This window comes from Electrona antarctica, assembly GCF_951216825.1.
Source record: "Electrona antarctica genome assembly, chromosome: 9".
Taxonomy (NCBI): domain Eukaryota; kingdom Metazoa; phylum Chordata; class Actinopteri; order Myctophiformes; family Myctophidae; genus Electrona; species Electrona antarctica.
The window spans coordinates 52042989-52114795 of record NC_136790.1 but is presented as its reverse complement, the minus strand read 5'-3'; the positions used below and the strand labels follow the sequence as shown (position 1 = coordinate 52114795).

The 71807-nt window shown below is 42.3% G+C and overlaps 4 protein-coding genes and 1 pseudogene across 5 annotated transcripts; all 5 read left to right on the top strand.

The window, feature by feature from the left end:
• Positions 1–35569: 35569 nt before the first annotated feature.
• Positions 35570–39542, top strand: LOC306928947 (acidic mammalian chitinase-like). The gene is made up of 11 exons (XM_079509269.1): positions 35570–35631; positions 36435–36464; positions 36570–36771; positions 36878–36934; positions 37034–37199; positions 37387–37511; positions 37622–37745; positions 37859–38044; positions 38201–38320; positions 38410–38551; positions 39208–39542. The coding sequence occupies exons 1-11, from the start codon at positions 35607–35609 to the stop codon at positions 39468–39470; spliced, it is 1440 nt and encodes a 479-aa protein (XP_079365395.1). The 5' UTR covers positions 35570–35606; the 3' UTR covers positions 39471–39542.
• Positions 39543–42195: 2653 nt separating this feature from the next.
• Positions 42196–47090, top strand: LOC306928948 (acidic mammalian chitinase-like). Its single transcript, XM_079509270.1, has 12 exons — positions 42196–42341; positions 42695–42868; positions 43689–43718; positions 43824–44025; positions 44139–44195; positions 44303–44468; positions 44914–45038; positions 45149–45272; positions 45386–45571; positions 45708–45827; positions 45917–46058; positions 46695–47090. Exons 2-12 carry the CDS (start codon positions 42844–42846, stop codon positions 46952–46954), a joined length of 1437 nt encoding a protein of 478 aa, XP_079365396.1. The 5' UTR covers positions 42196–42341; positions 42695–42843; the 3' UTR covers positions 46955–47090.
• A 3262-nt stretch (positions 47091–50352) lies between these two features.
• Positions 50353–55239, top strand: LOC306928945 (acidic mammalian chitinase-like). The gene is made up of 11 exons (XM_079509267.1): positions 50353–51051; positions 51872–51901; positions 52007–52208; positions 52321–52377; positions 52479–52644; positions 52832–52956; positions 53067–53190; positions 53298–53483; positions 53621–53740; positions 53830–53971; positions 54841–55239. Exons 1-11 carry the CDS (start codon positions 51027–51029, stop codon positions 55101–55103), a joined length of 1440 nt encoding a protein of 479 aa, XP_079365393.1. The 5' UTR covers positions 50353–51026; the 3' UTR covers positions 55104–55239.
• A 2981-nt stretch (positions 55240–58220) lies between these two features.
• Positions 58221–63110, top strand: LOC306929485 (acidic mammalian chitinase-like). The gene is made up of 12 exons (XM_079510028.1): positions 58221–58365; positions 58719–58892; positions 59705–59734; positions 59840–60041; positions 60157–60213; positions 60323–60488; positions 60934–61058; positions 61169–61292; positions 61406–61591; positions 61728–61847; positions 61937–62078; positions 62715–63110. The coding sequence occupies exons 2-12, from the start codon at positions 58868–58870 to the stop codon at positions 62972–62974; spliced, it is 1437 nt and encodes a 478-aa protein (XP_079366154.1). The 5' UTR covers positions 58221–58365; positions 58719–58867; the 3' UTR covers positions 62975–63110.
• A 2638-nt stretch (positions 63111–65748) lies between these two features.
• On the top strand, positions 65749–71240 carry LOC306930127 (acidic mammalian chitinase-like; annotated as a pseudogene). Its single transcript, XR_013792542.1, has 12 exons — positions 65749–65895; positions 66249–66422; positions 67235–67264; positions 67370–67571; positions 67685–67741; positions 67847–68012; positions 68454–68578; positions 68689–68812; positions 68926–69111; positions 69248–69367; positions 69457–69598; positions 70827–71240. The product of XR_013792542.1 is annotated as an acidic mammalian chitinase-like (transcript).
• The last annotated feature ends 567 nt before the right edge of the window (positions 71241–71807 follow it).

The window sequence follows — 71807 nt, the reverse complement described above, 5'->3', positions numbered from 1 at the left end:
CTGTGGACTTCTGTATCGCAACGCGGGGCAACGCAACTCTGGGATGAGCGGGCCGAAGGCCCGCGAAATTCTATGAATAACATCTAAACAACTAGAGATCTTTAATGCTGTATTAAGGCCTCGCACATTCCATGAAAAAATAACTAACTTAGTCATTGATAAGTCCAGCCAAAATTCTTAAACAAACTATAAGCAGAATACGGTTTCGTTTTTTAAATGAAATTATACCTTTGTCTAGCTTGTCGCACCCTTCATGGAACCTTGCCCTCCCTCCCCCCTTCCCCCCCCACCTCCCTCTTCCCTCAAACCCCAGAAAGGAAATAAATAAAAAGGTCACAATAGTCTTTAAACATAACATATAAATCCCTTCTTTGACCCCCATCTCTCCACACTATTTAGTGGAGTTGAGGCAGCAACAGACAACTGACTCCCACTTGTTACACTCCTTTTTCGACGTTAGTTTTCATCAAGTTCATCTGGCAGCATACTGCGGTAATTCAAGTTCGTTCCTCCTGTCACGCAGCGTGTGGACTGTACTGTAACGGTGTAGGCTGACTAGTTCTTGCAATAATGTTAAACATCATAGTTCTCCACACAAGGATAGCCTACCGATCTCCGCGTCCGCGGGTCTAGGGGCTGTCGCCTCCGTCCTCGGGTGCTCCAGCCTCGGCTTTATTCTCCTCTCCAGCGCTGGCCCGCTCCTCTTCTCCAGGGTCGGATCGGTCCTCCTCCGCAGGTAGAATTTCATCACGTCCTTCGGCTGGTTCCAGCGTTGGCTTAATCTTCTCCGTGTAGAATTCCATCGCGTCCTCCGCTTTAAGGAAGCTGTGGGTCTCCTCGTTAAAGGTGATAAGTAGTTTTGCGGGGTGGACCACCCCGTATCTTAAAGGACCACTTCACCACTTTTCAACTTCTCTTCCTATAATTGGTCCTAACTAATGTTCATGATAAAATACCACCATTTTTTTCCCTACTCAGTCTGTGTCTCATAGGAAGGCTGTGGGCAGTTCAGAAACCCGTCCACCAGTGACATCATCGATGGTGAATCCAAGCTAATAGAAACGGCAGGCTTTCATTTCCTGAAAAGTTGCAATGCAAAAGTTGAAGCCATCGTTCTCACGATAATAAAAATCTAAATATATTTTAAAACAAATATTGTTTAAAAAAAAATCTGCCTAATGATGATGTCACTGGTGGACGGGTGTCCGAACTGCCCAAACCCCTCCTATGAGAAACAGACCGAGTAGGAAAAAATGGTGGTGTTTTATCATGAACATTAGTGAGGATCAATTATATGAAGAGATGTTGAAAAGTGGTGAAGTGGTCCTTTAAGGTGGTGTTGCGTAACAAGCCTCGGATTTCGTTGAATTTGGCTTGTTGTTCACGCAGCTCTGCGGGTACATCTGGGAATTTACTCAGCTTTTTGCCATTGTAGTCGAGTTTTCCTCCATTTCTAGCCGCCGAGCGTTGTATTATCATCTTGATTTCCGTGCTGTGCATCCTAACAATCATGCAGCGGTTCCCTTTGTCTTTTGGTCCGGTGCGGTGTGCTATGCTCACGAGGGGAAGTGGACCCAGCGTCTCCTCTCCAAACAAATCATAAAGTAACTTCTGAACAAACGCTGTTGGTTTGCCCTCCTCAACCCCACTTTTCAGCCCAAGGATTCTCAAGTTGAATTTGCGGCTATGATTTTCTAGCATTACCGTCTTCATTGCCAACAGTTCATGTTTTTTTTTAATACACTGTAGGCCTAATCCTTCTCCAGCTGGTCTAGGCGTGTATCCGTCTGATTTGCCGTCTCTTCTAAGGCCTCCACTTTAGATGCGCAATCCTTAAGCGAACTTTCCAGACGGTTCAGACTTGTCTGAATGGGTTTTAGGGCAATAACAAATTCTGCACGGACAACGTCTCTGATTAATTTACTGATTGTCTCTGCGTCCATTGTTGGCATTGGTGTGTTGCGCGTCGGCGGTGCCATGGAGTCTTCTTCAGTAGAGCTTTTTTCTTTCTTACTTAGGGACTAAACTGTAGTAACTATTGTGCTGCTTGATTGTAACTTTTACGCTGCCAGACTTGAATTAATTTAAGAATTTGAGGAGCGACATGTGCGAGTCAAACAAATCAGTGCATGCCACCGGAAGTCACGTCACAAGCTCGTGACAAATCATGACAACAAACAAATTTTTTTGGGCCGAACAAATAATTAGAAAGAAGAAAAAAACGGCAGGTTACAACACTTTTTTTGTTGTTGTTTTTTTGAGTTGTCACGACTCGAGTTGGCTTTGTCCGCGGCGTAACCGTCTTTAAATAAATACTTTTTGAAATGTCTATGGGAAAAATGCATTGGGATTCATTTCCTGGTCCATGGTAGGGGGCGGGACTGCGACGCTCTATAGCGTGTGACAACGTGTACGTCACCAAGAGGGGGGCGGCGTCTAAAAAGCTAGGGACGGCCCCCTCGTGGGCATTAAATTCTAGCCCGCATCACTCAGAATGGAGTGACGGTGGTATGTTTTTGTAAATATTGAGCTTGTTCTTGGCGATAACATAGTGAACAAACACCAGGATGGATAGAAATAACGTCGGGCCCAAATACATTACAAGGACAAGGACAATGTTGTGAACAAACACGGCTGTGCTTAGATACTTTGTTGAACGTTATGTCTCTGTGCCTGTGCGCCGATCCAAGCCATTCTACGTCTTTTTGTAAACTCATCAATCTGGGTTCCTTGGTGCTGTCTCCATGCTGGAAAGCTGAACATCTAATTCCGTTTTCTGGCTCATTTCCTCGACGTGACCTGCTGTGGCACTTATTTACTGAGCAAGTCTGCACCGTTGTGAGGTCAGTTTAAAAAAAGAACGTATACAAGCACACGGATAGTCGCTCAATGTAAACAAACCAGACAAGCCAGCAAGTATGGCGGCCGCTACCACGTGACACATATGTTGACGCCCCCTCCAGGAGATTTTGGTACACCCTATAGGGCCTCATGGCTACAGAAACAGGAGATATAGGCTCCTGCCCTATATGGGCCTCATGGCTCGACAAAGGCTTACTTACTACTTTCCACTTTGCACCATCATTTACACTCCCTCTCCCATTTACCCTGATGGTACTACTGTGCACGCTGTCTTCACTGCGAGAGCTGCAGGTGCTCCTCATTATTGTTCTTCTGAGAACTCCTAACAGCCTCATGTTCACCATCGCATTTGTCACTTTCAAGCTTTCAATGGCAGAGAGGATGAGGCTGCTGCACGTGCGTGCGTGCATGTGTACGTGCGTGTGTGCATGTGTATGTATGTGCGTGGTGCGTGCATGTGTACGTACGTGCGTGCGTGGCCGAACGGTTTGCGGAGCGGTCTTGATACCGGAAGGTCGCCAGTTCGAATCCCTGGACCGGCACGTTAAAATTACTTACCCTGGGTAAACAAAGAACTTTGCTTTGCTTTGCTTTTGCGTGCGTGCGTGTGTACATGCGTGCGTGCGACCGTGCGTGCGAGCGGTGACTAATAAGAACGAACTGGAGTGGTTGAAATGGAGGAAAGGTTGAAAGATGTGTTTTGAGAGCCACGTGGGTCATGACAGATTGGAGACAGAAGAGCCCATGACGAGAGAGAGAGAAGAGAAGAGAAGCACTCAGACTCAGAACAGTATATAACCCATGTTGACCTGAGATCAGATTCTAAAAATGTCTTCTACATCCTGACAGTTTTCTGAAAAAAGCTATGTTTCTGTCAGTCGTTATTCGACTTTTCAAAAATAGCAGACCTACAAGCTTGTATAGCTGTATTTTCCAATAGCTAAAGCATAACATAATGCTAACACCAAAAGGGGTTCCCGCCCAAAATGGGATAAAGCAGGAAGAATGAAGAGTATAACAACATGAAACACTTTCATCTGCCCCGGGGGGCTCAAATGAAATTAGTGCATGGAAGTGTGTGTTTATAAGTGTGCGTACACACGTGCATATGAGTGTGTGTGTTTACATGTGTCTATTAACAAGTATGCGATATATAGGGTCCTCTAATAGCTTTTTATTTCTGCATTAGGTGTATTCATTCAAGGATCAGACTTGCGCGCGCGCGCGCGCGCACGCACGGCGCACACATGCGCACACACGCACACATGCACACACACCGCTGACTGAAAGGCGGCAGGGATAAGTGCTGGCGCACTGAATGGGAATGGAGAAAGGAGGTCGCCATGGCAACAACACGGGGAGATTGTTGCTTTTATGGGGAAAAGTAAACCGCTCTGCCTCTCTCTCTCTCTCTCTCTCTCTTTCTCTCTCTCTCTCTCTCTCTCTCTCTCTCTCTCTCTCTCTCTCTCATTCAATCATCCCCTCTGTCTCTCATCCCCAAATGTCACCCCATCCATCCACCCACCGACCCACCCACCCACCCATCCATCCATCTATCTATCTATCTATCTATCTATCTATCTATCTATCTATCTATCTATCTATCTATCTATCTATCTATCTATCTATCCATCCATCCATCCATCCATCCATCCATCCATCCATCCATCCATCCATCCATCCATCCATCCATCCATCCATCCATCCATCCATCCATCCATCCATCCATCCATCCATCCATCCATCCATCCATCCATCCATCCATCCATCCATCCATCCATCCATCCATCCATCCACCCATCCATCCATCCATCCGAGTCACCCTCTGTCTCCCATCATGTCTTCATCTTGGTCTAGGGATGTGAATTAACAATTAATGCAATTAATTAATTAATTAATTAATTAACAATTAATACAATGAATAGGTAATTGATACGTTTTGATAAGCGTATCGATCGATTAACCGGTTAGTTGTTAAGCGGCGTTTTTGTAAAACATCTGAGAATCTTTATTTCATACAAATCTACATTTTGCTGATGAATACAGAAATAATACAAAAGGGCATATTATATTCCTTAACCCTGCAATGCCCACCGTTTAATTAATTCATGAATTAATAAAATGTTTTTCTGTTCTCTTCTTCACCTATAAACATCATCGTTGATGTTCATTGTCTAGTCTTGCGATGCCATTGGTCATGATATTTGCATATAAATATCCCCTCACAACTTCAAAATCTCTATCAAATATGTATTTGACCATTGACGATACAGGGCCAGGCCATGGCATCTTTGTGTGTGCGTTCCTCTGCCACACGCGCACGCGCAGACAGCATTACATGCACAGAAAACCACCCAATGATGGAACCGCAGAATTTTCTATTAATTACGATTTAGTTATTAACTGTTAAGTTTAACCGACTAATTTCTTAACCCATTTTGACCTGAGATCAGATTCTAAAAATCCTGACAGTTTTCTGAAAAAGCTATGTTTCTATGTCAGTCGTTCTTCGATTTTTAAAAAATAGCAGACCTACAAGCTCGTAGCGCGCCACTTGGTGGCGCGCTACGAGCTTGTAGGTCTGCTATTTTTCAATAGCTAAAGCATAACACCAAAAGGGGTTCCCGCCCAAAATGGGTTTTAAAGGAGATTAATCGATTAACTATTAACATTTTTGTATACATTTTGAACTTGTGAAACGGGGGCATTCTGCGCAATGAGTACTTATACAGTACTTTTGGTACTATAAGTGTTATTTTGAAATACTTTTGTACCTTTATGGATGGAGACTTGGGATCTTTACTAAATTCTGAACACCTCACTTTTTTCTATTTATACTGTATAACAGAGTATTTATACTGTATAACAGAGTATTTCTACATTGGTTAGGATACTTTTCCATCCATCCATCTCCAACCGCTTAAAGATGGGGTGCCACAGTTTTGTACTTTTTCTGTTTTGTCTGTCTATGGCAGGGGTTTTCAACTGATTGTGAACCAGGGACCACCACCCTGACTTAGAATCAACCTGGGGGGCCTGGGCCATGGCTCAGTGGTCTAGGCACCTTGGCTGGCAATCCAGTCTGGCAGTGTGCCGCGGGTTCGACTCCCGATCCCGACGGCCTTTACTGCATGTCTTCCCATCTCTCTCCCCATTTCCTGTCAGCCTACTGTCTGTCCCTCCGTAAAATATATAAAATAAAGGCGAAAGCCACAAAAAAAAACATTTAAAAAAAGAAAAAGAAAAAAAAGAATCAACCTGGGGACCACCACCCTGACCTAGAATCAACCTGGGGACCACCACCCTGACTTAGAATCAACCTGGGGACCACCACCCTGACTTAGAATCAACCTGGGGACCACCACCCTGACCTAGAATCAACCTGGGGACCACCACCCTGACTTAGAATCAACCTGGGGACCACCACCCTGACCTAGAATCAACCTGGGGACCACCACCCTGACATAGAATCAACCTGGGGACCACCACCCTGACTTAGAATCAACCTGGGGACCACCACCCTGACCTAGAATCAACCTGGGGACCACCACCCTGACTTAGAATCAACCTGGGGACCACCACCCTGACCTAGAATCAACCTGGGGACCACCACCCTGACTTAGAATCAACCTGGGGACCACCACCCTGACTTAGAATCAACCTGGGGACCACCACCCTGACCTAGAATCAACCTGGGGACCACCACCCTGACTTAGAATCAACCTGGGGACCACCACCCTGACTTAGAATCAACCTGGGGACCACCACCCTGACTTAGAATCAACCTGGTGACCACTATTGTGTTGGGTGGGGAACTGGGGATATGGGCTAAGATTAGTGCTTTTATAAGTTAACACTTGCTATGCATCCCGGGGATGCATAGCAAGTGTATACATCCCACTGTTTCTCAACCGTTGACTACTACTGGTAAAATGTCCTAATAATAATAATGACTCAACCAGACAATCCGGTGCACTTCTCCCTTCTTGAGATTCTAACTCCCTTTTTCTGTTGAATTTCTTGAACTCCAACGTGTCAGTAAAATGACTACATGGATTTCCCAATGGCCAGCACGTCCCTGAGTGGAAAGAACATTTAAAACAAATCCTACATTACTAAATGCATGGTCAGGGACCACATGCAATACCTCCACGGACCACCAGTGGTCCACGGACCACCTGTTGAAAACCCCTGGTCTATGGAGTTCACATTATACCCTAGTAGACAGGGATCGGCAACCTTTTGGACATGAAGTGCCATGTTTACAATTGCTTGCCAGTCAGGCCTCTTTTCCACCGGTTGGTTCCCAATGGGAACCGGTTCAGTTCTTTGTGGTTCTTAGTCCATGAGCCAGAGCTCCAAAATTGGAACGTTAATTATGAATTGAGTGGGCAAAACAATACCTATATTAGATTGTTATCACCATGAAACTTCCCCAGTTGATTACTTACACGAAGACAATGATTTATTGTATTACAAATTTCACATTTTTAAATATGCAAATAAGGCATTATGTAGGAAAATATGCAAAATAATAGAAAATATGAAAAAGCTATGGAAAGGTTATGTATTAATTTACTTGTATTGATCCTATAAACAATTTAATATAGGTCTAGTTTTTCCCACCAATGTTGGAGCTCTGGCTCATGGACTAAGAACCAAAAAGAACTGAACCGGTTCCCATTGGGAACCAACCGGTGGAAAAGAACTGAACCGGTTCCCATTGGGAACCAACCAGTGGAAAAGAACTGAACCGGTTCCCATTGGGAACCAACCAGTGGAAAAGAACTGAACCGGTTCCCATTGGGAACCAACCGGTGGAAAAGAACTGAACCGGTTCCCATTGGGAACCAACCGGTGGAAAAGAACTGAACCGGTTCCCATTGGGAACCAACCGGTGGAAAAGAACTGAACCGGTTCCCATTGGGAACCAACCAGTGGAAAAGAACTGAACCGGTTCCCATTGGGAACCAACGGGTGGAAAAGAACTGAACCGGTTCCCATTGGGAACCAACGGGTGGAAAAGAACTGAACCGGTTCCCATTGGGAACCAACCGGTGGAAAGGGGTCTCAGTGTGTCACATCAACACTAACTTTAATGACACCACATCGAAAATGTTAATATTTTCAACTGATTTTGTGTAAAACAACCTTTTATTTCTTCTTCTTTGGAAATGTTTTCTTTCACATCAACATAATGATCATGAGACTTAACCCAACTATCTCCCAGACTCCCTCCCAGTCCCCAGTCAGAGTTTGAATGAATATAGAATTATGTGCATATACTGTAGACTCCCATAATATGACTAATTTCAAAAGCCGGGCATTGGAAAAACGAATTATTGCTGTAAAATCACACCTGTGTGAACTGAGTGGTGCAACTCCCCGCTCCCCCTGCCCCCCCCCCCCCTCTCTCTCTCTCTCTCATATTAGCAGGCAACAGTGCAGCACTATCTCTCTCTCTCTGTTTCTTGCACAACAGCGCCACTTTTGCCCCTACTGCTACTCATAGTCACACACATAGGTTAACACGAGTCACATAGGTTAACACGGACATTGCTGTTCCTTGGAGTGGTTGCACCACTCGAAAATCAACCCTGCTCTCAGTCTCCCATCTCTCCATCGTCCACCCCCCCCTCCCCCTCTCCCCCCTCTCCCCCCTCTCCCCCCTCTCCCTCATCCCTCGGCGCACGTTGCTTCCATTCCCCCGGCCCAGTATGCTGACGTCAGTCGTACGGCAGAGGAAGAATAGGACAGTGAATCATTCTGTAATGTGTCATCTGGGATTTGTGTTTCACATGTCAAGACTCAAGAAGAGGACACTCTCTCTCTGTCTCTCTCACAGTATAGTAGCCCAACTCATTTACACCTTTTTGAATATATTGAAAGATTTGAGCCACATTTTCGCGATTTTTCAAATATAGAAGACCTACGAGCTTTTTGGTAAAATAAAAGTAGTAGTAGTAGTAGTAGTAAGGTAGTAGTAGAAGTAATATTGCATTGCATCGCAGCCTTCCAAATAAGTTCCAATCAGCCTTGTCAATAAATTATTCAGCCTCATCCTGTACATCCACTTACCTAGTGGCAGCAGCTAATAGTCACTACAGGTACTCGACCTGCACACATACACTTGTAGATCTGCTATTTTCAAACGATTTTTATACATTTGATAACTTGAAATGGGACATATTTCTGCATAATGATGTTGATGTTACTAGACCGGTGCCCGGCTGTAGAGCACCGGTCTGTAACGATGGAAGTACCCGAAGAGTACCCGTTCCACCCACCTGTCTGTGTCCCCCAACCTCTGCTTCTACATTTTAGTCGACTAAATCAACTGTATACGATTTAGTCGACTAAAATCTTATGACATTTAGTCGACTAAAACTAGACTAACACTAAATCATTCCAGGTGACTAAAATGTGACTAAAACTAAATGAAAACTATTCAAGAGACTAACTAAAATAGAAATGTGTTGCCAAAAACAACACTGAGTGGCACGTTGCATCTCCACACTGAGACAATTTACAATTCAGGCATTTAGCAGACACTCTTAATCCAGAGCGATTTACATTAAGCAAGAACAAAAAGCATGGCAATACATCAACATACATAAAAAAAGTTATCATGAATCATACGTAAGCTAAGAACGTAACAGTGGAATATCTATATAATGAAAGTAGCTCTGGTCCATAGCCTTCTACTGCTTCTACGATTATGCCCTGCAGTATAAGGCTATGGGACTTTCAGTTTTAAATCTCAAATGGAAATCAGACCAGCCTCTCCTCTTTAGTGGAAATCTCACGAACGTTTATACTCACCAATACAAAGACGGGTTGTGTCAATAGAAAGCCTACTTTCCTTAGTGGACGCACTCTGAGCCCCCCACCACACGTATAAACGGTACTTTTTCCACCGGAAAAAAAATACTTTTAGTTACTCCAATGCGCCTTCTACCGATATTGCCCAGAGAACTGCCTCATAGAGAATATTTTTCCTCTGGTGAAAAAAAATCCCTTTCTGGCCAAAAAGTACAGTTTATACGTGTGGTGGGGGGGGGGGGCTCAGAGTGCGTCCACTAAGGAAAGTAGGCTTTCTAATGACACAACCCGCCTTTGTTTTGGTGAGTAGCAAAAACGTTCTTTTAAAATACGCTAAAGAGGAGAGGCTGGTCTGATTTCGATTTGAGATTTAAAACCGAAAGTCCCATAGCCTTATACTGCAGGGCAGAATCGTAGAAGCAGTAGAAGGCTATGGACCAGAGCTATAATGAAACTATGCATGTATTGTATACTTTATAGTGCTATGTCTACATAAAAATGCTATAAGTCTGTCATAAAATGCTCTCTAAGTTACATAAAGAAGATGAGAAGATGTTAACCCATTTAGACCTGAGGACGATTCTACAAATGTCTTCTAAATCCTGACAGTTTTCTGAAAAACCCTATGTTTCTAAGTCAGTGGTTCTCAAACTATTTCATGTCAAGGACCCCCAAGAATTATCTGTATTTGGCCGCCGACCCCCATCTGAAAAGAAGGAAGGAAATATTTGAGTTAAAAACTTTGGCTCTGAAAGAATACATATTCAAAGATCTGCGCCACATTTACACGATTTAAAAAAAATAGCAGACCTACAAGCTCGTAGCGCGCCACTCGGTGCCGTGCTCTGAGCTTGTAGATCTGCTATTTTTCAACAGCTAAAGCATAACACGATGCTTAAAACACCAACAGGGGTTCCCGCCCAGAAGATGTTAATGCTACACCATTCTGCTCAGCGGAGGAGAACTATCTGTCCCCGGCCGGACTAGGGAACGCTCAAGGACTTATACAATCCTCCCACATCGTGTGTGTGTGTGTGTGTGTGTGTGTGTGTGTGTGTGTGTGTGCGTGTGCGTGTGCGTGCGTGCGTGCGTGTGTGTAAAATGATTGAGAATTTGCTGCCATGGTGACAAGCCTGGCAGTATCTAATAGCAACGGGTGTCTGTGAGAGAGAGAGAAATCTGCAAGCAGCGATAACAGGGGCCAAGCAATAATAACAAAAATCACACCTGTGTGAAGTGAGGGGCGCTAATATATTAAAGTCTAACTCATGTTGATTAGGTGATGTAATGGTGATGTAAAACAAACACATCCCGTGGGTCCTCTGCCCCAGCCAAGAGCGCCCATGTCCAGGCATGGAACAGGGGCCTGGCCCCTGGTCCCCTGCCTGGAACCACACCACCACAGTCCCAGGCACAGGCACCCAACGGCCAGGCAGGGAGGTGATGTAAAACAAACGGTGCCAACACAAACATTAAACGCCATTAAGGTAGGAACCTTTTTTTGTGCTTCTTTGCTGCTGCTGCTTGTGTAGTATGCTGTTTAGTGTGATTGTATCTACTGTTGAAGGTATGTGAGTTGTAACAGGGAGCATACTGTATGTGTATGTGACTCTTGATCACGTCAATCCTATGAGTGAATTTACTATTTCCTTTTGGTTTGAGATAACAGCCGACAATTCCAAATGCTCATTTTCAATTGAAGACAAACGGTAGGTTGTGTTGTGTTGTGTTGTGTAACTTGTGTTGTGTTGTGTTGTGTTGTGTTGTGTTGTGTTGTGATTGCTGAGGTTCGTTGTGAGTTATTGCGACGGGCTGGCTGCATTCTTTCTTTCTTTCTTTCTTTCTTTCTTTCTTGCTTTCTTGCTTTCTTTCTTTTTCTTTCTTTCTTTCTTTGTTTGGTTGTTTGGTCCAGGGAAAAATACTTAAATAGTTGATGCATTCAAATGTGACGCACGCAAGTTCTAGACGGCTGGCCCCCTGCGGGTCTTCGTCATAAATCATACAATATCAAAGCACCACAGCAAATTGCCCACTGTCTGAAAGTCACTCAATGGAAGCACTTTGCTAGCAGTGGCGACGAGACACCACGGGTGTCTATTGTGGCCTAGCTATCAAGAGCCTATTGTGGAGGAAAAGATAATTGGTTCTTGCAGCGATCAGATGAAAATCCCTATATTTATGATTTAGTAAAGGCTAATGTTCTCTAATTGCAGAGCTTGAACGTCAAGGTTTATGAACTGATAGGATTGTTCATACAGTATGTAGCACTGATTTATACCTGAACATCTACTGTATCAATAGTTCTACGGCCTAATCAATACCGCTGTGTAGATGTTACTTGCACATGACATAGGAGCTTAACACATTTTGGGCGGGAACCCCTTTTGGTGTTACATACATTATGTTATAATTTAGCTATTGAAAAATAGCAGATCTACAAGCTCATAGCGCGCCACCGAGTGGCGCGCTACGAGCTTGTAGGTCTGCTATTTTTGAAAAATCGTGAAAATATTTATTTCAGAAAATTGGAGGATTTAGAAGATTTTTTTTTAAATTTCGAGGTCAGGCCTAAATGGGATAATATTGCAAGTATCTATGGGTAGCCACTAGTGGAATACAAAAATGACAACTAGAAATGCACTCTGTCGAGGTGCCAACTTGCGCCTTGGTAAATGGTAAATAAATGGTGCATTTATATAGCGCCTTTATCCAAGACGCTTTACATAGATTGTGCATTACATTCACCCATTCACATACACATTCATACACCGATTGCGGCGGAAGCCATGCAAGGTACCAACCAGCACATCGGGAGCAATTAGGGGTTCAGTGTCTTGCCCAAGGACACTTCGACATGTACACAGGAGGAGCCGGGATTCGAACCGCCGGCTCATGGATCATTGGACGACCTGCTCTACCTCCTGAGCCACAGTCGCCTTGCACACAAGTAGGCCATGCATGGCCTACTTGTGTGCAAGGCATCATTAGGCAGATTTTTTTTTAAACAGGATTTTTTTACAAAAAATATTTAGATTTGCATTATCGTGAGAACGATGGCTTCCATTTTCGCATTGCAACTTTTCAGGACAAGAAAGCCTGCAGTTTCTATTAGCTTGTATTCCCCATCGATGATGTCACTGGAAGACGGTTTCTGAACTGCCCACAGCCCTCCTATGAGACACAGACCGAGTAGAAAAATTGCACCAATGTTTTCATGATTATTAGTGAGGACCTATTATATGAAGATGGGTTGAAAAGTGGTGAAGTGGTCCTTTAATGAAGGGTCTTTGCTGTTTTACACAGAATGGCCCTGGACATTCTATGACTCGTTGCCTCTCTCTGGTGGACAGATTTGGTACAAATCTAACCCTATGATCTTTCACAATACAATATGACACATCTTCTATATAAAACTGCACACATGCACGTTGCACGCACTCTAATAACAAGGCGTTTCATAGATTCGGCTTAGTCTGTTTATTGGCTTGTTTTTGTTTTTTAAAGTGTAGGCCTACGTATAATAGATAAAAGATTACAATTAAATCAAACCTCTCCGTTGTCTCTACAGTATATAACTTTAGTTCTATAGTTTGGATCTATGTCCGTCAAAACTGAACTTTTCTCCCCTTGTGATGGCTTCAAAATAACTTAGGACAGTGGTTCCCAAAGTGGGGTCCGGGGACCCCCAGGGGTACTTGAGGGAGTTCCAGGGGGGACCCAGCTAAATGATAATTTGTAACCAAATGGACCCTTATGGGTCTGTAACTCAGAGAGTGTACAAATGGAACCAAATGCACCCGTTAGAGTTAAATGAACAGTGGTTTTACAATATAAATTGGGGTACCAGAGATAGAAATGCCATTAAATCGGGGATCCGTGGCATAATGTGTGTGAAACTGGGGGTCCTTAAAATTAATGTTTCGGAATCACTGCTGGAGCCGTAAAAATCCTCCCTTATCGGGATCACTGGCATATGCTTTCAAATGGGTGGTCCGTGGCCTAATAAATGTTCATTTGGGGGTCCTTGACACGAAAAAGTTTGGGAACCACTGACTTAGGAAACTCTGCAACGAAAAAAAGAATCCCAGGAATTTCTATTAACCTTGAGGCCAAGTGGACTGTCTCTATAGCATTAGGAAAATTTCTACCCGGTTTATGAATATAAAATGCAGCATCAGCGATAATATTAATAGAATTTAGTTTCATTTGAGTTTTGTGGTACGGTTCGTTCCCCTCGGTGCCCTCAGACATCTGAACCTTATGTTGACATAGAGGGATGGAGGTAATTATGCACCACGTTACATTTTTTAATAAACTGTACATTTCATTTTAATAGAGTTTCTAGAGAAATAGCGGGGGGTGGTCGACAAGGTCATGGTAAAGGGGTTTAACCCATTTAGGCCTGACGTCGAAATAAATAAAGTCTTCTGAAAGAATATATATTCAAAGATTTGTGCCGCATTTTCACGATTTTTCAAAAATAGCAGACCTACAAGCTCGTAGCGTGCCACTCGGTGGCGCGCTTATGAGCTTGTAGATCTGCTATTTTTCAATAGCTAAAGTATAACACAATGCTTAGTTAAAACACCAAAAGGGGTTCCCGCCCAGAATGGGTTCACTTCAGAGATGTAATAAAATGTGGGCCAGCTAAAGTTTATATGAGCCTTCGAATGTTCCACTTTATACTTCACGATCACCAAACTCTTCTGAGACATCCAAGGACATGGAAGGACAGTCAGAGACTAGGCACTGTTCAGCACATGTGCTGCTGTGTGACGCAGGAGTTGGGTGTTTCTCTGCTGCCCAACTGTGTCGGGTCATTGTGACATTAACCCATTTTGACCTGAGATCAGATTCTAAAAACATCCTGACAGTTTTCTGAAAAAGCTATATGTTTCTATGTCAGTCGTTCTTCTATTTAAAAACAATCACACCCGTGTGAACTGAGTGGTGCAACTCCCCCCCTTACACCCCCCCCCCCCCCCCCCCTCTCTCTCTCTCTCTCTCATTAGCAGGCAACAGTGCAACACTATCTCTCTCTCTCTATTTCTGGCATGACAGCGCCCCAACTGGTACTCATGAGTCACACATGAGTCACACACATTAACACGAGTCACATAGGTGAACACGAGTCACATAGGTGAGTGAACACGGACATTGCTGTTCCTTGGAGTGGTTGCACCACTCAAAAATAGCAGACCTACAAGCTCGTAGCGCGCCACCGAGTGGCGCGCTACGAGCTTGTTGATCTGCTATTTTTCAATAGCTAAAGCATAACATGATGCTAACACCAAAAGGGGTTCCCGCCCAAAATGGGTTAAACGACATTTTAGGATGATAAGCCATGTAGCAGAGCACTTAACTATTACTGAATAAACAAACACCAGTATCAACCATGCAAACCAACTGGCAGTATGTTCAGTGGCGTGCACAGACATTTAGAGGGGTGTAGTATATTGATAACCCATATACACATAATATACTAATATTATGTAGTCTATGTCCCGTAGAACTCTAGACAGCCTGAGAAGCTATGTGTTACCCCTTTTCTCCTCCCCTTTGTTGAGACGAGTAGGCCTGCTCTGATGTGATGTATAAGCAACATGTCATTATACCAAGTCACAAATACACATACTGCAGAAACACCGGGATTGCATCCACATCACAATGTTATGTTATGCCATGTATTTCACATTGCATAGTAATGAGTTGTTGTTTAGATAGAGGTTTACCTATGTCATGTTTAAAAGTAAGGCTATGTTCTTAAGACGTGGTATGAGCTTTAGAGGAGCCACTGATGCGAGGGCCGAAGTGATAGGTCAAATAGGTCATAGGGTTCCCATGCTATGTTGGAAAGTTTATCAATGGAGGTGACTACCATTATAATATATTCTATTATCTTGAGACCTTCCTTAGTTACAGCCTTGGTTACGTATTGATAATGGACACACACACACACACACACACACACACACACACACACACACACACACACACACACACACACACACACACACACACACACACACACACACACACACACACACACACACACCCCATATAGTATAAAAAGCACCTCGTGTTAGTTGTGCTTGGCTTCCAGTAGAACCACCACTGGTAAGTCATGATTCGATATATGTCTTGATATTCTTGAAATAAGGGCTTCTCAGAGATCTTCCTGTTTAGTCATGATTTGGAATGCTTATAGATGTCCTGTAATAAACTCTAAATTGGAAAGAAAGGACATTGCCTGGACTGCCTCTCTTTTTGTATAACCTGCCTGGTATATATATCCACTTATTATCAACACTCAATTTACTACAGGGGCAGGTGCTCAAGTGAAAAAAAAGGGCACCTTGTGCAGCAGCGCGTGGAACCGGCCGGTTGCCTTAAAGGACCACTTCACCACTTTTCAACCTATCTTCATATAATAGGTCCTCACTAATAATCATGAAAAAACGGCGCAATTGTTTTCTACTCTGTCTGTGTCTCATAGGAGGGCTGTTCGCAGTTCAGAAACCGTCTTCCAGTGACATCATCGATGGGGAATACAAGCTAATAGAAACTGCAGGCTTTCTAGTCCTGAAAAGTTGCAATGCGAAAATGGAAGCCATCGTTCTCACGATAATGAAAATCTAAACATTTTTGTAAAAAAATATTGTTTAAAGAAAAATCTGCCTAATGATGATGTCACTGGAAGACAGTTTCTGAACTGCCCACAGCCCTCCTATGAGACACAGACTGAGTAGAAAAAAATCATGCCATTTTATCATGATTATTAGTGAGGACCTATTATATGAAGATAGGTTGAAAAGTGGTGAAGTGGTCCTTTAACCCATTTCGGCCTGACATCAAAATAAAAAAAACGTCTTCTAAATATGTAATTGGCAGTCGACCCCCATCTGAAAATATGTTGTTCCAGGGACCTGATAGATAAATTCTGACATGTTGTTTACACGTCATGTCAAGTTGGCCACTCCATCATATTCTGTTGGTCAACTCAGATAGAACTTGGGCCCAGACCGTGTTCCATATGGGTCATATTTGGTCATCTTGCCCTTTTTATCATTTTACTCTTAGCCTACTGCCTGTTTACTCCGGGTTGTTCTCCTTATCCTATTTATGTCATGTCACCATCCACGTGCCTAATCATCTCAGCCCTATATTATCCTTTATATTATTATCATACTTATATTATGGGTTTCCGGACGCCAAGTTCAGATTCACTGTCTCTATTAGACTTTCCCCAGTCAAGTTAACTTGCCATACTGAGAGGTCTATTTTGATTTGAGACATGTATTTGACCTTGGTGCCTAGTGAGAAAGTAGATAGCAGGCCATTTCTCTCTGTCGAAGAGTTCACAGCTAGCAAGGAAAGAATGTTATCATCAGGTTGCCATAGCAACGCCAGCCTCTGTGCTTTCCCGGTCTATGGCCATCAATGACGGAACCAAGGAAGATGTCACGATACCAGTCTCATCATCCATGTGCTGGTCCAATGAGTGCTCGACAACCAGCACCACCGTGGATATTGCGGAAATGAACTATCTATTCAGCCAATGAACGTTTATCAACAACTGACGTCAGATGCAGTATAAGCCAGGAAGATGCTGTGAAGAGGGGCAGTTCGGATCCATATTGGAACAATTGAATACTCTAAATTATAGTGATGTATTGTACTATTATTATTATTATCTGAACCATGTAGCACATTTTCTATGTAAATTGACTTTATTACCTACTAAAAATTACAGTTAAAACCTTAAACTTCCTCTCAGAACTTTATTTCGTCTGTCTCCAATTCGTTTTTAAGGTATCCTTCTATTTTTTATGGTAGAGTGACTGTCATTCAAGATTTAAAGGGCTACTCACTCATTTTTAAGGTAAATACAGCACGGTATTTGGTCTCCCTGCTGGGTTATTGAAGATATATATATTTACAGTCCTTTCTAATTAGCATTACAGAATAGATATAATTTATTTTTATCCATTAATACGATCCTTGGGGTCGCCGGAATTTTATTTCCATCAATTGGTCCTTCGAGCCGGATTCAGAACCCTGCAAGTGTTAATCACTAGACAGGGGGACAGGAAAAAGAATCAGTGTTTTCCAAATTTACAGTTCTTTTTTTTCCCCCATTTTTTTTTACCCATCATAATTCTTTTTTAATTAGACATTTTTGTGTTGCCTCGTTTGAAGAGCTGCTCTCCATCTTGACTCCTTCGACGTGAACAACGATATAAGGTAGGAATCAATTTACAGAGAAAATGTGCTGCATATAGTACCCTACTTTACATCATAGAAATTATTTACGTCTTTAGTAAATAAAAGCAGACTCATATGTGACGGAGCTATCATGGCCACGTCAGATATGACGTCTGTTCCCTCTCCCCCTCAACACACCTTTTTCCCTTTTTGTTTTATATTCTTATTTTTATTTTTATTTTAGCGCTGTGGCATAGCGTAGCTTTTGCTTTTTACTAGATAGTTTAATGATTATTATGATTAATTTATCTCGTTCCCCTCCTCAGCTGAGGCGATTTTTTCCCTGTCCGACTGTTTTAATTTACGCTTTTCTTATCTACATTTGTTTTGTGTCTCCCATTCCACTCCCGTTAGCGTGCGCTTACTTTGTAATGCATGTCAGTGCAGTCTCAGTGTGCGTGCGTGTCTCTCCCTCCCTGTCCATCCATGCCCAATGTGATGTGTGTGTGCGTGCGTGCGTTTCTCCCTCCCAGTCTGTGTGTGTGTGTGCTGTGGGAACGCCATCTTGTTTTATAACTTCAGAAGTGTATTAGGAATAGTTATTTTTACAGTTTTTACTGCATTTAAATTTTTTATCATTGCCTTAAGATTACATCTGGATATTTTTCATAATATTACATGTAACATTAGGTACAAATTTCAGTGTATCCTATTTTGTGTCTGTATGCCTGAAAGAGCAGCCCTGGGTCTGTCTATCTGCGTAATATCTCTCATGTGAAATGCACAGTGTGAGAACAGTCTCTTTCTGTCTGTCCTCCCTCCTATATGTGAAATACATAGTGTGAGTGACATATGTCTCTGACATATGTCTGTCTCTCTCTATTCTCCCTCCAATAAGTGATATGCACAGTGAGAACGGTCTGTCTCTGTCTGTCCTCCCTCCAGGTGAGATTTACGGGGAGAACGCTGGGCCTGGGTCTGTCTCTTTCTCTCTCTCCCTGTGTATGTGTGGAATACTCCCTTTTTGAATTAAATAAATTATTTTCAGTCATAAAAGTTTTAACATTCAAGACAGAACTTATTCTCCCTATTTATTATTTTTTAATTACTACATTTATTTTGTCCAATTTAGTTAATTTCATTTTTTTACCTGCTAACGTATGGTCACAATAGGTTGTCTATCATTTCCAACTTATGTTTCAGAAAGTATGTACAGCTTTCTATATCTATAGTTTTGCTATCCCTCTCCTAACTTCATATTTTGTGACATAGCTCTTTTACTGCAGTCAGTAGGCATACTGTTGGAGTATTACAGTCTAGGTTATATATTTATTTTTTTCCTCCTTTCCAAGATTTCTTTCCTGCCTTGAGTCGACACGAGAATAGAAAGAGTTCTTACTTATTTTATCTGGACCGTGACCCTCAATAGTATAAACTCTTAGTTATTCTCCCTTTTAGATTTTTCCCCCTTAAAGGAACATTTCACCATTTTCCAAAGTGAACAGATCACACTGTTCTTTCCATTCATTTTTTAAGTATATTCTCCTCTCTTTTAACTACAGGAGGGAGATTATGTAGCCCATTTTCATTTCTTTCATTTGAACACTTCCATACCGGCATTTATTTTATAAATTTATCTCCATTTCATCTTTTCCGGCTATAGGCAACTAATGCCTATTTTGCCATTTATGGGTACGATGTCTCTGACATACCAGTTAGCACTGGGGGAATGAGCGTTGAGGGTAGCCATCTCTTCAATCCCGTATACTTTGCTGATTCGTGAACTACAAGACAATTTGACCATCTATTTTGGGCCATTAAGTGCTAGGGGCCATGAAGTGCTATCTGCTAGTTTATCGAGAGGCTTAACCTGCCACGTGTTTTTGTGTAGGGTTGTCTGATTTTCTTCCTCTGCGAGGAACACCTTTTTATGACTTTTGTGAAAGTCAATTTATAACCGGTGCAAATATTTGTTTAAATTTATCATTTATTAGTCATGTTTTTGCCCATATGATTTAACCTGTCTCACCCATGTGTTATAGTTTTCCTATATGGAATTCTGCCTGCCAAACTACACAGTAAACCCTCAAGTATTGTATTTTTTTTTTTTTTAACACCCAGTTACATTGTTATTATTCATTCTCACCTGATATTTTTCCCTGTATAATTCTGATATTTTGTTTTCTTTATGGCTTACCCACAGGATTTCCAGAACCACTATCACTGGCGTAGACGTGAAGAGCGGGGTTTCAGAGGATCGAGGTGAGTGATATGCTGGTCATAGTGCACTCTCTTGTTCTCTCTGAACCTCAGCCTTGAGTACTGTATTTCCCAGTGATAGTGAGTACTGGAAACCCAGCCTCAGTTCATTAGTAATTATTGATTATTGGTTATGTTTTCTACCTCACCATGCTTTTAAGGTTAATTTTATTTCACCATGCCTCTAATGGTTATTTTATTTTTATTTAATTACTCTGATTCACTCATTATTATTATATTTATTTTGCACCAACCACACTCATTCTCGTACAGTTGTTTCCCCCCCCCCCCCCCCCCTTCCCCCTTCACCCATTGTCCTTCCATTTTCTTATTTTCTTTTACTTGTTTTTATGTTTTGAGAACACTTGCTTCTTTGTTATATAAACAGCTATCTTATCACCATCCCTCCCAGTTTTGGGTGCATTCCAATCGGGAACGCAGCCTTCCCAACTTAAGGTTAAATGTAGTCCATTCATGACACTCAAGGTTAATTTTATACCGTTTTTGACACTCTCAGTTTTAGGGTGTTTTCCCATTTTTTACCATGGACATCCACCGTCTCCATCACTTAATGTAATTTGTTATTACTGTTATTGATTTGATATTAATATTGGGCCTTGGTCAAAGTATTTTTCTTTCCTTTCTCTCCTCTGATATTCATATCGCAGGTAGTCAAAGAAGTCAGAACCAAACCTCTGCTGTGGCATTCCATTGCCATTATCCCATAGTTAAGTTACCATTCTGAATTCAATAATTCTTCCACATATCTCCCAGTTCATATCTCCAAAACATGTTTTAATTTTTCCCCTTTCATTCTGTTCATCCATTCTCAAGGAACTGGTGTGCCTCCCCATTAGGACCGACGAGGACTCAGGAAGTATTGAATTGGGGGAATGAGGAATACCATCTCATGTGAGTTTTGTCTAAATTATTTTGAGGATACATGGACATAGATCCTATGGACTTGTATCCAGGCCTGTTGGCCATGTGAACCCACCTTTGTGGGTGATAATATTAGTAAGGTTTCCACAGGACCCCAGACAAAAAATCTTGACTTTTCACTAACTTCTCCTGTCATAATGATAGCCTCTCTTAAGTTTACTGTCGTTTGCTGTTTGAGAGCCCTGAAATGTGACCCACTGATGTGATCTGAAGGAATGTGATTAGTGCACCTGGCTGACGAAGCCCCCATGTCGATGCAGGTCCTGTGGTCCATTTGACCTTTGGCTCCAAATTTTAGGTTGTTTTCGGTCATTAATTTTATAAAGACCCATTTTTGGGTGGAACATGACATGGTATTTTTCTGTTTACCTTAACTTCAATGCCCCTTACCTCAATGTAGATATTTAGATATATAGATATATTTTTCCATCCCAATTTGTTCATCACCCAATCCCATTTTTAGCTGTAATCTCATACATATCTTTCTCCCCTCTTCATCTTTCCTATTTTCTTAATCATTCTCATTTTTCAGATCCACCATTCAATCAATAATCAGTTCTATTGTTGTGGTATAGGGAAAGTCATTTGAGGTTTTCAATGAATTAGGTACATTTATATAATTTTGTTGTTGTTGCTAGTTGCTTAGCTTATGCTTCTATTATTATTATTTTTTTATTAAAAAAAAAATAGGTTTTAATTGTTTTTATTTTTTTTCCACATTCGGACATCCTAAATTCCATAAATTATAATTGACCTTTTCCCATTTTTAAGTAGGTTTATTTTGTTGCCACCTTGACATTATTTGTAAACTAAGGGCGGAGTTGATAGATAAATTCTGACATGTTGTTTACACGTCATGTCAAGTTGGCCACTCCATCATATTCTGTTGGTCAACTCAGATAGAACTTGGGCCCAGACCGTGTTCCATATGAGTCATATTTGGTCATCTTGCCCTTTTTATCATTTTACTCTTAGCCTACTGCCTGTTTACTCCGGGTTGTTCTCCTTATCCTATTTATGTCATGTCACCATCCACGTGCCTAATCATCTCAGCCCTATATTATCCTTTATATTATTATCATACTTATATTATGGGTTTCCGGACGCCAAGTTCAGATTCACTGTCTCTATTAGACTTTCCCCAGTCAAGTTAACTTGCCATACTGAGAGGTCTATTTTGATTTGAGACATGTATTTGACCTTGGTGCCTAGTGAGAAAGTAGATAGCAGGCCATTTCTCTCTGTCGAAGAGTTCACAGCTAGCAAGGAAAGAATGTTATCTTCAGGTTGCCATAGCAACGCCAGCCTCTGTGCTTTCCCGGTCTATGGCCATCAATGACGGAACCAAGGAAGATGTCACGATACCAGTCTCATCATCCATGTGCTGGTCCAATGAGTGCTCGACAACCAGCACCACCGTGGATATTGCGGAAATGAACTATCTATTCAGCCAATGAACGTTTATCAACAACTGACGTCAGATGCAGTATAAGCCAGGAAGATGCTGTGAAGAGGGGCAGTTCGGATCCATATTGGAACAATTGAATACTCTAAATTATAGTGATGTATTGTACTATTATTATTATTATCTGAACCATGTAGCACATTTTCTATGTAAATTGACTTTATTACCTACTAAAAATTACAGTTAAAACCTTAAACTTCCTCTCAGAACTTTATTTCGTCTGTCTCCAATTCGTTTTTAAGGTATCCTTCTATTTTTTATGGTAGAGTGACTGTCATTCAAGATTTAAAGGGCTACTCACTCATTTTTAAGGTAAATACAGCACGGTATTTGGTCTCCCTGCTGGGTTATTGAAGATATATATATTTACAGTCCTTTCTAATTAGCATTACAGAATAGATATAATTTATTTTTATCCATTAATACGATCCTTGGGGTCGCCGGAATTTTATTTCCATCAATTGGTCCTTCGAGCCGGATTCAGAACCCTGCAAGTGTTAATCACTAGACAGGGGGACAGGAAAAAGAATCAGTGTTTTCCAAATTTACAGTTCTTTTTTTTCCCCCATTTTTTTTTACCCATCATAATTATTTTTTAATTAGACATTTTTGTGTTGCCTCGTTTGAAGAGCTGCTCTCCATCTTGACTCCTTCGACGTGAACAACGATATAAGGTAGGAATCAATTTACAGAGAAAATGTGCTGCATATAGTACCCTACTTTACATCATAGAAATTATTTACGTCTTTAGTAAATAAAAGCAGACTCATATGTGACGGAGCTATCATGGCCACGTCAGATATGACGTCTGTTCCCTCTCCCCCTCAACACACCTTTTTCCCTTTTTGTTTTATATTCTTATTTTTATTTTTATTTTAGCGCTGTGGCATAGCGTAGCTTTTGCTTTTTACTAGATAGTTTAATGATTATTATGATTAATTTATCTCGTTCCCCTCCTCAGCTGAGGCGATTTTTTCCCTGTCCGACTGTTTTAATTTACGCTTTTCTTATCTACATTTGTTTTGTGTCTCCCATTCCACTCCCGTTAGCGTGCGCTTACTTTGTAATGCATGTCAGTGCAGTCTCAGTGTGCGTGCGTGTCTCTCCCTCCCTGTCCATCCATGCCCAATGTGATGTGTGTGTGTGCGTGCGTGCGTTTCTCCCTCCCAGTCTGTGTGTGTGTGTGCTGTGGGAACGCCATCTTGTTTTATAACTTCAGAAGTGTATTAGGAATAGTTATTTTTACAGTTTTTACTGCATTTAAATTTTTTATCATTGCCTTAAGATTACATCTGGATATTTTTCATAATATTACATGTAACATTAGGTACAAATTTCAGTGTATCCTATTTTGTGTCTGTATGCCTGAAAGAGCAGCCCTGGGTCTGTCTATCTGCGTAATATCTCTCATGTGAAATGCACAGTGTGAGAACAGTCTCTTTCTGTCTGTCCTCCCTCCTATATGTGAAATACATAGTGTGAGTGACATATGTCTCTGACATATGTCTGTCTCTCTCTATTCTCCCTCCAATAAGTGATATGCACAGTGAGAACGGTCTGTCTCTGTCTGTCCTCCCTCCAGGTGAGATTTACGGGGAGAACGCTGGGCCTGGGTCTGTCTCTTTCTCTCTCTCCCTGTGTATGTGTGGAATACTCCCTTTTTGAATTAAATAAATTATTTTCAGTCATAAAAGTTTTAACATTCAAGACAGAACTTATTCTCCCTATTTATTATTTTTTAATTACTACATTTATTTTGTCCAATTTAGTTAATTTCATTTTTTTACCTGCTAACGTATGGTCACAATAGGTTGTCTATCATTTCCAACTTATGTTTCAGAAAGTATGTACAGCTTTCTATATCTATAGTTTTGCTATCCCTCTCCTAACTTCATATTTTGTGACATAGCTCTTTTACTGCAGTCAGTAGGCATACTGTTGGAGTATTACAGTCTAGGTTATATATTTATTTTTTTCCTCCTTTCCAAGATTTCTTTCCTGCCTTGAGTCGACACGAGAATAGAAAGAGTTCTTACTTATTTTATCTGGACCGTGACCCTCAATAGTATAAACTCTTAGTTATTCTCCCTTTTAGATTTTTCCCCCTTAAAGGAACATTTCACCATTTTCCAAAGTGAACAGATCACACTGTTCTTTCCATTCATTTTTTAAGTATATTCTCCTCTCTTTTAACTACAGGAGGGAGATTATGTAGCCCATTTTCATTTCTTTCATTTGAACACTTCCATACCGGCATTTATTTTATAAATTTATCTCCATTTCATCTTTTCCGGCTATAGGCAACTAATGCCTATTTTGCCATTTATGGGTACGATGTCTCTGACATACCAGTTAGCACTGGGGGAATGAGCGTTGAGGGTAGCCATCTCTTCAATCCCGTATACTTTGCTGATTCGTGAACTACAAGACAATTTGACCATCTATTTTGGGCCATTAAGTGCTAGGGGCCATGAAGTGCTATCTGCTAGTTTATCGAGAGGCTTAACCTGCCACGTGTTTTTGTGTAGGGTTGTCTGATTTTCTTCCTCTGCGAGGAACACCTTTTTATGACTTTTGTGAAAGTCAATTTATAACCGGTGCAAATATTTGTTTAAATTTATCATTTATTAGTCATGTTTTTGCCCATATGATTTAACCTGTCTCACCCATGTGTTATAGTTTTCCTATATGGAATTCTGCCTGCCAAACTACACAGTAAACCCTCAAGTATTGTATTTTTTTTTTTTTTAACACCCAGTTACATTGTTATTATTCATTCTCACCTGATATTTTTCCCTGTATAATTCTGATATTTTGTTTTCTTTATGGCTTACCCACAGGATTTCCAGAACCACTATCACTGGCGTAGACGTGAAGGGCGGGGTTTCAGAGGATCGAGGTGAGTGATATGCTGGTCATAGTGCACTCTCTTGTTCTCTCTGAACCTCAGCCTTGAGTACTGTATTTCCCAGTGATAGTGAGTACTGGAAACCCAGCCTCAGTTCATTAGTAATTATTGATTATTGGTTATGTTTTCTACCTCACCATGCTTTTAAGGTTAATTTTATTTCACCATGCCTCTAATGGTTATTTTATTTTTATTTAATTACTCTGATTCACTCATTATTATTATATTTATTTTGCACCAACCACACTCATTCTCGTACAGTTGTTTCCCCCCCCCCCCCCCCCCCCCTTCCCCCTTCACCCATTGTCCTTCCATTTTCTTATTTTCTTTTACTTGTTTTTATGTTTTGAGAACACTTGCTTCTTTGTTATATAAACAGCTATCTTATCACCATCCCTCCCAGTTTTGGGTGCATTCCAATCGGGAACGCAGCCTTCCCAACTTAAGGTTAAATGTAGTCCATTCATGACACTCAAGGTTAATTTTATACCGTTTTTGACACTCTCAGTTTTAGGGTGTTTTCCCATTTTTTACCATGGACATCCACCGTCTCCATCACTTAATGTAATTTGTTATTACTGTTATTGATTTGATATTAATATTGGGCCTTGGTCAAAGTATTTTTCTTTCCTTTCTCTCCTCTGATATTCATATCGCAGGTAGTCAAAGAAGTCAGAACCAAACCTCTGCTGTGGCATTCCATTGCCATTATCCCATAGTTAAGTTACCATTCTGAATTCAATAATTCTTCCACATATCTCCCAGTTCATATCTCCAAAACATGTTTTAATTTTTCCCCTTTCATTCTGTTCATCCATTCTCAAGGAACTGGTGTGCCTCCCCATTAGGACCGACGAGGACTCAGGAAGTATTGAATTGGGGGAATGAGGAATACCATCTCATGTGAGTTTTGTCTAAATTATTTTGAGGATACATGGACATAGATCCTATGGACTTGTATCCAGGCCTGTTGGCCATGTGAACCCACCTTTGTGGGTGATAATATTAGTAAGGTTTCCACAGGACCCCAGACAAAAAATCTTGACTTTTCACTAACTTCTCCTGTCATAATGATAGCCTCTCTTAAGTTTACTGTCGTTTGCTGTTTGAGAGCCCTGAAATGTGACCCACTGATGTGATCTGAAGGAATGTGATTAGTGCACCTGGCTGACGAAGCCCCCATGTCGATGCAGGTCCTGTGGTCCATTTGACCTTTGGCTCCAAATTTTAGGTTGTTTTCGGTCATTAATTTTATAAAGACCCATTTTTGAACATGACATGGTATTTTTCTGTTTACCTTAACTTCAATGCCCCTTACCTCAATGTAGATATTTAGATATATAGATATATTTTTCCATCCCAATTTGTTCATCACCCAATCCCATTTTTAGCTGTAATCTCATACATATCTTTCTCCCCTCTTCATCTTTCCTATTTTCTTAATCATTCTCATTTTTCAGATCCACCATTCAATCAATAATCAGTTCTATTGTTGTGGTATAGGGAAAGTCATTTGAGGTTTTCAATGAATTAGGTACATTTATATAATTTTGTTGTTGTTGCTAGTTGCTTAGCTTATGCTTCTATTATTATTATTTTTTTATTAAAAAAAAAATAGGTTTTAATTGTTTTTATTTTTTTTCCACATTCGGACATCCTAAATTCCATAAATTATAATTGACCTTTTCCCATTTTTAAGTAGGTTTATTTTGTTGCCACCTTGACATTATTTGTAAACTAAGGGCGGAGTTGATAGATAAATTCTGACATGTTGTTTACACGTCATGTCAAGTTGGCCACTCCATCATATTCTGTTGGTCAACTCAGATAGAACTTGGGCCCAGACCGTGTTCCATATGAGTCATATTTGGTCATCTTGCCCTTTTTATCATTTTACTCTTAGCCTACTGCCTGTTTACTCCGGGTTGTTCTCCTTATCCTATTTATGTCATGTCACCATCCACGTGCCTAATCATCTCAGCCCTATATTATCCTTTATATTATTATCATACTTATATTATGGGTTTCCGGACGCCAAGTTCAGATTCACTGTCTCTATTAGACTTTCCCCAGTCAAGTTAACTTGCCATACTGAGAGGTCTATTTTGATTTGAGACATGTATTTGACCTTGGTGCCTAGTGAGAAAGTAGATAGCAGGCCATTTCTCTCTGTCGAAGAGTTCACAGCTAGCAAGGAAAGAATGTTATCTTCAGGTTGCCATAGCAACGCCAGCCTCTGTGCTTTCCCGGTCTATGGCCATCAATGACGGAACCAAGGAAGATGTCACGATACCAGTCTCATCATCCATGTGCTGGTCCAATGAGTGCTCGACAACCAGCACCACCGTGGATATTGCGGAAATGAACTATCTATTCAGCCAATGAACGTTTATCAACAACTGACGTCAGATGCAGTATAAGCCAGGAAGATGCTGTGAAGAGGGGCAGTTCGGATCCATATTGGAACAATTGAATACTCTAAATTATAGTGATGTATTGTACTATTATTATTATTATCTGAACCATGTAGCACATTTTCTATGTAAATTGACTTTATTACCTACTAAAAATTACAGTTAAAACCTTAAACTTCCTCTCAGAACTTTATTTCGTCTGTCTCCAATTCGTTTTTAAGGTATCCTTCTATTTTTTATGGTAGAGTGACTGTCATTCAAGATTTAAAGGGCTACTCACTCATTTTTAAGGTAAATACAGCACGGTATTTGGTCTCCCTGCTGGGTTATTGAAGATATATATATTTACAGTCCTTTCTAATTAGCATTACAGAATAGATATAATTTATTTTTATCCATTAATACGATCCTTGGGGTCGCCGGAATTTTATTTCCATCAATTGGTCCTTCGAGCCGGATTCAGAACCCTGCAAGTGTTAATCACTAGACAGGGGGACAGGAAAAAGAATCAGTGTTTTCCAAATTTACAGTTCTTTTTTTTCCCCCATTTTTTTTTACCCATCATAATTATTTTTTAATTAGACATTTTTGTGTTGCCTCGTTTGAAGAGCTGCTCTCCATCTTGACTCCTTCGACGTGAACAACGATATAAGGTAGGAATCAATTTACAGAGAAAATGTGCTGCATATAGTACCCTACTTTACATCATAGAAATTATTTACGTCTTTAGTAAATAAAAGCAGACTCATATGTGACGGAGCTATCATGGCCACGTCAGATATGACGTCTGTTCCCTCTCCCCCTCAACACACCTTTTTCCCTTTTTGTTTTATATTCTTATTTTTATTTTTATTTTAGCGCTGTGGCATAGCGTAGCTTTTGCTTTTTACTAGATAGTTTAATGATTATTATGATTAATTTATCTCGTTCCCCTCCTCAGCTGAGGCGATTTTTTCCCTGTCCGACTGTTTTAATTTACGCTTTTCTTATCTACATTTGTTTTGTGTCTCCCATTCCACTCCCGTTAGCGTGCGCTTACTTTGTAATGCATGTCAGTGCAGTCTCAGTGTGCGTGCGTGTCTCTCCCTCCCTGTCCATCCATGCCCAATGTGATGTGTGTGTGCGTGCGTGCGTTTCTCCCTCCCAGTCTGTGTGTGTGTGTGCTGTGGGAACGCCATCTTGTTTTATAACTTCAGAAGTGTATTAGGAATAGTTATTTTTACAGTTTTTACTGCATTTAAATTTTTTATCATTGCCTTAAGATTACATCTGGATATTTTTCATAATATTACATGTAACATTAGGTACAAATTTCAGTGTATCCTATTTTGTGTCTGTATGCCTGAAAGAGCAGCCCTGGGTCTGTCTATCTGCGTAATATCTCTCATGTGAAATGCACAGTGTGAGAACAGTCTCTTTCTGTCTGTCCTCCCTCCTATATGTGAAATACATAGTGTGAGTGACATATGTCTCTGACATATGTCTGTCTCTCTCTATTCTCCCTCCAATAAGTGATATGCACAGTGAGAACGGTCTGTCTCTGTCTGTCCTCCCTCCAGGTGAGATTTACGGGGAGAACGCTGGGCCTGGGTCTGTCTCTTTCTCTCTCTCCCTGTGTATGTGTGGAATACTCCCTTTTTGAATTAAATAAATTATTTTCAGTCATAAAAGTTTTAACATTCAAGACAGAACTTATTCTCCCTATTTATTATTTTTTAATTACTACATTTATTTTGTCCAATTTAGTTAATTTCATTTTTTTACCTGCTAACGTATGGTCACAATAGGTTGTCTATCATTTCCAACTTATGTTTCAGAAAGTATGTACAGCTTTCTATATCTATAGTTTTGCTATCCCTCTCCTAACTTCATATTTTGTGACATAGCTCTTTTACTGCAGTCAGTAGGCATACTGTTGGAGTATTACAGTCTAGGTTATATATTTATTTTTTTCCTCCTTTCCAAGATTTCTTTCCTGCCTTGAGTCGACACGAGAATAGAAAGAGTTCTTACTTATTTTATCTGGACCGTGACCCTCAATAGTATAAACTCTTAGTTATTCTCCCTTTTAGATTTTTCCCCCTTAAAGGAACATTTCACCATTTTCCAAAGTGAACAGATCACACTGTTCTTTCCATTCATTTTTTAAGTATATTCTCCTCTCTTTTAACTACAGGAGGGAGATTATGTAGCCCATTTTCATTTCTTTCATTTGAACACTTCCATACCGGCATTTATTTTATAAATTTATCTCCATTTCATCTTTTCCGGCTATAGGCAACTAATGCCTATTTTGCCATTTATGGGTACGATGTCTCTGACATACCAGTTAGCACTGGGGGAATGAGCGTTGAGGGTAGCCATCTCTTCAATCCCGTATACTTTGCTGATTCGTGAACTACAAGACAATTTGACCATCTATTTTGGGCCATTAAGTGCTAGGGGCCATGAAGTGCTATCTGCTAGTTTATCGAGAGGCTTAACCTGCCACGTGTTTTTGTGTAGGGTTGTCTGATTTTCTTCCTCTGCGAGGAACACCTTTTTATGACTTTTGTGAAAGTCAATTTATAACCGGTGCAAATATTTGTTTAAATTTATCATTTATTAGTCATGTTTTTGCCCATATGATTTAACCTGTCTCACCCATGTGTTATAGTTTTCCTATATGGAATTCTGCCTGCCAAACTACACAGTAAACCCTCAAGTATTGTATTTTTTTTTTTTTTAACACCCAGTTACATTGTTATTATTCATTCTCACCTGATATTTTTCCCTGTATAATTCTGATATTTTGTTTTCTTTATGGCTTACCCACAGGATTTCCAGAACCACTATCACTGGCGTAGACGTGAAGGGCGGGGTTTCAGAGGATCGAGGTGAGTGATATGCTGGTCATAGTGCACTCTCTTGTTCTCTCTGAACCTCAGCCTTGAGTACTGTATTTCCCAGTGATAGTGAGTACTGGAAACCCAGCCTCAGTTCATTAGTAATTATTGATTATTGGTTATGTTTTCTACCTCACCATGCTTTTAAGGTTAATTTTATTTCACCATGCCTCTAATGGTTATTTTATTTTTATTTAATTACTCTGATTCACTCATTATTATTATATTTATTTTGCACCAACCACACTCATTCTCGTACAGTTGTTTCCCCCCCCCCCCCCCCCCCCCTTCCCCCTTCACCCATTGTCCTTCCATTTTCTTATTTTCTTTTACTTGTTTTTATGTTTTGAGAACACTTGCTTCTTTGTTATATAAACAGCTATCTTATCACCATCCCTCCCAGTTTTGGGTGCATTCCAATCGGGAACGCAGCCTTCCCAACTTAAGGTTAAATGTAGTCCATTCATGACACTCAAGGTTAATTTTATACCGTTTTTGACACTCTCAGTTTTAGGGTGTTTTCCCATTTTTTACCATGGACATCCACCGTCTCCATCACTTAATGTAATTTGTTATTACTGTTATTGATTTGATATTAATATTGGGCCTTGGTCAAAGTATTTTTCTTTCCTTTCTCTCCTCTGATATTCATATCGCAGGTAGTCAAAGAAGTCAGAACCAAACCTCTGCTGTGGCATTCCATTGCCATTATCCCATAGTTAAGTTACCATTCTGAATTCAATAATTCTTCCACATATCTCCCAGTTCATATCTCCAAAACATGTTTTAATTTTTCCCCTTTCATTCTGTTCATCCATTCTCAAGGAACTGGTGTGCCTCCCCATTAGGACCGACGAGGACTCAGGAAGTATTGAATTGGGGGAATGAGGAATACCATCTCATGTGAGTTTTGTCTAAATTATTTTGAGGATACATGGACATAGATCCTATGGACTTGTATCCAGGCCTGTTGGCCATGTGAACCCACCTTTGTGGGTGATAATATTAGTAAGGTTTCCACAGGACCCCAGACAAAAAATCTTGACTTTTCACTAACTTCTCCTGTCATAATGATAGCCTCTCTTAAGTTTACTGTCGTTTGCTGTTTGAGAGCCCTGAAATGTGACCCACTGATGTGATCTGAAGGAATGTGATTAGTGCACCTGGCTGACGAAGCCCCCATGTCGATGCAGGTCCTGTGGTCCATTTGACCTTTGGCTCCAAATTTTAGGTTGTTTTCGGTCATTAATTTTATAAAGACCCATTTTTGGGTGGAACATGACATGGTATTTTTCTGTTTACCTTAACTTCAATGCCCCTTACCTCAATGTAGATATTTAGATATATAGATATATTTTTCCATCCCAATTTGTTCATCACCCAATCCCATTTTTAGCTGTAATCTCATACATATCTTTCTCCCCTCTTCATCTTTCCTATTTTCTTAATCATTCTCATTTTTCAGATCCACCATTCAATCAATAATCAGTTCTATTGTTGTGGTATAGGGAAAGTCATTTGAGGTTTTCAATGAATTAGGTACATTTATATAATTTTGTTGTTGTTGCTAGTTGCTTAGCTTATGCTTCTATTATTATTATTTTTTTATTAAAAAAAAAATAGGTTTTAATTGTTTTTATTTTTTTTCCACATTCGGACATCCTAAATTCCATAAATTATAATTGACCTTTTCCCATTTTTAAGTAGGTTTATTTTGTTGCCACCTTGACATTATTTGTAAACTAAGGGCGGAGTTGATAGATAAATTCTGACATGTTGTTTACACGTCATGTCAAGTTGGCCACTCCATCATATTCTGTTGGTCAACTCAGATAGAACTTGGGCCCAGACCGTGTTCCATATGAGTCATATTTGGTCATCTTGCCCTTTTTATCATTTTACTCTTAGCCTACTGCCTGTTTACTCCGGGTTGTTCTCCTTATCCTATTTATGTCATGTCACCATCCACGTGCCTAATCATCTCAGCCCTATATTATCCTTTATATTATTATCATACTTATATTATGGGTTTCCGGACGCCAAGTTCAGATTCACTGTCTCTATTAGACTTTCCCCAGTCAAGTTAACTTGCCATACTGAGAGGTCTATTTTGATTTGAGACATGTATTTGACCTTGGTGCCTAGTGAGAAAGTAGATAGCAGGCCATTTCTCTCTGTCGAAGAGTTCACAGCTAGCAAGGAAAGAATGTTATCTTCAGGTTGCCATAGCAACGCCAGCCTCTGTGCTTTCCCGGTCTATGGCCATCAATGACGGAACCAAGGAAGATGTCACGATACCAGTCTCATCATCCATGTGCTGGTCCAATGAGTGCTCGACAACCAGCACCACCGTGGATATTGCGGAAATGAACTATCTATTCAGCCAATGAACGTTTATCAACAACTGACGTCAGATGCAGTATAAGCCAGGAAGATGCTGTGAAGAGGGGCAGTTCGGATCCATATTGGAACAATTGAATACTCTAAATTATAGTGATGTATTGTACTATTATTATTATTATCTGAACCATGTAGCACATTTTCTATGTAAATTGACTTTATTACCTACTAAAAATTACAGTTAAAACCTTAAACTTCCTCTCAGAACTTTATTTCGTCTGTCTCCAATTCGTTTTTAAGGTATCCTTCTATTTTTTATGGTAGAGTGACTGTCATTCAAGATTTAAAGGGCTACTCACTCATTTTTAAGGTAAATACAGCACGGTATTTGGTCTCCCTGCTGGGTTATTGAAGATATATATATTTACAGTCCTTTCTAATTAGCATTACAGAATAGATATAATTTATTTTTATCCATTAATACGATCCTTGGGGTCGCCGGAATTTTATTTCCATCAGGACCCTCCCCCCAGAAGCAAAGATTTGAGTTAAAACGGCTCTGAAAGAATATATATTTAAAGATTTGCACCACATTTTCACGATTTTTCAAAAATAGCAGACCTACAACTAAGTCTGCTATTTTTCAATAGCTAAAGTATAACATAATGCTTAGAACACCAAAAGGGGTTCCCGCCCAAAATGGGTTAATAGTGTGAGATTTATAGACTTTGGGGCATAAATAATATATTAGAAGCTTTTTTTATCAAGAATTGATCAATGTCACCATGGTCCACATACTGTACCACACACAGTACCAACCAATTGTCAAAGAGAGGAGAGAGGAGGTCCGTACACCGTTTAAAAAGCTCCCAAAATAATTTATTGACAGAGCGGACAAAAAAAAAACGTTTCGGCCTCAAAGGGCCTTCGTCAGGTATACTGATACTGAATTATCAACCTACATTAGGCTATAATACAATGTGTGTGTGTGTGTGTGTGTGTGTGTGTGTGTGTGTGTGTGTGTGTGTGTGTCTGTGTGTGTGTGTGTGTGTGTGTGTGTGTGTGTGTGTGTGTGTGTGTGTGTGTGTAGAGAGTATGCGCATGCTTAAAGTGAATGGCACATCGAGTGGCAAAGCAACAGGGCAAAGTGAGTTTAACATTGTTTAATGTTGTTTCATGCAATCAGATATGACTTTTCTGTGTGGATGTATGGACTATCAAGGCCAGAAAGTAGTTTTTTGCCACTCAGTAGGCGTTCCTGCATAACTTCCTGGTTTGATGATGATGTCACGCGCATACCCTCTATAAACATTCTGTGGCCTACTGTATCCCTGCCTGCTATACAACTGTGTTGTCTTCAGGCTATCCGTCTGCCTTCTGGCAGTGTCAGTCTCAGGGGTAGAGTGGCCGGAAGAGAGGCCGGATGGGAACCTCAGGTTCCCAGTTCGAATCCCGGGCTCCCCCAAGAGTTATTGTCCTTGAGCAAGACTCTGAACCCCTAATTGCTCCCGATGTACCCGCAGGTTGGTATACCTTGGCATGATTTCTGGACATATACGGACGTAAACGGCAACTGGTTGTACGAGGCATACAACAACTCCGATGTGGTATTTCTAGGTTTTCCTAACTTTTGATTTAGGTGGTGACATTTCACATTGAAATATATTGGAGAAAGCAATAAGGTACACCCGCAATAACACCCTCAGGCCTGAGGAAGGTCCCTAGTGACCGAAACGTTGCTTCATTAAATAAGACAATACTCTTGTGCCGAGCAGATACACAGTGTGCGGGTGTACCTTATTGCTTTCATTGATGTCCACTGGCCTACGCACCTGTGCATACGCCTGATTGCTAGGTGTGCGATAGTTTTCTCCTACACATTGAAATATATTGAAATCTTATCTAAAGGAAAGCCCCTTGAGATGCATCGTCTGGTTTTAGAGGGGGTCCTCGGGCACAACACAACACAATGAATACAATACATAGACAAAACAGTACCATGTCAACACACAACGATACACTTACAACGTTGAAACATAGAGGCTCTCCAATCCACTCAAAACACTACAACGACCAGAAGCATCTATTGCAACACCTTACAAAATACTACTACTACTACTACTACTACTACTACTACTACTACTAGTACTAGTAGTACTAGTACTAGTAGTACTAGTACTACTAATAATAATAATAAATAATCAAGCATTACAGTAAAATAGTTGTAGCCTATTGGTTCATAAGCAATTTCTGTATCCTGTCAATATTAGTCCTGCTAACTAGTAACAGCAACCATATCATTATTGAATGACACTTGAAAGTTATCAGCTCAATTTACAACGCCAGTGGAAAATAGAAGGGCACTGCTGACTAAGACCATGAATGAGGTGGCTGCTGATTAGCAAAAATAATGAAGCCGGATCAAACATGGTTTACTGATATGGAGAGGAAATGGAACCTATATAAGGGCTTTACTGGCGTTCAGTTAGCTGTACAGAGGCACCATGGGCAAGCTTCTCATCTGCGTTGGTAAGCTGAAAAATATATCTCTGTTTTTGTAGAAAAAGATTATTTAGCTACATTTTGAAATATATTATCTGTTCAACATATTTCTTAAATAGTAGCTTATCAAGTATTGTAAACGCAATTTTGTTTGATAATGAGTAACTTTTGTCTGTCACTTAGTCTTAATTAAAGGAGTATAGTTCACACAAATCATGACTTTATTACTTATTAGTTACTTATTACACACCCTGTGAGGCCTTGAATTCATGGAGATTCAAGCCAGTAATTTGGTCTCCTGCTGCATGGAGACATTAGCATCTTTACACCAGCCATCAAATTATTGGCTTAGGAATGTGACAAAAACAAACAAACGTTGTTTTGGGTGAACTATACTCCACATTCACAAGATATGTTTTTCATGCAGCATTGTATGCAAACGAACAAATTACCACCGAGCTCCACAATCATTTGTCCCAGGCAGGATAGCTGATGGTAATCTAGGCCTATATTTATAGCCTAGAGTACATATTATTTTGTCAAGAAATAAACCACGTAGTTGCTCCATCTTGGTTATTTCACACCTACAACTGCTAGTTTAAATCTGTTATTAGTTTTCGATAATGTTTCCATTATGTGTATACCGGTACATACAAAGCTGACAGCATGCTGCAATAGGATAGGACAGAAATAGCACAGGCAAACATGCAAAGTCCCAGTGACCAAAATCATGCGAATGAAGCAACATGAAAGGTATCGTCGCCTCCTGTGTGAACGCACCTTGAGTGCTTTTCCTAACTGACTTCTTTCTTGTTTCTCTGTGTCTGCAGGACTGGCTCTCCTGCTGCACGCGCAGCTAGGTACGTTTGTCCACTTGGTGTGATAGGCTACTCTCAAATGGCAGAATACAAAAAATTATATCGACAACAAAACAACCTAACTGCATCTTATATCATGTCCTGCAGGATCCTCCTACATCCTCTCCTGTTATTTCACCAACTGGGGACAGTACCGTCCCGGTGCTGGGAAGTACTTCCCCACACAGATTGACCCGTGTCTCTGTGACCACCTCATCTATGCCTTCGCTACAATGGACAACAACATGATCAAGTCCTTCGAGTGGGACGACCAGAAGCTATATGGACAGTTCCAGGCTCTCAAGAACCAGTGAGCGAGCAGAAACACACACACAAGCACACGCACACACCTACTGCATCCTACAGTGTGACACAAAGGCACGAGAACTCAAAGAATATATTTTCTTTTTTTCCAGGAACAGCAATCTGAAGACCCTGCTGGCCATTGGTGGATGGAACTTTGGCACTGCCAAGTGAGTATTAAAGATCAGCTAGTGACAGGAACCTCAGGAATGGGTAAAAGCTCTAGTATGAATCTCTCTCTGACTGTCTCTGTCTCTCTCTCTCTGCAGGTTCACAGCCATGGTGGCCAGTCCTGCTAACCGTCAGATCTTCGCCCAAAGCGTGATCCAGTTCCTGCGCCAGTACGAGTTTGATGGTCTGGACATCGACTGGGAGTACCCAGGCTCTCGTGGCTCCCCACCTGAGGACAAGGCTCGCTACACCGTCCTGTGTCAGGTCAGCCTTCTATCATGTTACATAATTCATGCTATGTGTCTCCTCAGCGTCCTGCAGTGAAATGCCAGTACGCCAAGCTAATTATTTGCACCCCCAATGCTCAACGATCCCGGACGAGCCCCCATTTGTGTTACAAACCCCTATGTTACAAACTCCTATGAGGATATCACCTCTTGTCTCTCTGCAGGAGCTGTTGGCTGCCTTTGAGGCTGAAGCCAAGAAGACCAACCGTCCTCGTCTGATGCTCACCGCTGCCGTCTCTGCTGGAAAGGGAACCATCGACACTGGATACGAGATCTCCGCGATCGGAGGGTCAGTATAGATAACACACATTAAGCACCAAGCACATATACAGGGGTTAATGTACCAACATACACACTGCGTGGGCGACACTGCACTGACTACCGCTGTCCTTTCACCAGTATCTTGGACTACCTCCATGTGATGACCTACGACTTCCACGGCTCCTGGGAGAAGATTCTTGGAGAGAACAGCCCTCTGTACAAGGGCCCATCTGACCAGGGTAGTCTGATCTACTTCAACATGGTGAGTGTGGAGGTTCCTCTCTCTAGACTATGATTTGTAGGCTACATTGTGGTTAACTGTATGAATGTATCGTCTTTACTGTAAACCGTAAATGTTTCCTTGTCCATATATAGGATTACGCTATGAACTACTGGAAGAGCCAGGGCGCCCCAGCTGAGAAGCTGCTTGTCGGATTCCCCACCTACGGCCACACCTTCAAACTGGCTTCCGCTTCCAACACCGCTGTTGGAGATGCAAACAGTGGAGCTGGACCTGCCGGTCCCTTCACCCGTCAGGCTGGATTCTGGGCCTACTATGAGGTAATTGGGCCTACTATGAGGTAATTCTTATTTTGTGTTTCTTCCACACTGTTGAGGAAGCTCGGAGTACAAGAATGTCATGTCCCCCACTGGCTGAATTGCACATGCATGTGAGGATAAAGCACCTTGAACCTATAAATCTCTGCCTTCATTCAGATCTGCACCTTCCTGAAGCAAGGCGCCACTCAGGCCTGGGATGCCCCCCAGCAGGTGCCTTACGCCTACAACACCCAGACCTGGGTTGGATACGACAACATCAAGAGCTTCAACATCAAGGTGCATAATTAGTATTTGACGTATTGCTCAGATTCGTAGCCACTGTCTCCTATTTCCGGGAGTACTAACAACTCGGTCCGTGTACACAGATCGACTGGCTGAAGCAGAGCGGTTTCGGTGGAGCCATGGTCTGGAGTCTGGACCTGGATGACTTCAGCGGCAATTTCTGTGGCCTGGGAAAATACCCTCTGATCAACACCATCAAGACTGGCCTGGGAACCGGAGCTGCTGGTAACATGCTCTGTCACGCACGCACGCACGCACGCACGCACACAGTACAGAACCAGACATGCAGCACCAAAGTCTGACATCACTGCCGCTAGAGGAAGCTAATCTTAGGTGGTGTATGTCGTCATATAAGAATTGTGTTCCAGAAATAAACAAACCACCCTGGTGATTTTACTCATATGGATCATAATTATGAAGCATTTTTTTTGTTTTTCCAGCTTAGTACAGGACAGTTGTATAGGTATACACTATTCTTGTATACAGTAGTTCTGCTTGTCGTCACTTCTTGTTTTCTCTGTCTTGCCCTGTATTGCTTTAGAGTACTTTATTTCCTTACTGTTTATTACCTGTAACTCTTGAACTCTTAACTTCTGTGCTGCCTCTGGGTGACATATTTCCAATTATTTATCCAAAGAGTGATTTATCTTTCTCCTCCATAGACGTTATCAAATGTAACTTAATAGAATAAATAAAGTTCCTAATATTTGCACATATTTGGATTCCAATACATAATAATAATAACGATGTGACCCATGGGTAGTGTGGGAGTGACATCAGGTACTTCGGTATACTCTTATACGCTTTCATATTTCCACGAAGACTCCCATCGGAGTTCCATCTCTCTTGACACCCACATTGTCCTCTGTCTCCCCCTTCAGGCTGTAGCCCTCGCACACAGCCTCTGGCCCCCGTCACCCCCACCCAGCACCCACGTCCCGTGCCCGGCGGTGGCGGCGGAAGCAGCGGAGGCGGAAGCAGCAGTGGAGGATCTGGATTCTGCTCCACCAGGAACAACGGATTCTACCCAAACCCCACCAACAAGAACCACTACTACCAGTGCGCCAATGGACAGACCTACGCGCAGAGCTGCGCTTCTGGCCTCGTGTTCGACACCAGCTGCGACTGCTGCAACTGGGCTTGAACAATGAGTACAATATGGCTCCACCGTGTGTCTTAGTAGTTCTTTAGGTGTATTGGAGTTGCGTGTAAATATAGACTGTTAATCCAATACGCTTGTTGTCTCATGATCACTGATGGAAATAAAGTACGTTATTGTATGGCTGTCTTCTTATGTGCCTTTTTCTCCTCCGGTCCTTTTGTCTCTACTTTAGTGTTGTTGATCAATGCCGAAAGTACGAAGACGTTGTTTATTGCAGTAGAACACGGAGTATCATCATCATCTTACATATTCTCAAATACATCACAGAGAATGGATAACCATCAAGGTGGAAGATGTTAGAGTACATAATGTACACATTACACGTTAAAGATATTTAAAATACTATTAAACTCAACAAAATTGATGTACAGTATTTGTAAAATAATCATTTTGTCAGCATCATTACCCAAGAAAGATAATGACATTGTCTCCACAACAAAATATACAACTTCCCAAAAGTAAAAAAAAATAAATACAAATAGAAACAATTACATCATGTAACATATTGCTGCAAGCAGCGTCAGAATGAGCTGGAATTATAGTAGTACTACTAATAATAATAAATGATCAAGCATTACAGTAAAATAATTGTAGCCTATTGGTTCATAAGCAATTTCTGTATCCTGTCAATATTAGTCCTGCTAACTAGTAACAGCAATCATATCATTATTGAATGACACTTGAAAGTTATCAGCTCAATTTACAACGGCAGTGGAAAATAGAAGGGCACTGCTGAAGAACATGAATGAGGTGGCTGCTGATTAGCAAAAATAATGAAGCCGGATCAAACATGGTTTACTGATATGGGTCCTCATTCACAAAGGAGAAATACGCAAGAGTGTAACGGAAGCGTAAACAGATGCGGGAAATTCCGTCCGATCACGCAACGTTGTTTTTGCCGTGCAATTCAAAGAGCGGTGTGTACCACAGGTACGCAGGTGTATGTTGTGAGGTACGCAGGTGAATGCGAGCGGGTGCCAAATGATCGGAAAATCAGCGGATAACTTAATTTGCATTGATCCACGGCCCATTTCACACCATAAAAGGCGTCAAGCATGACTCAGCAGACAGCAGTAAAAAAAACAAAAAATAACTATAGGCCTTACAGCTCAAACGAAATAGAGGTCCTCCTGACGGAATGCAACAAAATAATGATATTTTCCAGTATAGTGGCTTCACAAATTAAAATAAAAATGATTGCTGGAAAGAAATTAGGCTATATTAGGAAATTAAAAGAAAATGATCTGACCATGTCAAGCGCCGGAGCGACGACCACCACCTGCAGTCTCTTTTTTTACATCCATATACCATTACATTTGTGCGTGATTCTTTATATTGTCTATAGCCTACCATTAAACTATATAAATCATTTTCCCAAGCTTACAAAACGGTGAACGCTGCTCCGCACCGCTGCAGCAATGTCAAGCTGACTTACGGTATAAAATGCAGCTTGGCCATTTATTTATTTAAGTTCGGGACCAAGGCAGCAAGCTAGCGTATACTTGGCAATTATATTATAAAGCCTTTTCTTTTCTATTAAACAATTGCTCACTCACACCTTTGCAGAGGTAAAACATATATCCGATATTTTTATCAGAGCTGCATTGATTCATGCGGGGAATAGATTAATATCATCTCACTGTCATCTGTCTGAATGCCATGTGGAGAATGGATTTGTTCTGATCATGGACACGTAGGCATAGGCCTATAGCTATTTAAAATTTCAACCATATACGGCGGGTAGCCTCCTCTTTGTCAGATCTAAGTGCAGGTTCATTTATGATGATGTCGTCATATTAAAATGATTCGCGAATTTCGCGGGACATTTGGCACCAAACTTGATTGATCTCATCAATGTAGTAGCCTACAGCCTAGCTATAAATTCCCCATATTATAATTAATTAAGGTGCACTGGCTTAAAACTATGACTGGCCGAATTGCACGCGCTGATGCAAGCCCTTGTGACTGCTGTCTGTCTGTCAGACCGGCATGTCTGTGAACCATAGAAATAATCTGTTCTGTCCGGGCCGGGCTCACCGCACCGTTATATTAATTTTCCAATGAATTCGTACAGTGCAGAATGCAGATAAGTGTATGTTCTTTTTTAACATGCAGCGCGAGTCCGCGAGAGCCGATCTACAAGCTCACAACGCGTTGCACTGCGAGTAGAAAGCTGGGACTCTAGGCTAACCTGCCTCTAGAATGCATGCATTTAGGCATCCAAGTGATACTTGGCTTTTATATAAGCTATCATTTTTTTATGTGCTGACCAATGTTTTGGACACATTCCTACATATTTTATCTGAGATTTGGGGAATTTTAATTGATTCAGAATGAAGACTAAAGCCTTCTGAATAAATCTACGCAAGCAGTACACGACCCTCTGAGCTGGCGCAGCTTTTAGCGGAGATTCCGACCATCCGACGTCACCGTCAAGTTCACGTTCAAGTTCATGAATTCCCACGTAATGTGGGAATCCACGTAAATGCCTGTCCGCTCACGCTCCGCTCACGTTACGTAACGGTATGAGCGTAAACGCCGTTGTGAATGAGGACCATGGAGAGGAAATGGAACCTATATAAGGTGTTAAAAAGGCCAGTTGGTTTAGTCCACACTCACCCCTCCCCCCTCCTAGAGTAAGGCCAGTTGGTTTAGTCCACACTCACCCCTCCCCCCTCCTAGAGTAGTGGCTCCAACAAGCAGGTGAAGTTTATTGAGTTGATTAGGTCACTATGACACCAGCAGGTGTAGTTCCTTCACTTAATCAAGCCACACAGTTCATGTACCAGTTCACTATGTGCTAGTTCATTCTTCACTGCAGAGTTGTTGGGAGAGGTTGTGCGTCCATTGATAGTAAGTGTTTGGTTTATGTAAATGCAAACGTTTTCATGCCTATGTTCAATCTTATTGTTATGGATGTAAAGTGCTATTGCTTTGTTTGTATTTTGTGTTGTTCTTTGGCACTACTGCTAGAGTTTACCACTTAAAGCCTATGTGAGAGCTTGTAGATCAGTGATTTTTGGTTGATACGTAAAGTGCTATTGCTTTGTTTGTATTTTGTGTTCTTTGGCACTACTGCTAGAGTTTACCACTTACAGCCTATTATGTGAGAGCTTGTAGATCAGTGATTTTTGGTTGATACATTTGAATGTAGAGTGATTGCCGGTACATCAATGTTGTTTATCTTCTCATTTCTCATGTTATAGAAACCACATGCCTACACAACCTGTACAAAATAAACCGTGATCTAAACATCACATCAGTGGTGGGTGTGGAGTCATTGAGTGAGCCTACACGTCATTCACTTTTCTTCATAAGGGCTTTACTGGCGTTCAGTTAGCTGTACAGAGGCACCATGGGCAAGCTTCTCATCTGCGTTGGTAAGCTGACAAATATATCTCTGTTTTTGTAGAAAAAGATTATTTAGCTACATTTTGAAATATATTATCTGTTCAACATATTTCTTAAATAGTAGCTTATCAAGTATTGTATAAACGCAATTTTGTTTGATAATGAGTAACTTTTGTCTGTCACTTAGTCTTAATTAAAGGAGTATAGTTCACACAAATCATGACTTATTACTTATTAGTTACTTATTACACACCCTGTGAGGCCTTGAATTCATGGAGATTCAAGCCAGTAATTTGGTCTCCTGCTGCATGGAGACATTAGCATCTTTACACCAGCCATCAAATTATTGGCTTAGGAATGTGACAAAAACAAACAAACGTTGTTTTGGGTGAACTATACTCCTCAAGTCTGACGGCACATTCACAAGATATGTTTTTCATGCAGCATTGTATGCAAACGAACAAATTACCACCGAGCTCCACAATCATTTGTCCCAGGCAGGATAGCTGATGGTAATCTAGGCCTATATTTATAGCCTAGAGTACATATTATTTTGTCAAGAAATAAACCACGTAGTTGCTCCATCTTGGTTAATTTCACACCTACAACTGCTAGTTTAAATCTGTTATTAGTTTTCGATAATGTTTCCATTATGTGTATACCGGTACATACAAAGCTTGACAGCATGCTGCAATAGGATAGGACAGAAATAGCACAGGCAAACATGCAAAGTCCCAGTGACCAAAATCATGCGAATGAAGCAACATGAAAGGTATCGTCGCCTCCTGTGTGAACGCACCTTGAGTGCTTTTCCTAACTGACTTCCTGCTTGTTTCTCTGTGTCTGCAGGACTGGCTCTCCTGCTGCACGCGCAGCTAGGTACGTTTGTCCACTTGGTGTGATAGGCTACTCTCAAATGGCAGAATACAAAGAATTATATCGACAACAAAACAACCTAACTGCATCTTATATCATGTCCTGCAGGATCCTCCTACATCCTCTCCTGTTATTTCACCAACTGGGGACAGTACCGTCCCGGTGCTGGGATGTACTTCCCCACCCAGATTGACCCATGTCTCTGTGACCACCTCATCTATGCCTTCGCTACCATGGACAACAACATGATCAAGTCCTTCGAGTGGAACGACCAGAAGCTATATGGACAGTTCCAGGCTCTCAAGAACCAGTGAGCGAGCAGAAACACACACACAAGCACACGCACACACCTACTGCATCCTACAGTGTAACACAAAGGCACGAGAACTAAAATAATATATATATATATATTTGTTTTTTCAGGAACAGCAATCTGAAGACCCTGCTGGCCATTGGTGGATGGAACTTTGGCACTGCCAAGTGAGTATTAAAGATCAGCTAGTGACAGGAACCTCAGGAATGGGTAAAAGCACTAGTATGACTCTCTCTCTCTGACTGTCTCTGTCTCTCTCTCTCTCTCTCTGCAGGTTCACAGCCATGGTGGCCAGTCCTGCTAACCGTCAGATCTTCGCCCAAAGCGTGATCCAGTTCCTGCGCCAGTACGAGTTTGATGGTCTGGACATCGACTGGGAGTACCCAGGCTCTCGTGGCTCCCCACCTGAGGACAAGGCTCGCTTCACCGTCCTGTGTCAGGTCAGCCTTCTATCATGTTACATAATTCATGTGTCTCCTCAGCGTCCTGCAGTGAAATGCCAGTACTCCAAGCTAATTATTTGCACCCCCAATGCTCAACGATCCCGCACGAGCCCCCATTTGTGTTACAAACCAAAATCCGTAAAATCTGAATCCCCCCCCACCACCCACCCCCTTTTCCCCTCACTGTATATTTTTCTTTTCCCTTTTTACCTCCATTATGATGAATTCCTGTTCTGTTCTTTGACTATATAGAAGTGTCTTATTTGTACGTCTCTAAATGTTTTGATGAATTGAACAAGGTAACTCTTGTAAACTAGTGTAATGCTTAATTGGTCTTTGTATTGAGTTTGTGCTTGAAATGTACTGTAATTCTGCAAACTGTTAATAAATATTTCAATCAAAACAAACTCCTATGAGGATATCACCTCTTGTCTCTCTGCAGGAGCTGATGGCTGCCTTTGAGGCTGAAGCCAAGAAGACCAACCGTCCTCGTCTGATGCTCACCGCTGCCGTCTCTGCTGGAAAGGGAACCATCGACACTGGATACGAGATCTCCGCGATCGGAGGGTCAGTATAGATAACACACATTAAGCACCAAGCACATATACAGGGGTTAATGTACTAACATACACACTGCGTGGGCGACACTGCACTGACTACCGCCGTCCTTTCACCAGTATCTTGGACTACCTCCATGTGATGACCTACGACTTCCACGGCTCCTGGGAGAACATTCTTGGAGAGAACAGCCCTCTGTACAAGGGACCATCTGACCAGGGTAGTCTGATCTACTTCAACATGGTGAGTGTGGAGGTTCCTCTCTCTAGACTATGATTTGTAGGCTACATTGTGGTTAACTGTATGAATGTATCGTCTTTACTGTAAACCGTAAATGTTTCCTTGTCCATATATAGGATTACGCTATGAACTACTGGAAGAGCCAGGGCGCCCCAGCTGAGAAGCTGCTTGTCGGATTCCCCACCTACGGCCACTCCTTCAAACTGGCTTCCGCTTCCAACACCGCTGTTGGAGATGCAAACAGTGGAGCTGGACCTGCCGGTCCCTTCACCCGTCACCCTGGATTCTGGGCCTACTATGAGGTAATTCTTATTTTGTGTTTCTTCCACACTGTTGAGGAAGCTCGGAGTACAAGAATGTCATGTCCCCCACCGGCTGAATTGCACATGCATGTGAGGATAAAGCACCTTGAACCTATAAATCTCTGCCTTCATTCAGATCTGCACCTTCCTGAAGCAAGGGGCCACTCAGGCCTGGGATGCCCCCCAGCAGGTGCCTTACGCCTACAACACCCAGACCTGGGTTGGATACGACAACATCAAGAGCTTCAACATCAAGGTGCACAATTAGTATTTGACGTATTGCTCAGATTCGTAGCCACTGTCTCCTATTTCCGGGAGTACTAACAACTCGGTCCGTGTACACAGATCGACTGGCTGAAGCAGAGCGGTTTCGGTGGAGCCATGGTCTGGAGTCTGGACCTGGACGACTTCAGCGGCAATTTCTGTGGCCAGGGAAAATACCCTCTGATCAACACCATCAAGAGTGGCCTGGGAACCGGAGCTGCTGGTAACATGCTCTGTCACACGCACACGCACACGCACACCGTACAGAACCAGACATGCAGCACCAAAGTCTGACGTCACTTAGAGGATGCTAATCTTAGATGGTGTACAGTATGTCGTCATATAAGAATTGTGTACCAAAAATAAACAAACCACCCTGGTGATTGTACTCATATGGATCATAATTATGAAGCATCAACTGTCGGAGAAAAACGTTTTTTTGTTTTTCCAGCTTAGTACAGGACAGTTGTATAGGTATACAGTAGTTCTGACGGCACTTCTTGTTTTCTCTTTCTTGCCCTGTATTGCTTTAGAGTACTTTCTTTCCTTCTGTTTAGTACCTGTAACTCTTGAACTCTTAACTTCTGTGCTGCCTCTGGGTGACATATTTATCCAAAGAGTGATTTATCTTTCTCCTCCATAGACGTTATCAAATGTAACTTAATAGAATAAATAAAGTTCCTAATATTTGCACATGGGGATTCCAATACATAATAATAACAACGCTGTGACCCATGGGTCGTGTGGGAGTGACATCAGGACTTCGGTATACTCTTATACTCTTTCATATTTCCACGAAGACTCCCATCGGAGTTCCATCTCTCTTGACACCCACGTTGTCCTCTGTCTCCCCCTTCAGGCTGCAGCCCTCGCACACAGCCTCTGGCCCCCGTCACCCCCACCCAGCACCCCCGCCCCGTGCCCGGTGGCGGCGGAAGCAGCGGAGGCGGAAGCAGCAGTGGAGGATCTGGATTCTGCTCCACCAGGAACAACGGATCCTACCCAAACCCCACCAACAAGAACCACTACTACCAGTGCGCCAACGGACAGACCTACGCGCAGAGCTGCGCTTCTGGCCTCGTGTTCGACACCAGCTGCGACTGCTGCAACTGGGCTTGAACAATGAGTACAATATGGCTCCACTGTGTGTCTTAGTAGTTCTTTAGGTGTATTGGAGTTGCGTGTAAATATAGGCTGTTAATCCAATACGCTTGTTGTCTCATGATCACTGATGGAAATAAAGTACGTTAATGTATGGCTGTCTTCTTATGTGCCTTTCTCTCCTCCGGTCCTTTTGTCTCTACTTTAGTGTCTTCTACTTTAGTGTTGTTGATCAATGCCGAAAGTACGAAGACGTTGTTTATTGCAGTAGAACACGGAGTATCATCATCATCTTACATATTCTCAAATACATCACAGAGAATGGATAACCATCAAGGTGGAAGATGTTAGAGTACATAATGTACACGTTAAAGATATTTAAAATACTATTAAACTCAACAAAATTGATGTACAGTATTTGTAAAATAATCATTTTGTCAGCATCATTACCCAAGAAAGATAATGACATTGTCTCCACAACAAAATATACAACTTCCCAAAAGTAAAAAAAAATAAATACAAATAGAAACAATTACATCATGTAACATATTGCTGCAAGCAGCGTCAGAATGAGCTGGAATTATAGTAGTACTACTAATAATAATAAATGATCAAGCATTACAGTAAAATAATTGTAGCCTATTGGTTCATAAGCAATTTCTGTATCCTGTCAATATTAGTCCTGCTAACTAGTAACAGCAATCATATTGAATGACACTTGAAAGTTATCAGCTCAATTTACAACGGCAGTGGAAAATAGAAGGGCACTGCTGAAGAACATGAATGAGGTGGCTGCTGATTAGCAAAAATAATGAAGCCGGATCAAACATGGTTTACTGATATGGGTCCTCATTCACAAAGGAGAAATACGCAAGAGTGTAACGGAAGCGTAAACAGATGCGGGAAATTCCGTCCGATCACGCAACGTTGTTTTTGCCGTGCAATTCAAAGAGCGGTGTGTACCACAGGTACGCAGGTGTATGTTGTGAGGTACGCAGGTGAATGCGAGCGGGTGCCAAATGATCGGAAAATCAGCGGATAACTTAATTTGCATTGATCCACGCCCCATTTCACACCATAAAAGGCGTCAAGCATGACTCAGCAGACAGCAGTAAAAAAAACAAAAAATAACTATAGGCCTTACAGCTCAAACGAAATAGAGGTCCTCCTGACGGAATGCAACAAAATAATGATATTTTCCAGTATAGTGGCTTCACAAATTAAAATAAAAATGATTGCTGGAAAGAAATTAGGCTATATTAGGAAATTAAAAGAAAATGATCTGACCATGTCAAGCGCCGGAGCGACGACCACCACCTGCAGTCTCTTTTTTTACATCCATATACCATTACATTTGTGCGTGATTCTTTATATTGTCTATAGCCTACCATTAAACTATATAAATCATTTTCCCAAGCTTACAAAACGGTGAACGCTGCTCCGCACCGCTGCAGCAATGTCAAGCTGACTTACGGTATAAAATGCAGCTTGGCCATTTATTTAAGTTCGGGACCAAGGCAGCAAGCTAGCGTATACTTGGCAATTATATTATAAAGCCTTTTCTTTTCTATTAAACAATTGCTCACTCACACCTTTGCAGAGGTAAAACATATATCCGATATTTTTATCAGAGCTGCATTGATTCATGCGGGGAATAGATTAATATCATCTCACTGTCATCTGTCTGAATGCCATGTGGAGAATGGATTTGTTCTGATCATGGACACGTAGGCATAGGCCTATAGCTATTTAAAATTTCAACCATATACGGCGGGTAGCCTCCTCTTTGTCAGATCTAAGTGCAGGTTCATTTATGATGATGTCGTCATATTAAAATGATTCGCGAATTTCGCGGGACATTTGGCACCAAACTTGATTGATCTCATCAATGTAGTAGCCTACAGCCTAGCTATAAATTCCCCATATTATAATTAATTAAGGTGCACTGGCTTAAAACTATGACTGGCCGAATTGCACGCGCTGATGCAATAATGTGGACTTCTATTTTTTTATAGGGCTAATTAGCCCTTGTGACTGCTGTCTGTCTGTCAGACCGGCATGTCTGTGAACCATAGAAATAATCTGTTCTGTCCGGGCCGGGCTCACCGCACCGTTATATTAATTTTCCAATGAATTCGTACAGTGCAGAATGCAGATAAGTGTATGTTCTTTTTTAACATGCAGCGCGAGTCCGCGAGAGCCGATCTACAAGCTCACAACGCGTTGCACTGCGAGTAGAAAGCTGGGACTCTAGGCTAACCTGCCTCTAGAATGCATGCATTTAGGCATCCAAGTGATACTTGGCTTTTATATAAGCTATCATTTTTTTATGTGCTGACCAATGTTTTGGACACATTCCTACATATTTTATCTGAGATTTGGGGAATTTTAATTGATTCAGAATGAAGACTAAAGCCTTCTGAATAAATCTACGCAAGCAGTACACGACCCTCTGAGCTGGCGCAGCTTTTAGCGGAGATTCCGACCATCCGACGTCACCGTCAAGTTCACGTTCAAGTTCATGAATTCCCACGTAATGTGGGAATCCACGTAAATGCCTGTCCGCTCACGCTCCGCTCACGTTACGTAACGGTATGAGCGTAAACGCCGTTGTGAATGAGGACCATGGAGAGGAAATGGAACCTATATAAGGTGTTAAAAAGGCCAGTTGGTTTAGTCCACACTCACCCCTCCCCCCTCCTAGAGTAAGGCCAGTTGGTTTAGTCCACACTCACCCCTCCCCCCTCCTAGAGTAGTGGCTCCAACAAGCAGGTGAAGTTTATTGAGTTGATTAGGTCACTATGACACCAGCAGGTGTAGTTCCTTCACTTAATCAAGCCACACAGTTCATGTACCAGTTCACTATGTGCTAGTTCATTCTTCACTGCAGAGTTGTTGGGAGAGGTTGTGCGTCCATTGATAGTAAGTGTTTGGTTTATGTAAATGCAAACGTTTTCATGCCTATGTTCAATCTTATTGTTATGGATGTAAAGTGCTATTGCTTTGTTTGTATTTTGTGTTGTTCTTTGGCACTACTGCTAGAGTTTACCACTTAAAGCCTATGTGAGAGCTTGTAGATCAGTGATTTTTGGTTGATACGTAAAGTGCTATTGCTTTGTTTGTATTTTGTGTTCTTTGGCACTACTGCTAGAGTTTACCACTTACAGCCTATTATGTGAGAGCTTGTAGATCAGTGATTTTTGGTTGATACATTTGAATGTAGAGTGATTGCCGGTACATCAATGTTGTTTATCTTCTCATTTCTCATGTTATAGAAACCACATGCCTACACAACCTGTACAAAATAAACCGTGATCTAAACATCACATCAGTGGTGGGTGTGGAGTCATTGAGTGAGCCTACACGTCATTCACTTTTCTTCATAAGGGCTTTACTGGCGTTCAGTTAGCTGTACAGAGGCACCTAGCCCGTCTCCGGACCCCCCGGGTTGAGCTCCTTTGGACCCCTACGACGTAGGGTCCGGTCTCACCGGATTCAAGCGACATGGGACGCAATCTGACTTTCCCTGACTTAGCCCTGTGCTGCGGTGTGGGTGCCACGCTGACATATTCCAAACGAAGCATATGAACGCTATAGGAGACAACGAACCATCTGACCCCCCCCGCGAACGGCTCAGAAGCCGTTAAGTATTTTTAATGTTTGTACGACCGTTTTGCCAGCTCTGAAATTCTCTCTTCGGTCCCTCCTTGTTGACATATCGGTTGGCTAGCTGCGCCTACGAGGCGCGTAGGGAGGCGCTGCTAGCCAACCGAGATGCCGAGAGGCGGTACAATGGGATGTCAACAAGAGAGAATTTCAGAGCTGCCAAAACGGTCGTACAAACATTAAAAATACTTAACGGCTTCTGAGCCGTTCGCGGGGGGGGTCAGATGGTTCGTTGTCTCCTATAGCGTTCATATGCTTCGTTTGGAATATGTCAGCGTGGCACCCACACCGCAGCACAGGGCTAAGTCAGGGAAAGTCAGATTGCGTCCCATGTCGCTTGAATCCGGTGAGAAGGAACCCTACATAAAGTCATCAAAATGTCAGAAACTTTAACGTAGGGTTCCGAAAGGAGCTAAGAGGCACCATGGGCAAGCTTCTCATCTGCGTTGGTAAGCTGACAAATATATCTCTGTTTTTGTAGAAAAAGATTATTTAGCTACATTTTGAAATATATTATCTGTTCAACATATTTCTTAAATAGTAGCTTATCAAGTATTGTATAAACGCAATTTTGTTTGATAATGAGTAACTTTTGTCTGTCACTTAGTCTTAATTAAAGGAGTATAGTTCACACAAATCATGACTTATTACTTATTAGTTACTTATTACACACCCTGTGAGGCCTTGAATTCATGGAGATTCAAGCCAGTAATTTGGTCTCCTGCTGCATGGAGACATTAGCATCTTTACACCAGCCATCAAATTATTGGCTTAGGAATGTGACAAAAACAAACAAACGTTGTTTTGGGTGAACTATACTCCTCAAGTCTGACGGCACATTCACAAGATATGTTTTTCATGCAGCATTGTATGCAAACGAACAAATTACCACCGAGCTCCACAATCATTTGTCCCAGGCAGGATAGCTGATGGTAATCTAGGCCTATATTTATAGCCTAGAGTACATATTATTTTGTCAAGAAATAAACCACGTAGTTGCTCCATCTTGGTTAATTTCACACCTACAACTGCTAGTTTAAATCTGTTATTAGTTTTCGATAATGTTTCCATTATGTGTATACCGGTACATACAAAGCTTGACAGCATGCTGCAATAGGATAGGACAGAAATAGCACAGGCAAACATGCAAAGTCCCAGTGACCAAAATCATGCGAATGAAGCAACATGAAAGGTATCGTCGCCTCCTGTGTGAACGCACCTTGAGTGCTTTTCCTAACTGACTTCCTGCTTGTTTCTCTGTGTCTGCAGGACTGGCTCTCCTGCTGCACGCGCAGCTAGGTACGTCTGTCCACTTGGTGTGATAGGCTACTCTCAAATGGCAGGATACAAAAAATTATATCGACAACAAAACAACCTAACTGCATCTTATATCATGTCCTGCAGGATCCTCCTACATCCTCTCCTGTTATTTCACCAACTGGGGACAGTACGGTCCCGGTGCTGGGAAGTACTTCCCCACACAGATTGACCCATGTCTCTGTGATCACCTCATCTATGCCTTCGCCACCATGGACAACAACATGATCAAGTCCTTCGAGTGGGACGACCAGAAGCTATATGGACAGTTCCAGGCTCTCAAGAACCAGTGAGCGAGCAGAAACACACTCACAAGCACACGCACACGCACACACCTACTGCATCCTACAGTGTGACACAAAGGCACGAGAACTCAAAGAATATATTTTCTTTTTTTCCAGGAACAGCAATCTGAAGACCCTGCTGGCCATTGGTGGATGGAACTTTGGCACTGCCAAGTGAGTATTAAAGATCAGCTAGTGACAGGAACCTCAGGAATGGGTAAAAGCACTAGTATGACTCTCTCTCTGACTGTCTCTGTCTCTCTCTCTCTCTGCAGGTTCACAGCCATGGTGGCCAGTCCTGCTAACCGTCAGATCTTCGCCCAAAGCGTGATCCAGTTCCTGCGCCAGTACGAGTTTGATGGTCTGGACATCGACTGGGAGTACCCAGGCTCTCGTGGCTCCCCACCTGAGGACAAGGCTCGCTACACCGTCCTGTGTCAGGTCAGCCTTCTATCATGTTACATAATTCATGTTATGTGTCTCCTCAGCGTCCTGCAGTGAAATGCCAGTACTCCAAGCTAAATATTTGCACCCCCAATGCTCAACGATCCCGGACGAGCCCCCAAATATGTTACAAACCCCTATGTTACAAACTCCTATAAGGATATCACCTCCTGTCTCTCTGCAGGAGCTGTTGGCTGCCTTTGAGGCTGAAGCCAAGAAGACCAACCGTCCTCGTCTGATGCTCACCGCTGCCGTCTCTGCTGGAAAGGGAACCATCGACACTGGATACGAGATCTCCGCGATCGGAGGGTCAGTATAGATAACACACATTAAGCACCAAGCACATATACAGGTGTTAATGTACCAACATACACACTGCGTGGGCGACACTGCACTGACTACCGCCGTCCTTTCACCAGTATCTTGGACTACCTCCATGTGATGACCTACGACTTCCACGGCTCCTGGGAGAAGATTCTTGGAGAGAACAGTCCTCTGTATAAGGGCCCATCTGACCAGGGTAGTCTGATCTACTTCAACATGGTGAGTGTGGAGGTTCCTCTCTCTAGACTATGATTTGTATTGTGGTTAACTGTATGAATGTATCGTCTTTACTGTAAACCGTAAATGTTTCCTTGTCCATATAATAGGATTACGCTATGAACTACTGGAAGAGCCAGGGCGCCCCAGCTGAGAAGCTGCTTGTCGGATTCCCCACCTACGGCCACACCTTCAAACTGGCTTCCGCTTCCAACACCGCTGTTGGAGATGCAAACAGTGGAGCTGGACCTGCCGGTCCCTTCACCCGTCAGGCTGGATTCTGGGCCTACTATGAGGTATATTCTTATTTTGTTTTTCTTCCACACTGTTGAGGAAGCTCGGAGTACAAGAATGTCATGTCCCCCACCGGCTTAATTGCACATGCATGTGAGGATAAAGCACCTTGAACCTATAAATCTCTGCCTTCATTCAGATCTGCACCTTCCTGAAGCAAGGCGCCACTCAGGCCTGGGATGCCCCCCAGCAGGTGCCTTACGCCTACAACACCCAGACCTGGGTTGGATACGACAACATCAAGAGCTTCAACATCAAGGTGCACAATTAGTATTTGACGTATTGCTCAGATTCGTTGCCACTGTCTCCTATTTCCGGGAGTACTAACAACTCTGTCCGTGTACACAGATCGACTGGCTGAAGCAGAGCGGTTTCGGTGGAGCCATGGTCTGGAGTCTGGACCTGGATGACTTCAGCGGAAATTTCTGTGGCCTGGGAAAATACCCTCTGATCAACACCATCAAGAGTGGCCTGGGAACCGGAGCTGCTGGTAACATGCTCTGTCACGCACGCACGCACACGCACGCACACAGTACAGAACCAGACATGCAGCACCAAAGTCTGACATCACTGCCGCTAGAGGAAGCTAATCTTAGATGGTGTACAGTATGTCGTCATATAAGAATTGTGTACCAAAAATAAACAAACCACCCTGGTGATTTTACTCATGGATCATAATTATGAAGCATCAACTGTCGGAGAAAAACGTTTTTTTGTTTTTCCAGCTTAGTACAGGACAGTTGTATAGGTATACACTATTCTTGTATACAGTAGTTCTGACGGCACTTCTTGTTTTCTCTGTCTTGCCCTGTATTGCTTTAGAGTACTTTCTTTCCTTCTGTTTAGTACCTGTAACTCTTGAACTCTTAACTTCTGTGCTGCCTCTGGGTGACATATTTATCCAAAGAGTGATTTATCTTTCTCCTCCATAGACGTTATCAAATGTAACTCAATAGAATAAATAAAGTTCCTAATATTTGCACATGGGGATTCCAAAACATAATAATAACAACGCTGTGACCCATGGGTCGTGTGGGAGTGACATCAGGACTTCGGTATACTCTTATACTCTTTCATATTTCCACGAAGACTCGCATCAGAGTTCCATCTTTTTTTTTTAGATATTTTTTTTTTGCGGCTTACGCCTTTTATTGGTTCTTTGAAGGGACAGACAGTAGGCTGACAGGAAACGGGAGAGAGATGGGGGAAGACATGCAGTAAAAGGCCGTGTCGGGCTCGGGAGTCGAACCCGCGGCACACTGCGACTGGATTACCAGTCGGGTGCCCAGACGGTTACGCCACCGCCTGGGCAGTTCCATCTTTCTTGACACCCACTTTGTCCTCTGTCTCCCCCTTCAGGCTGCAGCCCTCGCACACAGCCTCTGGCCCCCGTCACCCCCACCCAGCACCCACGCCCCGTGCCCGGCGGTGGCGGCGGAAGCAGCGGAGGCGGAAGCAGCAGTGGAGGATCTGGATTCTGCTCCACCAGGAACAACGGATTCTACCCAAACCCCACCAACAAGAACCACTACTACCAGTGCGCCAACGGACAGACCTACGCGCAGAGCTGCGCTTCTGGCCTCGTGTTCGACACCAGCTGCGACTGCTGCAACTGGGCTTGAACAATGAGTACATTATGGCTCCACCGTGTGTCTTAGTAGTTCTTTAGGTGTATTGGAGTTGCGTGTAAATATAGGCTGTTAATCCAATACGCTTGTTGTCTCATGATCACTGATGGAAATAAAGTACGTTATTGTATGGCTGTCTTCTTATGTGCCTTTCTCTCCTCCGGTCCTTGTGTCTCTACTTTAGTGTTGTTGATCAATGGCGAAAGTACGAAGACGTTGTTTATTGCAGTAGAACACGGAGTATCATCATCATCTTACATATTCTCAAATACATCATAGAGAATGGATAACCATCAAGGCGGAAGATGTTAGAGTACATAATGTACACATTACACGTTAAAGATATTTAAAATACTATTAAACTCAACAAAATTGATGTACAGTATTTGTAAAATAATCATTATGTCAGCATCATTACCCAAGAAAGATAATGACATTGTCTCCACAACAAATGATACAACTTCCCAAAAGTAAAAAAATAAAATAAAAAAATAAACAATTACATCATGTTAACATATTGCTGCAAGCAGCGTCAGAATGAGCTGAAATTCTAAATGTTGGCAGATATAAGGGACAGAGGTCATGGATCACAGTGGCAAATATGTTCCTGGTGAGGACAGGCATAATGTGTTAAATTATTCTTGTTGGCCAATAGTAGTAAGATTTGTTTCTTGGCCATTTGGCATGACCCTCCTGCCAAGTTTAATACAATGCGACTGCCCTCACTGCATACAAACAAACAAACAAACAAATGGCGTGTCTACACAATGTATGCTTGCTTCCTACTGTAACTACCAGCAAACAGTAGTCAGTTGGGGGAGGGGGTATTCAATTTGTCAATCAATCAAACAATCAGTCAGGAGAGTGAAGCACAAGAGATCTATTTCAACAATCTATGGCACACGGTTCCGGGGTCGTTTCCCGCCGAGGACGCTGTGGGCGTGTTCTCCCCTCTGCGTTATACTCAACAAACTGACATTTCCGAACGCACCCTATAAGTGCCCTATGGTGAAAGTGGAGTTTGCATGTTCTCCCCGTGTCGCCTATGGCTACTAGGGTAGCAGGTATACACCCCCACAAAAGACAGACAGGATACTGCTTCCCTTCCCCCCTCTTCAGACTGATGGACTTTTTATCACCCTTCAGGTGATAAGAAGTGGCCTTCTCACTCCTCATGCATTGAAGGAAGTATGAGCTCAGTTTGGGGCTCTCCCCAGGTGGGAGAGTGGATAGAAAACAATCAAACAAACAACAAAAAAGCAGTGCGCAAAATGTGTTGTGGTGTGTTTACATTGTAAGGTCTAAAAACCCACAGCTTATTACATGGCTGTGTTTCCCACAGCTTATTACATGGCTGTGTTTCCCACAGCTTATTACATGGCTGTGTTTCCCACAGCTTATTACATGGCTGTGTTTCCCACAGCTTATTACATGGCTGTGTTTCCCACAGCTTATTACATGGCTGTGTTTCCCACAGCTTATTACATGGCTGTGTTTCCCACATCTTATTACATGGCTGAGTTTCCCACATCTTATTACATGGCTGAGTTTCCCACAGCTTATTACATGGCTGTGTTTCCCACATCTTATTACATGGCTGTGTTTCCCACATCTTATTACATGGCTGAGTTTCCCACATCTTATTACATGGCTGAGTTTCCCACATCTTATTACATGGCTGAGTTTCCCACATCTTATTACATGGCTGAGTTTCCCACATCTTATTACATGGCTGAGTTTCCCACATCTTATTACATGGCTGTGTTTCCCACAGCTTATTACATGGCTGCTCCCACAGCTTATTACATGGCTGTTCCGTTTTTTTCAATCTCATTCAAGACGGGCCATGCAGATGGTGTAGTACTTGTTTTAAACGTAAACAGTAGCATCAGAAAGTGTGGTTTAAAACAGTAGCATCAGAATGTGTGTGTGTGTGTGTGTGTGTGTGTGTGTGTGTGTGTGTGTGTGTGTGTGTGTGTGTGTGTGTGTGTGTGTGTGTGTGTGTGTGTGTGTGTGTGTGTGTGTGTGTGTGTGTGTGTGTGTGTGTGTGTCCTATATAAACATTATGTGGCCTACCGTATCCCTGCCTGGTATACAACTGTGTTGTCTTCAGGCTATCCGTCTGCCTTCTGGCAGTGTCAGTCTCAGGGGTAGAGTGGCCGGATGGGAACCGTGAGGTTCCCAGTTCGAATCCCGGGCTCCCCCAAGAGTTATTGTCCTTGAGCAATAATGTTGCTTTAATGAAGCAACAATTCGGTCCCTAGTGACCGAAACGTTGCTTCATTAAATAAGACAATACTCTTGTGCCGAGCAGATACACAGTGTGCGGGTGTACCTTATTGCTTTCATTGATGTCCACGCGCTGGCCTACGCACCTGTGCATACGCCTGATTGCTAGGTGTGCGATAGTTTTCTCCTACACATTGAAATATATTGAAATCTTATCTAAAGGAAAGCCCCTTGAGATGCATCGTCTGGTTTTAGAGGGGGTCCTCGGGCACAACACAACACAATGAATACAATACATAGACAAAACAGTACCATGTCAACACACAACGATACACTTACAACGTCGAAACATAGAGGCTCTCCAATCCACTCAAAACACTACAACGACCAGAAGCATCTATTGCAACACCTTACAAAATACTACTACTACTACTACTACTAGTAGTACTAGTAGTACTAGTACTAGTAGTACTAGTACTACTACTAATAATAATAAATAATCAAGCATTACAGTAAAATAGTTGTAGCCTATTGGTTCATAAGCAATTTCTGTATCCTGTCAATATTAGTCCTGCTAACTAGTAACAGCAATCATATCATTATTGAATGACACTTGAAAGTTATCAGCTCAATTTACAACGGCAGTGGAAAATAGAAGGGCACTGCTGAAGAACAAGAACATGAATGAGGTGGCTGCTGATTAGCAAAAACAATGAAGCCGGATCAAACATGGTTTACTGGTATGGAGAGGAAATGGAACCTATATAAGGTGTTAAAAAGGCCAGTTGGTTTAGTCCACACTCACCCCTCCCCCCTCCTAGAGTAAGGCCAGTTGGTTTAGTCCACACTCACCCCTCCCCCCTCCTAGAGTAGTGGCTCCAACAAGCAGGTGAAGTTTATTGAGTTGATTAGGTCACTATGACACCAGCAGGTGTAGTTCCTTCACTTAATCAAGCCACACAGTTAATTATGTGCTAGTTCATTCTTCACTGCAGAGTTGTTGGGAGAGGCTGTGCGTCCATTGATAGTAAGTGTTTGGTTTATGTAAATGCAAACGTTTTCATGCCTATGTTCAATCTTATTGTTATGGATGTAAAGTGCTATTGCTTTGTTTGTATTTTGTGTTCTTTGGCACTACTGCTAGAGTTTACCACTTACAGCCTATTATGTGAGAGCTTGTAGATCAGTGATTTTTGGTTGATACGTAAAGTGCTATTGCTTTGTTTGTATTTTGTGTTCTTTGGCACTACTGCTAGAGTTTACCACTTACAGCCTATTATGTGAGAGCTTGTAGATCAGTGATTTTTGGTTGATACATTTGAATGTAGAGTGATTGCCGGTACATAAATGTTGTTTATCTTCTCATTTCTCATGTTATAGAAACCACATGCCTACACAACCTGTACAAAATAAACCGTGATCTAAACATCACATCAGTGGTGGGTGTGGAGTCATTGAGTGAGCCTACACGTCATTCACTTTTCTTCATAAGGGCTTTACTGGCGTTCAGTTAGCTGTACAGAGGCACCATGGGCAAGCTTCTCATCTGCGTTGGTAAGCTGACAAATATCTCTGTTTTTGTAGAAAAAGATTATTTAGCTACATTTTGAAATATATTATCTGTTCAACATATTTCTTAAATAGTAGCTTATCAAGTATTGTATAAATGCAATTTTGTTTGATAATGAGTAACTTTTGTCTGTCATTTAGTCTTAATTAAAGGAGTATAGTTCACACAAATCATGACTTTATTACTTATTAGTTACTTATTACACCCCCTGTGAGGCCTTGAATTCATGGAGATTCAAGCCAGTAATTTGGTCTCCTGCTGCATGGAGACATTAGCATCTTTACACCAGCCATCAAATTATTGGCTTAGGAATGTGACAAAAACAAACGTTGTTTTGGGTGAACTATACTCAAGTCTGACGGCACATTCACAAGATATGTTTTTCATGCAGCATTGTATGCAAACGAACAAATTACCACCGAGCTCCACAATCATTTGTCCCAGGCAGGATAGCTGATGGTAATCTAGGCCTATATTTATAGCCTAGAGTACATATTATTTTGTCAAGAAATAAACCACGTAGTTGCTCCATCTTGGTTAATTTCACACCTACAACTGCTAGTTTAAATCTGTTATTAGTTTTCGATAATGTTTCCATTATGTGTATACCGGTACATACAAAGCTTGACAGCATGCTGCAATAGGATAGGACAGAAATAGCACAGGCAAACATGCAAAGTCCCAGTGACCAAAATCATGCGAATGAAGCAACATGAAAGGTATCGTCGCCTCCTGTGTGAACGCACCTTGAGTGCTTTTCCTAACTGACTTCCTGCTTGTTTCTCTGTGTCTGCAGGACTGGCTCTCCTGCTGCACGCGCAGCTAGGTACGTTTGTCCACTTGGTGTGATAGGCTACTCTCAAATGGCAGAATACAAAGAATTATATCGACAACAAAACAACCTAACTGCATCTTATATCATGTCCTGCAGGATCCTCCTACATCCTCTCCTGTTATTTCACCAACTGGGGACAGTACCGTCCCGGTGCTGGGATGTACTTCCCCACCCAGATTGACCCATGTCTCTGTGACCACCTCATCTATGCCTTCGCTACCATGGACAACAACATGATCAAGTCCTTCGAGTGGAACGACCAGAAGCTATATGGACAGTTCCAGGCTCTCAAGAACCAGTGAGCGAGCAGAAACACACACACAAGCACACGCACACACCTACTGCATCCTACAGTGTAACACAAAGGCACGAGAACTAAAATAATATATATATATATATATTTGTTTTTTCAGGAACAGCAATCTGAAGACCCTGCTGGCCATTGGTGGATGGAACTTTGGCACTGCCAAGTGAGTATTAAAGATCAGCTAGTGACAGGAACCTCAGGAATGGGTAAAAGCACTAGTATGACTCTCTCTCTCTGACTGTCTCTGTCTCTCTCTCTCTCTCTCTCTGCAGGTTCACAGCCATGGTGGCCAGTCCTGCTAACCGTCAGATCTTCGCCCAAAGCGTGATCCAGTTCCTGCGCCAGTACGAGTTTGATGGTCTGGACATCGACTGGGAGTACCCAGGCTCTCGTGGCTCCCCACCTGAGGACAAGGCTCGCTTCACCGTCCTGTGTCAGGTCAGCCTTCTATCATGTTACATAATTCATGTGTCTCCTCAGCGTCCTGCAGTGAAATGCCAGTACTCCAAGCTAATTATTTGCACCCCCAATGCTCAACGATCCCGCACGAGCCCCCATTTGTGTTACAAACCAAAATCCGTAAAATCTGAATCCCCCCCCCACCACCCACCCCCTTTTCCCCTCACTGTATATTTTTCTTTTCCCTTTTTACCTCCATTATGATGAATTCCTGTTCTGTTCTTTGACTATATAGAAGTGTCTATTTGTACGTCTCTAAATGTTTTGATGAATTGAACAAGGTAACTCTTGTAAACTAGTGTAATGCTTAATTGGTCTTTGTATTGAGTTTGTGCTTGAAATGTACTGTAATTCTGCAAACTGTTAATAAATATTTCAATCAAAACAAACTCCTATGAGGATATCACCTCTTGTCTCTCTGCAGGAGCTGATGGCTGCCTTTGAGGCTGAAGCCAAGAAGACCAACCGTCCTCGTCTGATGCTCACCGCTGCCGTCTCTGCTGGAAAGGGAACCATCGACACTGGATACGAGATCTCCGCGATCGGAGGGTCAGTATAGATAACACACATTAAGCACCAAGCACATATACAGGGGTTAATGTACTAACATACACACTGCGTGGGCGACACTGCACTGACTACCGCCGTCCTTTCACCAGTATCTTGGACTACCTCCATGTGATGACCTACGACTTCCACGGCTCCTGGGAGAACATTCTTGGAGAGAACAGCCCTCTGTACAAGGGACCATCTGACCAGGGTAGTCTGATCTACTTCAACATGGTGAGTGTGGAGGTTCCTCTCTCTAGACTATGATTTGTAGGCTACATTGTGGTTAACTGTATGAATGTATCGTCTTTACTGTAAACCGTAAATGTTTCCTTGTCCATATATAGGATTACGCTATGAACTACTGGAAGAGCCAGGGCGCCCCAGCTGAGAAGCTGCTTGTCGGATTCCCCACCTACGGCCACTCCTTCAAACTGGCTTCCGCTTCCAACACCGCTGTTGGAGATGCAAACAGTGGAGCTGGACCTGCCGGTCCCTTCACCCGTCACCCTGGATTCTGGGCCTACTATGAGGTAATTCTTATTTTGTGTTTCTTCCACACTGTTGAGGAAGCTCGGAGTACAAGAATGTCATGTCCCCCACCGGCTGAATTGCACATGCATGTGAGGATAAAGCACCTTGAACCTATAAATCTCTGCCTTCATTCAGATCTGCACCTTCCTGAAGCAAGGGGCCACTCAGGCCTGGGATGCCCCCCAGCAGGTGCCTTACGCCTACAACACCCAGACCTGGGTTGGATACGACAACATCAAGAGCTTCAACATCAAGGTGCACAATTAGTATTTGACGTATTGCTCAGATTCGTAGCCACTGTCTCCTATTTCCGGGAGTACTAACAACTCGGTCCGTGTACACAGATCGACTGGCTGAAGCAGAGCGGTTTCGGTGGAGCCATGGTCTGGAGTCTGGACCTGGACGACTTCAGCGGCAATTTCTGTGGCCAGGGAAAATACCCTCTGATCAACACCATCAAGAGTGGCCTGGGAACCGGAGCTGCTGGTAACATGCTCTGTCACACGCACACGCACACGCACACCGTACAGAACCAGACATGCAGCACCAAAGTCTGACATCACTTAGAGGATGCTAATCTTAGATGGTGTACAGTATGTCGTCATATAAGAATTGTGTACCAAAAATAAACAAACCACCCTGGTGATTGTACTCATATGGATCATAATTATGAAGCATCAACTGTCGGAGAAAAACGTTTTTTTGTTTTTCCAGCTTAGTACAGGACAGTTGTATAGGTATACAGTAGTTCTGACGGCACTTCTTGTTTTCTCTTTCTTGCCCTGTATTGCTTTAGAGTACTTTCTTTCCTTCTGTTTAGTACCTGTAACTCTTGAACTCTTAACTTCTGTGCTGCCTCTGGGTGACATATTTATCCAAAGAGTGATTTATCTTTCTCCTCCATAGACGTTATCAAATGTAACTTAATAGAATAAATAAAGTTCCTAATATTTGCACATGGGGATTCCAATACATAATAATAACAACGCTGTGACCCATGGGTCGTGTGGGAGTGACATCAGGACTTCGGTATACTCTTATACTCTTTCATATTTCCACGAAGACTCCCATCGGAGTTCCATCTCTCTTGACACCCACGTTGTCCTCTGTCTCCCCCTTCAGGCTGCAGCCCTCGCACACAGCCTCTGGCCCCCGTCACCCCCACCCAGCACCCCCGTCCCGTGCCCGGTGGCGGCGGAAGCAGCGGAGGCGGAAGCAGCAGTGGAGGATCTGGATTCTGCTCCACCAGGAACAACGGATCCTACCCAAACCCCACCAACAAGAACCACTACTACCAGTGCGCCAACGGACAGACCTACGCGCAGAGCTGCGCTTCTGGCCTCGTGTTCGACACCAGCTGCGACTGCTGCAACTGGGCTTGAACAATGAGTACAATATGGCTCCACTGTGTGTCTTAGTAGTTCTTTAGGTGTATTGGAGTTGCGTGTAAATATAGGCTGTTAATCCAATACGCTTGTTGTCTCATGATCACTGATGGAAATAAAGTACGTTAATGTATGGCTGTCTTCTTATGTGCCTTTCTCTCCTCCGGTCCTTTTGTCTCTACTTTAGTGTCTTCTACTTTAGTGTTGTTGATCAATGCCGAAAGTACGAAGACGTTGTTTATTGCAGTAGAACACGGAGTATCATCATCATCTTACATATTCTCAAATACATCACAGAGAATGGATAACCATCAAGGTGGAAGATGTTAGAGTACATAATGTACACATTACACGTTAAAGATATTTAAAATACTATTAAACTCAACAAAATTGATGTACAGTATTTGTAAAATAATCATTTTGTCAGCATCATTACCCAAGAAAGATAATGACATTGTCTCAACAACAAAATATACAACTTCCCAAAAGTAAAAAAAAATAAATACAAATAGAAACAATTACATCATGTAACATATTGCTGCAAGCAGCGTCAGAATGAGCTGGAATTATAGTAGTACTACTAATAATAATAAATGATCAAGCATTACAGTAAAATAATTGTAGCCTATTGGTTCATAAGCAATTTCTGTATCCTGTCAATATTAGTCCTGCTAACTAGTAACAGCAATCATATCATTATTGAATGACACTTGAAAGTTATCAGCTCAATTTACAACGGCAGTGGAAAATAGAAGGGCACTGCTGAAGAACATGAATGAGGTGGCTGCTGATTAGCAAAAATAATGAAGCCGGATCAAACATGGTTTACTGATATGGGTCCTCATTCACAAAGGAGAAATACGCAAGAGTGTAACGGAAGCGTAAACAGATGCGGGAAATTCCGTCCGATCACGCAACGTTGTTTTTGCCGTGCAATTCAAAGAGCGGTGTGTACCACAGGTACGCAGGTGTATGTTGTGAGGTACGCAGGTGAATGCGAGCGGGTGCCAAATGATCGGAAAATCAGCGGATAACTTAATTTGCATTGATCCACGGCCCATTTCACACCATAAAAGGCGTCAAGCATGACTCAGCAGACAGCAGTAAAAAAAACAAAAAATAACTATAGGCCTTACAGCTCAAACGAAATAGAGGTCCTCCTGACGGAATGCAACAAAATAATGATATTTTCCAGTATAGTGGCTTCACAAATTAAAATAAAAATGATTGCTGGAAAGAAATTAGGCTATATTAGGAAATTAAAAGAAAATGATCTGACCATGTCAAGCGCCGGAGCGACGACCACCACCTGCAGTCTCTTTTTTTACATCCATATACCATTACATTTGTGCGTGATTCTTTATATTGTCTATAGCCTACCATTAAACTATATAAATCATTTTCCCAAGCTTACAAAACGGTGAACGCTGCTCCGCACCGCTGCAGCAATGTCAAGCTGACTTACGGTATAAAATGCAGCTTGGCCATTTATTTATTTAAGTTCGGGACCAAGGCAGCAAGCTAGCGTATACTTGGCAATTATATTATAAAGCCTTTTCTTTTCTATTAAACAATTGCTCACTCACACCTTTGCAGAGGTAAAACATATATCCGATATTTTTATCAGAGCTGCATTGATTCATGCGGGGAATAGATTAATATCATCTCACTGTCATCTGTCTGAATGCCATGTGGAGAATGGATTTGTTCTGATCATGGACACGTAGGCATAGGCCTATAGCTATTTAAAATTTCAACCATATACGGCGGGTAGCCTCCTCTTTGTCAGATCTAAGTGCAGGTTCATTTATGATGATGTCGTCATATTAAAATGATTCGCGAATTTCGCGGGACATTTGGCACCAAACTTGATTGATCTCATCAATGTAGTAGCCTACAGCCTAGCTATAAATTCCCCATATTATAATTAATTAAGGTGCACTGGCTTAAAACTATGACTGGCCGAATTGCACGCGCTGATGCAATAATGTGGACTTCTATTTTTTTATAGGGCTAATTAGCCCTTGTGACTGCTGTCTGTCTGTCAGACCGGCATGTCTGTGAACCATAGAAATAATCTGTTCTGTCCGGGCCGGGCTCACCGCACCGTTATATTAATTTTCCAATGAATTCGTACAGTGCAGAATGCAGATAAGTGTATGTTCTTTTTTAACATGCAGCGCGAGTCCGCGAGAGCCGATCTACAAGCTCACAACGCGTTGCACTGCGAGTAGAAAGCTGGGACTCTAGGCTAACCTGCCTCTAGAATGCATGCATTTAGGCATCCAAGTGATACTTGGCTTTTATATAAGCTATCATTTTTTTATGTGCTGACCAATGTTTTGGACACATTCCTACATATTTTATCTGAGATTTGGGGAATTTTAATTGATTCAGAATGAAGACTAAAGCCTTCTGAATAAATCTACGCAAGCAGTACACGACCCTCTGAGCTGGCGCAGCTTTTAGCGGAGATTCCGACCATCCGACGTCACCGTCAAGTTCACGTTCAAGTTCATGAATTCCCACGTAATGTGGGAATCCACGTAAATGCCTGTCCGCTCACGCTCCGCTCACGTTACGTAACGGTATGAGCGTAAACGCCGTTGTGAATGAGGACCATGGAGAGGAAATGGAACCTATATAAGGTGTTAAAAAGGCCAGTTGGTTTAGTCCACACTCACCCCTCCCCCCTCCTAGAGTAAGGCCAGTTGGTTTAGTCCACACTCACCCCTCCCCCCTCCTAGAGTAGTGGCTCCAACAAGCAGGTGAAGTTTATTGAGTTGATTAGGTCACTATGACACCAGCAGGTGTAGTTCCTTCACTTAATCAAGCCACACAGTTCATGTACCAGTTCACTATGTGCTAGTTCATTCTTCACTGCAGAGTTGTTGGGAGAGGTTGTGCGTCCATTGATAGTAAGTGTTTGGTTTATGTAAATGCAAACGTTTTCATGCCTATGTTCAATCTTATTGTTATGGATGTAAAGTGCTATTGCTTTGTTTGTATTTTGTGTTGTTCTTTGGCACTACTGCTAGAGTTTACCACTTAAAGCCTATGTGAGAGCTTGTAGATCAGTGATTTTTGGTTGATACGTAAAGTGCTATTGCTTTGTTTGTATTTTGTGTTCTTTGGCACTACTGCTAGAGTTTACCACTTACAGCCTATTATGTGAGAGCTTGTAGATCAGTGATTTTTGGTTGATACATTTGAATGTAGAGTGATTGCCGGTACATCAATGTTGTTTATCTTCTCATTTCTCATGTTATAGAAACCACATGCCTACACAACCTGTACAAAATAAACCGTGATCTAAACATCACATCAGTGGTGGGTGTGGAGTCATTGAGTGAGCCTACACGTCATTCACTTTTCTTCATAAGGGCTTTACTGGCGTTCAGTTAGCTGTACAGAGGCACCATGGGCAAGCTTCTCATCTGCGTTGGTAAGCTGACAAATATCTCTGTTTTTGTAGAAAAAGATTATTTAGCTACATTTTGAAATATATTATCTGTTCAACATATTTCTTAAATAGTAGCTTATCAAGTATTGTATAAACGCAATTTTGTTTGATAATGAGTAACTTTTGTCTGTCATTTAGTCTTAATTAAAGGAGTATAGTTCACACAAATCATGACTTTATTAGTTACTTATTACACACCCTGTGAGGCCTTGAATTCATGGAGATTCAAGCCAGTAATTTGGTCTCCTGCTGCATGGAGACATTAGCATCTTTACACCAGCCATCAAATTATTGGCTTAGGAATGTGACAAAAACAAACAAACGTTGTTTTGGGTGAACTATACTCCTCAAGTCTGACGGCACATTCACAAGATATGTTTTTCATGCAGCATTGTATGCAAACGAACAAATTACCACCGAGCTCCACAATCATTTGTCCCAGGCAGGATAGCTGATGGTAATCTAGGCCTATATTTATAGCCTAGAGTACATATTATTTTGTCAAGAAATAAACCACGTAGTTGCTCCATCTTGGTTAATTTCACACCTACAACTGCTAGTTTAAATCTGTTATTAGTTTTCGATAATGTTTCCATTATGTGTATACCGGTACATACAAAGCTTGACAGCATGCTGCAATAGGATAGGACAGAAATAGCACAGGCAAACATACAAAGTCCCAGTGACCAAAATCATGCGAATGAAGCAACATGAAAGGTATCGTCGCCTCCTGTGTGAACGCACCTTGAGTGCTTTTCCTAACTGACTTCCTGCTTGTTTCTCTGTGTCTGCAGGACTGGCTCTCCTGCTGCACGCGCAGCTAGGTACGTTTGTCCACTTGGTGTGATAGGCTACTCTCAAATGGCAGAATACAAAGAATTATATCGACAACAAAACAACCTAACTGCATCTTATATCATGTCCTGCAGGATCCTCCTACATCCTCTCCTGTTATTTCACCAACTGGGGACAGTACCGTCCCGGTGCTGGGAAGTACTTCCCCACCCAGATTGACCCATGTCTCTGTGACCACCTCATCTATGCCTTCGCTACCATGGACAACAACATGATCAAGTCCTTAGAGTGGGACGACCAGAAGCTATATGGACAGTTCCAGGCTCTCAAGAACCAGTGAGCGAGCAGAAACACACACACAAGCACACGCACACACCTACTGCATCCTACAGTGTAACACAAAGGCACGAGAACTAAAATAATATATATATATATATTTGTTTTTTCAGGAACAGCAATCTGAAGACCCTGCTGGCCATTGGTGGATGGAACTTTGGCACTGCCAAGTGAGTATTAAAGATCAGCTAGTGACAGGAACCTCAGGAATGGGTAAAAGCACTAGTATGACTCTCTCTCTGACTGTCTCTGTCTCTCTCTCTCTCTCTCTGCAGGTTCACAGCCATGGTGGCCAGTCCTGCTAACCGTCAGATCTTCGCCCAAAGCGTGATCCAGTTCCTGCGCCAGTACGAGTTTGATGGTCTGGACATCGACTGGGAGTACCCAGGCTCTCGTGGCTCCCCACCTGAGGACAAGGCTCGCTTCACCCTCCTGTGTCAGGTCAGCCTTCTATCATGTTACATAATTCATGTGTCTCCTCAGCGTCCTGCAGTGAAATGCCAGTACTCCAAGCTAATTATTTGCACCCCCAATGCTCAACGATCCCGGACGAGCCCCCATTTGTGTTACAAACCAAAATCCGTAAAATCTGAATCCCCCCCCACCACCCACCCCCTTTTCCCCTCACTGTATATTTTTCTTTTCCCTTTTTACCTCCATTATGATTTCCTGTTCTGTTCTTTGACTATATAGAAGTGTCTATTTGTACATCTCTAAATGTTTTGATGAATTGAACAAGGTAACTCTTGTAAACAAGTGTAATGCTTAATTGGTCTTTGTATTGAGTTTGTGCTTGAAATGTACTGTAATTCTGCAAACTGTTAATAAATATTTCAATCAAAACAAACTCCTATGAGGATATCACCTCTTGTCTCTCTGCAGGAGCTGATGGCTGCCTTTGAGGATGAAGCCAAGAACACCAACCGTCCTCGTCTGATGCTCACCGCTGCCGTCTCTGCTGGAAAGGGAACCATCGACACTGGATACGAGATCTCCGCGATCGGAGGGTCAGTATAGATAACACACATTAAGCACCAAGCACATATACAGGGGTTAATGTACTAACATACACACTGCGTGGGCGACACTGCACTGACTACCGCCGTCCTTTCACCAGTATCTTGGACTACCTCCATGTGATGACCTACGACTTCCACGGCTCCTGGGAGAACATTCTTGGAGAGAACAGCCCTCTGTACAAGGGACCATCTGACCAGGGTAGTCTGATCTACTTCAACATGGTGAGTGTGGAGGTTCCTCTCTCTAGACTATGATTTGTAGGCTACATTGTGGTTAACTGTATGAATGTATCGTCTTTACTGTAAACCGTAAATGTTTCCTTGTCCATATATAGGATTACGCTATGAACTACTGGAAGAGCCAGGGCGCCCCAGCTGAGAAGCTGCTTGTCGGATTCCCCACCTACGGCCACACCTTCAAACTGGCTTCCGCTTCCAACACCGCTGTTGGAGATGCAAGCAGTGGAGCTGGACCTGCTGGTCCCTTCACCCGTCAGGCTGGATTCTGGGCCTACTATGAGGTAATTCTTATTTTGTGTTTCTTCCACACTGTTGAGGAAGCTCGGAGTACAAGAATGTCATGTCCCCCACCGGCTGAATTGCACATGCATGTGAGGATAAAGCACCTTGAACCTATAAATCTCTGCCTTCATTCAGATCTGCACCTTCCTGAAGCAAGGCGCCACTCAGGCCTGGGATGCCCCCCAGCAGGTGCCTTACGCCAACAACACCCAGACCTGGGTTGGATACGACAACATCAAGAGCTTCAACATCAAGGTGCACAATTAGTATTTGACGTATTGCTCAGATTCGTAGCCACTGTCTCCTATTTCCGGGAGTACTAACAACTCGGTCCGTGTACACAGATCGACTGGCTGAAGCAGAGCGGTTTCGGTGGAGCCATGGTCTGGAGTCTGGACCTGGATGACTTCAGCGGCAATTTCTGTGGCCTGGGAAAATACCCTCTGATCAACACCATCAAGACTGGCCTGGGAACCGGAGCTGCTGGTAACATGCTCTGTCACACGCACACGCACACGCACACAGTACAGAACCAGACATGCAGCACCAAAGTCTGACATCACTGCCGCTAGAGGAAGCTAATCTTAGATGGTGTACAGTATGTCGTCATATAAGAATTGTGTACCAAAAATAAACAAAGCACCCTGGTGATTTTACTCATATGGATCATAATTATGATGTACAGGACAGTTGTATAGGTATACACTATTCTTGTATACAGTAGTTCTGACGGAACTTCTTGTTTTCTCTGTCTTGCCCTGTATTGCTTTAGAGCAGGGGTTCTCAACGTTTTTGGCCGGGGACCCCCGGAAATGCTTTGGCAATGTCTCGGGACCCCCGCCCCGCCCCCTCCCGACCCCCAATATAAATTGACTGCTACAATAACCTTAAACCATTTTGGGCGGGAACCCCTTTTGGTGTTTTAAGCATTGTTATAATTTAGCTATTTAAAAATAGCAGATCTACAAGCTCATAGCGCGCCACCGAGTGGCGCGCTACGAGCTTGTAGGTCTGCTATTTTTGAAAAATCGTAAAAAAAAAAAAAAAAAGATCATATATATATATATATAATTTTTTATTAATAATTTGGGGACCCCCTAAAATAATTTGGCGACCCCCCGAGGGGTCGCGACCCACGGGTTGAGAACCCCTGCTTTAGAGTACTTTCTTTCCTTACTGTTTAGTACCTGTAACTCTTGAACTCTTAACTTCTGTGCTGCCTCTGGGTGAAATATTTCCAATTATTTATCCAAAGAGTGATTTATCTTTCTCCTCCATAGACGTTATCAAATGTAACTTAATAGAATAAATAAAGTTCCTAATATTTGCACATATTTGGATTCCAATACATAATAATAATAACGCTGTGACCCATGGGTCGTGTGGGAGTGACATCAGGACTTCGGTATACTCTTATACGCTTTCATATTTCCACGAAGACTCGCATCAGAGTTCCATCTTTTTTTTTTAGATATTTTTTTTTTGCGGCTTACGCCTTTTATTGTTTTGTTTTTTTGAAGGGACAGACAGTAGGCTGACAGGAAACGGGAGAGAGATGGGGGAAGACATGCAGTAAAAGGCCGTGTCGGGCTCGGGAGTCGAACCCGCGGCACACTGCGACTGGATTACCAGTCGGGTGCCCAGACGGTTACGCCACCGCCTGGGCAGTTCCATCTTTCTTGACACCCACTTTGTCCTCTGTCTCCCCCTTCAGGCTGCAGCCCTCGCACACAGCCTCTGGCCCCCGTCACCCCCACCCAGCACCACCAGCACCACCAGCACCGCCGGGCACGGGACGTGCCCGGCGGAGGCAGCGGAGGCGGAAGCAGCAGTGGAGGATCTGGATTCTGCTCCACCAGGAACAACGGATTCTACCCAAACCCCACCAACAAGAACCACTACTACCAGTGCACCAACGGACAGACCTACGCGCAGAGCTGCGTTTCTGGCCTCGTGTTCGACACCAGCTGCGACTGCTGCAACTGGGCTTGAACAATGAGTACATTATGGCTCCACCGTGTGTCTTAGTAGTTCTTTAGGTGTATTGGAGTTGCGTGTAAATATAGGCTGTTAATCCAATACGCTTGTTGTCTCATGATCACTGATGGAAATAAAGTACGTTATTGTATGGCTGTCTTCTTATGTGCCTTTCTCTCCTCCGGTCCTTATGTCTCTACTTTAGTGTCTTCCACTAGTGTTGTTGATCAATGCCGAAAGTACGAAGACGTTGTTTATTGCAGTAGAACACGGAGTACGCTATCATCATCATCTTACATATTCTCAAATACATCATAGAGAATGGATAACCTTCAAGGCTGAAAATGTTACAGAGTACATAATGTACACATTACACGTTAAAGATATTTAAAATACTATTAAACTCAACAAAATTGATGTACAGTATTTGTAAAATAATCATTATGTCAGCATCATTACCCAAGAAAGATAATGACATTGTCTCCACAACAAATTATACAACTAAAATAGAAACAATTACATCATGTAACATATTGCTGCAAGCAGCGTCAGAATGAGCTGAAATTCTAAATGTTGGCAGATATAAGGGGCAGAGGTCATGGATCACAGTGGCAAATATGTTCCTGGTGAGGACAGGCATAATGTGTTAAATTATTCTTGTAGTAGTAAGATTTGTTTCTTGGCCATTTGGCATGACCCTCCTGCCAAGTTTAATACA

Bases quoted from the DNA above. Each gene is read 5' to 3' on its own strand.
- LOC306929485 (XM_079510028.1), top strand. From the start codon at position 58,868: ATGGGCAAGCTTCTCATCTGCGTTG. The intron at 60,042-60,156 runs GTGAGCGAGCAG...TTGTTTTTTCAG, and splicing joins TTCCAGGCTCTCAAGAACCA to GAACAGCAATCTGAAGACCC. The intron at 60,489-60,933 runs GTCAGCCTTCTA...GTCTCTCTGCAG, and splicing joins GCTTCACCGTCCTGTGTCAG to GAGCTGATGGCTGCCTTTGA.
- LOC306928945 (XM_079509267.1), top strand. From the start codon at position 51,027: ATGGGCAAGCTTCTCATCTGCGTTG. The intron at 51,902-52,006 runs GTACGTCTGTCC...CATGTCCTGCAG, and splicing joins CCTGCTGCACGCGCAGCTAG to GATCCTCCTACATCCTCTCC. The intron at 52,957-53,066 runs GTCAGTATAGAT...TCCTTTCACCAG, and splicing joins GAGATCTCCGCGATCGGAGG to TATCTTGGACTACCTCCATG.
- LOC306928948 (XM_079509270.1), top strand. From the start codon at position 42,844: ATGGGCAAGCTTCTCATCTGCGTTG. The intron at 45,039-45,148 runs GTCAGTATAGAT...TCCTTTCACCAG, and splicing joins GAGATCTCCGCGATCGGAGG to TATCTTGGACTACCTCCATG. The intron at 46,059-46,694 runs GTAACATGCTCT...CTCCCCCTTCAG, and splicing joins CCTGGGAACCGGAGCTGCTG to GCTGCAGCCCTCGCACACAG.
- LOC306928947 (XM_079509269.1), top strand. From the start codon at position 35,607: ATGGGCAAGCTTCTCATCTGCGTTG. The intron at 36,772-36,877 runs GTGAGCGAGCAG...CTTTTTTTCCAG, and splicing joins TTCCAGGCTCTCAAGAACCA to GAACAGCAATCTGAAGACCC. The intron at 37,746-37,858 runs GTGAGTGTGGAG...GTCCATATATAG, and splicing joins GTCTGATCTACTTCAACATG to GATTACGCTATGAACTACTG.